General features: G+C 34.4%; 5 protein-coding genes across 8 annotated transcripts; 3 read left to right on the forward strand and 2 right to left on the reverse strand.

Annotated features, from left to right (window-relative positions):
• The first annotated feature begins 5,642 nt into the window (after window positions 1-5,642).
• On the forward strand, window positions 5,643-10,258 carry LOC128206836 (hairy/enhancer-of-split related with YRPW motif protein 1-like). The gene is made up of 4 exons (XM_052909520.1): window positions 5,643-5,707; window positions 7,438-7,486; window positions 8,042-8,198; window positions 8,791-10,258. The coding sequence occupies exons 1-4, from the start codon at window positions 5,643-5,645 to the stop codon at window positions 9,456-9,458; spliced, it is 939 nt and encodes a 312-aa protein (XP_052765480.1). The 3' UTR covers window positions 9,459-10,258.
• A 919-nt stretch (window positions 10,259-11,177) lies between these two features.
• Window positions 11,178-14,931, reverse strand: LOC128206087 (uncharacterized). The gene is made up of 4 exons (XM_052908253.1): window positions 14,716-14,931; window positions 14,134-14,377; window positions 12,804-12,967; window positions 11,178-11,941 (listed from the first exon to the last, which is right to left on the reverse strand). Exons 1-4 carry the CDS (start codon window positions 14,906-14,908, stop codon window positions 11,331-11,333), a joined length of 1,212 nt encoding a protein of 403 aa, XP_052764213.1. The 5' UTR covers window positions 14,909-14,931; the 3' UTR covers window positions 11,178-11,330.
• A 28-nt stretch (window positions 14,932-14,959) lies between these two features.
• LOC128206088 (5'-deoxynucleotidase HDDC2-like) lies at window positions 14,960-25,097 on the forward strand. Its single transcript, XM_052908254.1, has 6 exons — window positions 14,960-15,077; window positions 16,279-16,403; window positions 17,393-17,495; window positions 18,502-18,570; window positions 20,698-20,836; window positions 21,346-25,097. The coding sequence occupies exons 1-6, from the start codon at window positions 15,018-15,020 to the stop codon at window positions 21,522-21,524; spliced, it is 675 nt and encodes a 224-aa protein (XP_052764214.1). The 5' UTR covers window positions 14,960-15,017; the 3' UTR covers window positions 21,525-25,097.
• Window positions 25,098-26,196: 1,099 nt separating this feature from the next.
• Window positions 26,197-34,285, forward strand: LOC128205264 (gastrula zinc finger protein XlCGF57.1-like). Of its 4 annotated transcripts, none has more exons than XM_052906788.1 (5): window positions 26,197-26,227; window positions 27,991-28,657; window positions 29,522-29,647; window positions 31,359-31,493; window positions 33,384-34,285. In XM_052906788.1, the coding sequence occupies exons 2-5, from the start codon at window positions 28,192-28,194 to the stop codon at window positions 33,815-33,817; spliced, it is 1,161 nt and encodes a 386-aa protein (XP_052762748.1). In that variant the 5' UTR covers window positions 26,197-26,227; window positions 27,991-28,191; the 3' UTR covers window positions 33,818-34,285. The 4 variants fall into 4 exon arrangements, with proteins under 4 accessions (XP_052762748.1, XP_052762744.1, XP_052762747.1 ...); XM_052906784.1 differs by lacking the exon at window positions 26,197-26,227 and adding an exon at window positions 26,725-26,892; XM_052906787.1 differs by lacking the exon at window positions 26,197-26,227 and adding an exon at window positions 26,915-27,463.
• Window positions 34,286-37,086: 2,801 nt separating this feature from the next.
• LOC128204930 (uncharacterized) lies at window positions 37,087-60,714 on the reverse strand. The gene is made up of 6 exons (XM_052906330.1): window positions 60,632-60,714; window positions 50,324-50,909; window positions 49,949-50,078; window positions 46,228-46,442; window positions 45,440-45,660; window positions 37,087-43,083 (listed from the first exon to the last, which is right to left on the reverse strand). Exons 1-6 carry the CDS (start codon window positions 60,712-60,714, stop codon window positions 41,028-41,030), a joined length of 3,291 nt encoding a protein of 1,096 aa, XP_052762290.1. The 3' UTR covers window positions 37,087-41,027.
• Window positions 60,715-64,317: the final 3,603 nt, after the last annotated feature.

The raw sequence follows: 64,317 nt of genomic DNA on the forward strand, positions 1-64,317 counted from the left end.
AATTTTCTTTGATAACAATATTAAGGCAAATATTAGTTTAATAAATGCTCTAAATTATAAAGTAAACGAACTGCATTCGCCACTCGTGAGAAAAACACACAGACGTCAACTGGGGGTCGCAAGATTTCGCTGCCACGTTTTTGTGCCCAATGTTTGTTTAAAATAATATTGTTCATCGATATTAACAAAAGCTTTCTTCAACATGAGTTTTCCTAATACATGGCTATTTGTTTTCGTTAATAATTTATGAACAACTTTTTTTAACAAAACTGGGAAACACACTTTTGCGATTTTCACAGATAAGAAAATTACGTATCTTTTTGTTATACTTATCGTGACGAATGTTAAACAAAGCTGCATGATTTTCATTAAACAGCATTCTTTTGACTCTTAGATTTTAACCATGTTCCTATTCCAGAATTATATTGCTTTCATTTTTTTCTTTTTTTTTCAGTTTTAAAATTAAACTCGAGAGGAATGAAAATATGATTTAACAAGTAATATAGAAGCTGCTGCTGCAGCGATGATGATGATGATGATGATGATGATGATAATGATGATGATGATGATGATGGTTATGTTTCTGCTGTTGTAGCTGCTATTCTTGCTGCTACTGCTGCTGCTGCTGCTGCTGCTGGTGCTGCTGCTGGTGCTGCTGCTGCTGCTGCTGATGGTGGTGGTGGTGGTGGTGGTGGTGGTGGTGGTGGTGGTGGTGGTGATAATGATGATGAGGATGTGATGAAGATAATGATGTAGATGGTGGTGGTGGTGGAGATGATGATGATGATGATGATGATGATGATGATGATGATGATGATGATGATGATGATGATGATGATGGTGGTGGTGGTGGTGGTGGTGGTGGTGGTGGTGGTGGTGGTGATGATGATGATGATGATGATGATGATGATGATGATGATGATGATGATGATGATGATGATGATGATGATGATGATGATGATGATGATGTACTTTAAGAAATTTAGGACATCTCGAAATGGTTTCTCACCATCTTCGAATGCCTTTTCATTTTTTAAGTCAGACTTCTGCAAATCAGTAAATGGTCATCATTAAAAACTAATTTTCACGCGACGTTGGTTTCGGGGGTGTAATAACCATTTCTTTTTGGTAATAATTTGATCAGAGAAATGTCGGAGGAGTTCATATTTTCATAATCGTCTTATTGGTGGCGTAATTTGACATTTCGTATTTCTTTCCCACAGTTTAGCGACAAGCCGGTTAGGAGAATAGAAATCCCAAGTATGGAAATCAATGCATTCGTTAGCTTCTTTATATCCGCTAGATGAAATGAAAAATGATTCACTGTCACTTTGGCGACGATATTGCACAGTTTTAATTATTGTAAGATCGATTATTGATATGCGAAATGTTCATTTCGAGATCCTCTGTTAGGGTTTCAGCTAAAGGGTTATGGAAAGGAGCTGCACCCTGTCCTTTCTTCGGTAGCACCCTACTGCCCACATGGACACCGACATGGGCCCCCTCATAGAATTAAATGCTTAAGACAGTCAAATATTGTTTTTGTATTGTCTAAAACTTAATAATTAGATTATTAATACGATTATTAATACGCACACACTTTACTTATAATATGGCAGTCGAAACCTCTTATTACTTCAATTAATCACAAACTCTATTCTCTAACATTTTCTTCCAAATTCATAATGTTCAATGTCTTCACAGATCGTTTTGTACAGTGTGCCCTTTCCACCCTTAGCATCCATTCCATTTTAAATCCTGGCTCAAACCCTACCCTATGGAAACAACAGCATGATAAAAATATATATGTATAGATCCACATTGGTTTACAATGCGAAATAAAACATATTGTAGCTTATATATATATATAAGAGTTATGGTCATTTCTATATGTATATTTTATATCAGCTACGTGTATAGCAGTATAGTTAAATGTTTAAGGTTATAATACAGTTATGCTGTAGAATGAGAAACCACATGGTTTGCTATGATGAAAGATTCTAAGTACAATGATTTAGAACAACGCGAATAGACAATGATTTGTTTTCATTTTAATTGCAGACATCACTCAGCTCAAAGTGCAAATCAACCTAACATCCTAACCCCACCCAAACTCCAGTGAACTTGTTTATGTCACAATCAAAGAAAAGTGGGTATAGAATTAATACACCAGATTGCACCATTTAAGACTATAAATGACCAAATTCCCTAACTCCATCGAACTACTTTGCAACGTAGTTTCTCGAGGGGACGCACGTCCGAACTTGCGCCACAAATTATAAAGCTGCCACATGAAATATTGAGACATATCATAGTAATAATTATAAGTCAAGTCTGCTACATTAATAAGATGATTTTGCTTCTGCCTAAAGCACACTGTAACCACTTCAAATATTTACCCCTCCTTCAAAACACACGACAGATGTTTCACCTGGCCAAGCGAAGTGTCACCCCGGAAACCAAACTGATTAGCGATATGAATTTTGTAAATAATCATACTTTAAAGCGAAGATGTCACATAAAAACTGTACATTAATAAATCCCAAATATGTCCCTTATAAGGGCCGGCATCAGTTCCAAATGGTCATGTCCACATTGCAGTGTCATACTCGAAATCTATTGTTTGGCGAGGATAATCAAACTGCCACGCGACAAATAATAGAACGACGTCACGCTCGCGTGGCCAGCACGCGCCAGATGCAGGTGTTCTCTGTGCTAAAAATAGAATCATGGGGTACGCTTGAAGAGATATCATTGGGAAAACCCACATTTTGCTGTATTTCTGAATGAGTTGGTAGGCTATCGATTAATTGTCATAACTTTGGTGTATTAATTTACAGAAAAAGGGACGCCGAAAGCCTAATTCATTTAGAAGTGACACGAATATTGTTTTCAATCCTATTTGATGACACTTGCCAATATTTCGGAAAAGTCATTTACCGTTAGAAAATTATAATTTTCAATTGTCTTTCGTTTATCTTGAAGGAAATATTTCACCTTGTTTCGGCGTTCTTGGAAGTTGACATCTAAATATCAAACAATTAGGAAGCAGATGTGTATTTCAGTAGGGTTTGTTATGGGTTGTCAAGCTAGGATAATATAGCTATAATTCGGAGTCAGTCTGATACTACGAGTATTTATTTTTTGCTCTGTCTGCATTTTCGTGAGCCTGTGCGTCCGTACGCACGCAAATATTTGCTACAGTTTGTACGATTTTGTATACTGAGCGTGTTTACATAAAAGTGGACACGTACCTTCAGAACATTTTCCGCAAACAAATAATTAAATATTCAATTAAACACGCAATACAATGCCAACAACCACAACAACAACTATACAACAACAACAAGATAATAATAATAATAATAATAATAATAATAATAATAATAATAATAATAATAATAATAATAATAACAATAATAACAAGAAGAAGAAGAAGAAGAAGAAGAAGAAGAAGAAGAAGAAGAAGAAGAAGAAGAAGAAGAAGAAGAAGGGCTAACATCATTTGATATCTCTAAACAGCAGACAAGTTTTATATTTTCTATACAGGTTATTAGTCCAAAACACGATAAACTTGATCATAAGAATCAATATCAGTGGTCGTTGTAGCCGTATATTGAAAGGGAATTGACCTCTGATGAACTCAATTATCTATCAGAAAACATAAAGAAATCATCAAAATGAATTAAAGATTATTATGTAAACTCTACAGAAATACAGTTCTGCAATTCGTGCCAATAGAAGACTGAAATTCTTACACAACTTTTAGAAACCATTACGAAAAAAGTGTCATTATTTATTTGTCCCCTGCCAATCCAACATGATAAATGATTGTGAGATCATTGCGCGTAATCATTACGGGCTTGGAATGAAAATATGCAGCCAGGGTCAAACTGAAAGATCAGCATTTTAAAGATCAGACCGCGAAAATGTAAATTGGCGAACGTAAACAGGTCTCCAATGCGTGGGAAAACGAAGCAACCGCTTTCAAATTCATTGAAAAACTTGCCGTTTATCTAAATTCAATTTGTAAAACAGGTATGATACTTTATTTGCAATAAAAGGGTTCAGCCCCTATAGATCCCTTCAAAAGAAACCTCGGGTGAGCTGTACTGCATTATAGGGCCTCGAAGGGGAGCCTTTGTACTGTAAATTAAGGGCTGAGCACGTTATGTAACTGGTTACCCCTATTGAAATGGCCCCAAGTATTTTTTCTCATGATTTAGTGAAATACCTCAGTGACCTTTAATATTTGATTAGTAGGACAATCTTTATTGAGGGTCATAGCACTTGAAACTTGATTTGTCTATTTTTACCAAAAATTGAAGCATCATAATTACTATGTATATCTGCTTAGAGGAGGATATTAAGATATTGAATTGAATATTATCATTCTTGTTTGAACTTATGAAAATAACAGTTGCCAGCACTTTTTCATTTCAGGTATTTCAATTTTGCATATCTAATGCCGTCTGCTATGTTTGAACAAGAACTCTTTGGTATCATAAACATGCCCGGGGCAGATAATGAATTTACCTTAGAGGGGACGTAACTAACGGCATAATCTTTTGACAATCACCCCTCCCTAAGAACGGAAATTCAAAATGTGATGGGGGGGGGGGGTACGCCCTCAAGAAAAGAAAGAATAGATGCTGAATTTTGAGCGTATTGAATTTATTTACCTTTTATCTCCGATATTGACATAAAAAGTAAACCTGGATGAATTTAAGGGGGAGGGGTGATCCCCCTCCCCCCTCCCCCCGAAACCGCTAGTGCATGCATTTGTATTTTGGTGTCGCTGATTTTTGCACCCAAACGATTTATTAATCAATGCTTTATCGACTTTCGAATACAATTTGGTTTTATATACGTTTTTGGACAGACAAACTTATGACCAGTATAGGCTACAAACGGCTACCCTCGTACCGAACTTGTGATTTCCGAGCCTTTAAAATATATGTAATGAAATATCATCAGGGCGGAAAAATAGCAATAATTCTTTCAAATTCACACGGGAGCCGCAGTGCACACGACGAGCAACCGTGGGTAAAACGTCGGGACAAAATTCTCGTCTGTTTTCCCACGGTTTGCGCGTGTATCGCACGCGCTTACTCTTATGTGTCGTCTGCGATACAAGAAATCGTATATACGCGATCTATTACTTTCAGGAAAATATGAAACTGATATTTAGACCATTTTTGGTACCACCAAGCGACTCCAAGTGTCAAAATTTAAGCCTGGAAGCATGCATCATTATTATTGATTTTGAAAGACATGTCAAACGGAATATTACCATATCGATTAGTTGCCATAACAGCGTCCACAGACGGCTGTTGGATTTATCGATCAACCAATGAGAACGCGAGAGGCAAGGCGCTCGGCCAATTAAAATAATGCAGCCGCTCTGTCGTCTGCAAGTTAATTCGAAACTCACACAGGAGGGGCGGCGCGTAAAATAGGAACGGGGGTCGTTTAATTTTTGGCATCGGTTCGCCTTGTGTCATACATGCTTTCGACCTGCAGCCAGTAAGGTTGGACATCCGCTCCCATACGATCGAACATATACAGGATATAGTTTTATTTGACCACAGTGTGTGCTGTTTCCTGTTACATACTTTTTTATATAAAGGATACATTTAGCAATGAAACGGAGTTTAAGCACGAGTGACGACGACGATGATGTCTTTGACGAAAGACTTAAGTCTGGGTAAGTGTTTTTAATTCATAGGAAGGGGGGAGGGGGTAACACCCTAATTGATTAAAAAATATGATGTATGTTTATATTCAATATTAAGGGAACATGCATAAAGCAAAATAAACATTGATTTATTTACAACTGAGTAATAATTACATTTATTATGACACGTGTATTATACGTAGACGTGCTCGTGTCTTTGATTTCAACGGGGTGTGGGGGGGGGGGGCATCCATTTAGATTTTAAAAAAATACTACAAATGGATATATTCGAATTTATGGGACCGTTGATAGGAAAATACACGTTGATTTAAAACTGAGTGATGATTCAATTTAAGACTTAGTGACACGTGTATACATTCACGTGGTCGATTTTTTGCACGTGCAACGTTTCCACCTCATGGTTATAATATATACATATACACGTGCTACATCGTAACTCGATCATTAACAGCAATAGTAGGTGTGTTTTACTTCTAATTGAAGATATAAAAATAAAGATACAGCCTAGCAGGTACAGTTGTGAATTTATCAAGAAGTATAGATTACATAAGTTCACGTGCAATTTTAAGCATTGTTTTCGCCTAGTTTTATATGTAATACTGAATTCAGCTACGTGGAATAAATTCTGGGCACTTATTCACCAATGTCTTGAGACTGTGTTAAGACTCAGACTCAGTAATTGAAATGATTTATATGTTACAAAAACTCAAAGTCACTCTTATTAAAACGTATAATCAGTAACAAGGGCATCTTTGTTAAGTTGTTTTAAAATGAAATTGAAAATTTACATTTTCGAGTCTTGTGTCTAGAACCCAGACTCAGAAAAATAGTGAATGCAAGCTCGAAAGCCACCTATTGTATAAGAATGAGCAGAATGTTTGGAGTACTGGAACACCCAATATTCAATCGTACTAAATTGTTAAAACTTTCAACCAAATGCCACCAAAATTGTAATAAAAAGCACCGTGAAACTGGGAATTAAGGTGTTGAAACTTGATTAAAATGTTGCAAAATCGTGATATTCCTCCGTTAATATGACTGTTTATTCTGATAAGCCAATCACGCGAGATAAACTGACACGGACATTCGCAATTTTGTGCACGGGTGATGGGTGGAAATCGGAAACACCGGCCAATGTGTTATGTCAGAATGAGATCTGAATAAAATGATGGACGGAAGAGGTTATGAAATTTTGATAAAGTGGTGGACAGATTCGGTTATGGTGTCACTGGTGACGTTTGAACCGTCTCTCAGAAGAAACTTGGCATTGCCATTATTGAAAATTTCACCTTTGTAGTTGATTTGCAACTTAACGCACATTTTTGCCATATTAGAATACTTTCATAAGAGTATTACGATATCCCAAGTCAAATACTCGTAAATTAAAATATATTAATAGTGTTACATAATGAACATCCATGGTAATGTAACGAACCCCAAATTGAATCATTTGAAGCTAACGATTGCTACCGAAAAATATATATCCCGAAGGATCAAAGGAATGGAAAGTTGTATTAAGATTCAAACATGTTAAACCGGAAATAATACATTTCCCCACCCCCTCGTTATATTTACCCGTGCACGTAATTCCACACGACCCATAATGAACTTGTGCTATTCTTGTCTATCGTTTCAACGTAATTTATGAATGTCGATTCCCCGTGCACGTGATTCTTGTAAATCGTTTTCCCGTGCACGTGATTGATGACCCCTAACTTACCCGTGCCTGCTTATTTCAGGTCGCCGTCCCAGAGCTGCCAGATCACGGACCGAAAGAAGAGACGCGGGGTAAGATCAGTACGTCGTCTACCCTTATTTCCTATTTTTGTAATCATAAAATAATTTTTGAACTGAGTTCCAATACGTAGATTTCAAAATAATTATTATATTCGCACAGGCATTATTTTTGTCCGCTGCATGACAATGAGGTCCCTAGTTTCTCTTAGAACTTAAATTTCCTTTTCCCGGTGTATATCTACATGTACATCATTCATTTTTGTAATTATGATAAAGACTTCATCTAGTATTCAGTCGAAATATTAACATAAATTAGCTTTTTATCCTAAGTTTCGTTCAATTTCCTTATGTCATTCTTCTTTAATATGAATTGACGGAAATAGAAGAGGTCATAATATTTTGCATATACCTCTTTACGGTAACAATGATAAAACGCTAATTTTTTAGTAGTATATATTCAAGTAACTGCCTCTCAGCCAAGAGGTCGTTGGTTCGAACTCAACCAGGGACATTAGTATCGAAGTTCCATTATATCGTGTGTCCAGGTATACGATTTTCGACCACTCTCCGATGTAGTTAACTAATGTTCAACCCCTCTCTCTTCAGGTTATCGAGAAGCGGCGGCGTGACCGGATTAACAACAGCCTCTCGGAGCTGCGCCGCCTTGTTCCATCCGCCTTTGAGAAACAGGGGTCCGCTAAACTCGAGAAAGCCGAGATACTCCAAATGACAGTCGACCATTTAAAGATGCTTCATTCGAAAGGTACGCTCGCACTTCCGACTTCATGATATAGTAATCTTGTATATGTATATGTATTTATGAATCAAAACAAATATTTCCTTCAGTTTACTTCCGCAAAGCAACACAAGTTTAAAAAAAAATATTTAAAAAAACAATGTGAACTTCTTAAATTTTATTGGTATAAAATTGCACTAGTTAGAAACTAAAAATTAGATTAAGGGCTGTAAGTGGGTCCCGCCGACAGAGTTAATAAGGCGTGTAGAATTTAATGCTTCCGGTCAGGGCCCGTTTTTTTTCAGGCCCTAAAATATAAATTATCGTGAGAAACTGACTGATTTCAAACCAAGATGTTCCGTCTTTACTCATGTGAAACAGTTGATCTGTTTACAATCAAAACTAATGCAAGCCAGGGGAAACACATTGTCCAAGTGCACTTTTCATGTTAATATGGTAGATAAAAGCAACATGATTTAATGATGCGTTTTTATGACGTGAAATGCCCACGGAAGCAAGTTTTCCCCGCCTTCAGTCTTGAACTATTATTAAAATAATTCAAAATTTGTCTTATCTTAAAAAATTCATGAGTACTTATCTGATTTTTTTTTCATTTTAGGTGTGAACGGGTACAACTTCCCTGACCCTCATAACCTTGCATTAGACTACCGGGGTATCGGTTTCCGGGAGTGTCTCGCGGAAGTGGCGCGCTACCTGATGACGGTGGAGGGGATGGACCTCCAGGACCCGCTCCGGCTCCGCCTCCTCTCCCATCTCCAGTGTTTCGCAACCCAGCGAATCTCCTCCGTCAAGTCTTCATTCCAGAATTCCACTTGGAACTCCCTTAATTCCATGTCTTCACATTCCGCGATGAATTCGCTCAGTTCTAATCAATATAACGGCAATATGGCGTCAACGATGACGTCAATGCTTCAGTCTCAACATTCCAGCCAATCAGACCAGCACGCAATGTCTTCCCATGATTCCTTACCCGGTGTTGCCTCGGTTTCATTCAGTGACGCAAGAATAAGCCAATCAGACAATTCGTTACATAATCCTATGAGGATTCCACTGCAGCCTCCACCAATGGGATCACACAGTAATATGACGTCAAACACAGGTCAATCCTCATTGCTCAACCAGCAGATTTCCCAGTTTCCAATGCTAAACATGAACGCTATGATGTCACCAAACACTGCCCAGTCGTATAACGCGGCGGCGGGAAATTTGAACCAGCTTGGTTCAGTGAAACCTTACAGACCTTGGGGCTCGGAAATAGCCTACTGACTATAAGGCTAGAAAAATATCTTAGATCTCATCCCCGTTAACTCCGCACCAACGGAGTTGGTGATTATTTTATAAAATTCGGTTTGGGCGAGAAATGGTCGACACTCGATCGCACATGCTTATTTCTGACTTGGAATAGATAAGAAATGACTCCAACCACCAGTCCCCATGTTTTTAACCGTAAAAAATCGGATGAGATTCTAACGATTATTTTTCACTGGCCTTCACTAGTGTAAATATGTGATATATATATGTATGTGTCGAGTGTGCTCAAGTGGTTTTACAACGAAACTAGTGTCTGCAAAATAAATTAATTGTATGTCGGCTATCATCCGGAAATCTAAACAAGGAATGAAGTTTTCCATTGAGTGCTGATTGTTTTCCAATATTGACAAATATTTTTGCCATGATATATAATTGTAATTTATTATTATGACCATTCCGTCATTGCTTGCGTTTTGTGCAATATTTTAGTAAAGTAAGGGAAGCAACTCTTATACATTATGCAAATCTTGTAAAACTTGAATGACACAGTTGTGTCCCTTGGACTTGAATTATTTTGGTGCATTTGTTTTGTATTCTAGTCTTTTTCTTCTGTTTGTATATATATGTACATTTTGTTGATTATTTTACGCATAACGTAGTGCAATGTATAGTTAACATTGCATTATCGATTATAAAAATAACTTGGAGATTCATGCATGAAATTAATAATTTACATTTATATTGAAATTTTTGATACTAGGCTATTGTATTTTTGGTATCAAAGCTACATCCAAGTCCACTGTTATATTGTAAACAAACACATTTCTGTTATAAGTGCTTTACAAATAAATGTGATAATAATTTTAAATACACTTTGTTATCATTCATATGTTATAACTAAATGGCTTGGAACTAAATTTAACTAGAAAATGTATCCCAAGTTATTGATCTCTTCATTAATGGAGGAAAAAAAATCCTGACAATAGTTTATTAAATAATACCACCCGACTGCTGTAAAACTATACTTAATCAGAGCTCCACTTTTAGCCAGCATGCTCGTCATCAAATTTCTATTGCTCAAGGAGCAAAACTTAACATAAGTGCCAAGGACCATACACCACTGCTTGTCTGCTTTCATTCTGTGAGTCAAACAAGGTTTATAGCTCGGCAATTACTTAGTGGTCAAAATTAAAACTAACACAAGCCATGCACTTGTTTAATGCTTTCAAAGCGTACTCAAATTCTAAATTTTATATATCAGGGCTTGTTAAGAATTGTGCGTCCATGCCACAGGGTGTAAATTCGGGCTAGCTCATCTAAGTTCTTCTGATTACTTAAGCCAGTGTTATTTGCTTTGCTTTACAAATGCATCTTGTCTCTCGCAACATGTGTACCAAGTTTCATTTGAATATCTTGAACATTGTTCAGTTGTGGCCAAGTGTCAATTTGAACTTATTAATTTTACAACAACTGAAAAAGTTATTACAGCCTCCTATTTATCATGTTTACGTTAACACGATGTTTCTTAAGAATGTGATCTTGGGCCAAGGCTTGGAATCAAAGCTACGATGCCTAGTCCAAGACAACTGCTATAACAAGAGACTAGATCATTAAAAGATCATTGGTAAGATTCAAAGCTTGACTGCCAATGCAAACATATATTAACCTATATCACGATCCACCAACTGCCTTTCCACGCATATCCCCAAAACACAGATATTTAAATAATTCTCTTGCAACATTTTATTTGTATACAACCAAAACAATGACCATTACATGAACATTTTCAAAACAGATAAATATAGCACAAAGCTACATTATGACATGTTCAACACAAATACATCTAATTGAAATGGTACTACTTCACAACATTAAATAAAAGTGTTCTCATTTTTTATTCTTATTAGGATCACCCATATTTTTATCTTTAGAATCATCAATTTCTTCCTGATCTTTCTGAACTTTTGCTACATCCTTAATAACTTTCTGTACCTTATCAATATCAGTTGTTTCAGCCTTTTTCTCAATAACATCTGCATGACTTTCTTCCTTCTTTATAACTGCTTTCGGAACCTCAACAACTTTTTCCACATCTGTTGTCTCCTTCTTCACTGCTACCAGTTCATCTGACTGTTCATGAAATGTTTCCACATCTGTTGGCTGACCATGAAATTCTTCCACATCATGTTCTTTACCATGAACAGTCTGCATGTCAACAATATCTGTTTCATTTCCAAATATGTCATCAAACTTTAAAGGGCTCACATTAGGCTTAATGTCTGTTTCCATTATTTCTTCTTCTCCAATATTTTCAAGTTCTTTGGACGCTTTAAGAAATTCGCTGAAGTCATCTTCGTTTTCTTCATACTGTTCATCATCAAAGAGATCAGCAGGTTTAAAACCTATGACATCTCCCCTGCTAGTTGCTTCTGGACGCTGGACATAGCTTCTACGAAGACCTTCAAGCTTTTCTGTCTGGGGGCTTGATTGATCTATGCCTAAAATATACAACAAAGATGAAAAATTAGGCAACAATTAATACAAGTTTGTTTAGAATTTCCCTTCCCATATTCTTAGATCTGGGTAGGTTTTTTCGAAACCCAGCTAATTCTGTTATGAAAATAAATTTAAACAATGTCCCCATCGGAGAGGTAAAACAAATCAGGCTGTTCCCATCGGACAGCAAAACAAATCAGGCTGCAGCTGTTTTGGTGATTAGGTCAGGAAAAGTCAAAGGTTCTATTTAATTATTGTGGCCTTATGAAATGACTATAACTAATTATTTTCTTGGTTATACTTAACTGCACTCTCACAGACTAACAGTTTTGACTTTAATTGCATTCATTTTTGTCTCAGAATTAGCTCATTTTGGTTTCAATGCCTTCAATTAAAACAAATAAGATAACTCACATTAGAAAAGATTATAATTGTTCGAAAAAACGGCCAAAAAACAGCAACGCTGTTAAAACCTCAATATTCAATGTAAAATACTTTAAGAAACAGACAAGCTAAAAATTTAAACCTGACATTGGACACTCCTTCTTAATGTGTCTATTTCAAAATCCGCTGAAGCAGGCCAGGTTACATTCCACCATACTACTGGTACATACAAGTCATCTTTTACCATGTTGGAGAGAACAGTTTATCTTTGTTTTCATCTATATATTAACTCCCAAATGATATCGTAATGTTCACAAATACGCAGGGCTTAACTGTGCCATTCGCTAATATTGGAAGCTGTGGTGCCCTCGTGTTTAATGAATTCAATACCTTGGGCTGTGGCAGCAGTAACTATTATAAATATATAACACGTAAGTACATATGTTGTAAACTGATATTAATAATCTACTATAATGTTACCTTCACTTTTCTGTCTGCGCTCTTCACGTGAGTCAGGTGAGAATATCCCCAATAGAACACAGTCGGCCTCAAGCAGCGTAACAGCTTTCTTACTCCCCATAAACGAGGAAGCCATCTCGAACGAGTTCAGGAACAGACGTACACGGACACCCTTTGTGTACTTCCTACAATGGACAGGGAGTAGTAAAAGACATGATACAGGTACTTTCAACTGTGTATTACCAATACTACTAGGGATGGCTATTGATCCAAAAATTTACCAGAAATAACCAAGCAACACTTTCTATCTATCATAGACTTTATTATACTAATGGAAAAAGATTATTAGTCCACATATCAAAAGAAATTGATGAATCTAGTTGTCAAGAGTTATTCAAATACTTTTTAGAGTATGGTATAGAAGAACAAGTGCTGCCTAAGGACAGCGGTTTGTCTTAGAAATGAATGCATTAAAGATGTAATATGTGTCTGACAAAAAAGGTCAGTCAAGGGCCATTATTTGTATTTAGGTTAAATGGATTTATGTACCCTAATTGTGTGATGCCTGTGAACAAGTGTGTGAAGTTTGAACTCCAATGAATGATCAGTATTTGAGATCTGAGTAAAACCCCAGGTTGCCAAGGGCCATAATTTGGATTGATGATAGCATGGACTCTGAGTCATGTTACCTAACTGTATGGTTGCCTTGAGCAATTGTGTGAAGTATGAAGTCAATTGTTTAAAGGGTATAAAAGTATAAATAAGTGAAATCCCATCTTGCCTATAACTTAACTTGACACTATACATGTGCCCTTAAACTTTAACCAAAGTTCCTAAGTATTTCAGGGGCCATAATTCATGTTTAGGAAGAAAATTATAGAGATGTATCCTAATTGTGTGATGGTCTTAAACAACTGTGCAAAGTATGAAGTACTTTGAATGAAGGGTATTGGATTTATAAATGAAAATACCAACTTGCCCTCAAACTTTAATTGCATGCCGAGGCTGGGGCAAGTAGTATTCTTCAAATAGAAGATCTAAGAAGAAAAATCCATATTTTGCAAATGTGAATCAATATTGCACATGTATCCCTTATTATTATTACCCCAGCAACACTGTTTCCTGGATAAGTAAAATCTGTCGCTTAACCAGTCCTACAGCCTACATTATCACAGTGTCTATATATGGAGTCATATGGCCAATTAACATGTGGAAAACACAGCGCTTAGTATTTTTCACCATTTTCTGATTGTGAAAAAGGAGTCATTTTATTAATAGAAATAAGAAAAAGAACTGGGGCGAGTACATGTAAATTCTCATTCTTCTGTTTTCATTATCAATGACCACTTACTCTGGTTGGTAGGCAGGTCGATTGCAGACACACATGAACTTTCCTCCAAAGTCGATGTAGAGGTCATCGTTGATGACCTGGAATATCCTGCCAGCAAGAATCTTTCTGTGCAGGTCTCCTAACTGGACAAGACGCGAATTTCTAAACAATGAGGCAAAACTTTCAGATTTCTTGGTCTCCTCCTGAATGGTAGTTTCGTGCTCAGAAACATTGTCTGTGAACGGTCTTCCAGTATCTAAATAATCTGAAAATATATGTCAACATGTTTCAGCATAACTGTCACATTACAATAAAAAAAGGTGTTATTTTATCAAAATAATAAACACAAAGTAATGGCATGAATGATAAACCACTCAAAAAAAGTATCTATGTCATTAATTCTTGTGACAGCTTATCCAAAAAGCTGGGAAAGGCCAATTTGAGCAGGCCAGAAAATTTACTTGTCAACAGCTCTAGGTTATTTCGAAGACTATTTATTCAAGGTTATATCAGAAATATATTAATCACTTCATTGGCTTCACATAACAAATTAATGTTATAACCGAAAAGCAATTGGTGAAAAAAGTTTAGGTATGAACATACCTGAGTACGAATCAAAAGGTCTATTAGCATTGTCAGGAACATCGAGGTCCAAACTGACACTGCTTTTGTTCTTGTCTATTTGGGTTGTAAGGGGTCTGCTTAAACAAAAAGATAAATGCCTTGATCTTGATAAAGAAACCACATGTTTTAACAACGTCCCTAAATGCCCAGCTTTCCTTATGGGCGCAGCCATCTTGGATGTAGACTCTTCCAATTGTCCAATGACAGTGCTTGTAACAAACTTTCAAGAAATTCATTGGATAACCGAAAACCGGAAAACATATTATTGTATCTACTTGAAAATGTCTGCTCAAAATTTTACAAAGCTTTTCGAGTTCTTTTCGTTAATTGGACAGCTAAAGGTATTAACATTTCAAATAAAAGGAAACTTTTGTAACATCAGATTTATTTGCAACCTGTCATGATATTTATTTTTTATTTTGTAGTTTATATTTGACTCAAATCGAAAACAAAGACCATCAGGAAATGCTTGAAAGTGTAGCTACAATAATGAGCGATCAGGGATACTCTTTTTATTATTTTGACACTTCTTATGTATCCCTGTAACGCTACAACTCTCTACCATTTAACAACAGGCGAAATGATATACTGTAATAATATGCATTGATGTTGAATAATGATGACACAGTTGTTCAATTTTTATCCGACTGATCTGAACTGGATTAAATTTGTCATTAGAGTTGTTATAGTCACATTAATATATTATGGGTCACGAATACCTTTATACATGTACACAACCAGTCAGATTTGTCCCAGATTTACCGATATCGGGATACTTGATAAACAATCAACACTTGTAAGTGTTTTATGATAACTAAACATGTTTTTTAGGCATACTGACATAACTTAATATGTGTTTAATAGTAGGCAATAATATTTTCGTAGAAATTTGAATTTATAACGGAGATAATTTCAAAATTGTGGCCACGAGGATTCTCTGCGCAAGGACCGCTTGCTACTTTTTGCTGGGATGGTGGACGTCACGAGTCTGCCATATTAAACAAATTGTCAAAAGACTCGTTGACGGCCAATTAGGTGGACTACTTGAAAGTGGTAAACACTATTCTCTCAATCCTTAATGTTGAACAAATATTAGATTTTTAATTCCATTCTCACTTCTCTTCCGAAAAAAATCCCTTCTGAACTCTCTAGCACCAGAAATAATCTTCCCAGGTTCAATCAAAAACTTAAATTTAAAAGAGAGATGGAGCTTTTTGAAAACATTGATACAAGAAAGATTCCGCAATCTAAAACAGTTTTAAACATATATCTAGGAAATCCATCAAACTATCCTACCAATGTTATCTTGAAGACATTCTCATTATTGCTTCCAATGATCAAACCGCCAAACCTAAAAAAACTGGGAAAAAATTATTAGAATTCTCAAGCATTCCAAACAAGATTCACCCTTATGTAAACAAAATGCTGTCCACCAAAATGATACAGCTGTTATATATTTAACAATTAATAAAGGAAGGCTAAAGACAGTTCACTCTGGCTTAACCATATTATGACATGAATTGGTGAACATTCTATTTACAGCGTGTGCAGAGGACAGGATGGGTTTTGCGTCAAGTGAACGCCCCGGAAAGTGTGGCAGACCACATGTACCGGATGTCCGTCCTATCTCTCCTCGCTGACACATCCTCGGGACTCAACAAAGAAAAGTAATAGGTTTCCAAATTATTTTTGAAACTGATGTGTGTATGGCTTATGAATGCTGAATTATCTTGGGGTTGCAATATGCTGTATAATACTACAAATATTTTTCTATGTGCAATTTACTGCCTTCTAAAGGTTGTTTCCCCTTGCCGAAAAAATGTCCAGTTTTTCGAAAAAAAATCTTAATATTTTCGCAATTTAGTGAATACAATTAATGAGAATTCATTAAAAAGCAATGCATTTCTTGAAAATTAAATAAGATCTTTACCAGATCATCTCATAATCAAGATCATCATAAACCGTCTACATGTCCTTGTGGTTAAGGCATATGTCTACGGAGCGGCGGTCGTGGGTTCGATCCCTTGCCGCGTCATACTGAAAGACGTTAAAAGTTGGTACAAGTAGCTCCCTTACCTGGCGCTCGGCATTTAAAGGGTAGTGCTTGGAAAAGTGGTGTTCTCAGTACTGGTTTAACCAAGGAAAGTTGTACCCCGTGCTGCAGCAGCTGACCCCGTGTATCGGTGCTTTACGCCAAGCACGTAAAAGAACAAAGGGGTCTCTTCGAAAAAGAGCTAGGGTATCGCACCCAGACTTCTTTGTATCCCACCACTCTCACTGTTTTTTTGAGAATGTATATTTCTCTTTAGTATGAGAGCATTTTAAAAACATTTGAAGTTTTGCTTTCCTTCCTTGTTAATCTTACCAAGAAAATGGTTGAAATTAGCACAAGTCTGGAAGCCCTACACACATAAAATGTTTGCCTTAATTGAGCAAAAATTGAAATTTTACATACCTGGGATGGTTGTAGTTTGATTAGACTAAAGCCAACAAGTAACATATAGGGGTTCTAGCATGCTGATCTTTTCCAATGGCTGCATGATATAAGATGTTAAATACATTCATGGGGTACTAATTGGTACATGTACATGTTTGTACTAATTGGTATTGTAACTAATAAGGCATTTGCTGATAAATGCAACTGTTGTCCATGTAGATGTGTGAAAATGTCGCTGGTTCATGACGTGGCTGAGTCAATTGTTGGAGATATTGCCCCGGCTGACTGTATCGATAAAGTGGAGAAATCCAGGAGAGAAAAGGTTTAGTTTATACTTTTTCATTAATTTAAAGCTGCACTCTCACAGATTGAACATTTTGACAGCTTTTTTTATTTGTCTTTGAACGAGCCAATTTTTGTGACAATCCATGGAAACCAGTTGTATAAGAATGCTGACAAAAAATATATCACAGATTGTTATATTTCAGTTCAAAAAATTATGTTTTATGCATTTTTTTTAACCTGTTAGTAACGGTTTAAGCCATAAAACACTAATTTTCGAATGGAAATATGAAAATCTACGATCTGAATTTTTGTCAGCAATCTTAAATCATTGGTTTGCAGATATTTATGCAAAAAATTGCTCTTTCCAAGACAAAAAATAAAAAAGTTGTAAAAGTGGTAAAACTGTGAGAGTGCAGCTTTAAGCTCCATTGTAAAGACAGCTGTATTTATTTGCTACTATATATTTTATTTCAAGAATTACTGAAAACATGGCCTTAACTGTTACATAAAATATGTAATACCACACTTATATTTCAACTTTCAAACATTTACTTATAAAAGTTTCTGCACTTCTAAGAACTCATTTTAGGAAGTTTTAAGCCCATTTCTAGGGAGTAATATTTCCAAACTTCCTTAATGGAAGAGAATTCACTCTATTCAACTACCCACTGCATATTTTATATAAATGGGTTACTTCCCTTCAGTCATACTGTACTTTTTAGGTAAAAATATGTCATGATGTCAGACAGTCATTTGATAGCCATTCAAGCTATTAAGCTATTTAGGCCTTTCAAGATTTTCTGAAATATTTAAACTGCAGTAATCCATAGTTATTTTATGCTATATCGTTAGTAGAAGAAGCCCCTTTGATAAATCTGAAGAAAAAAATCTATTATTTTAGGAAATGTCACTAAACGTATTTCAGGCCATATGACACCAAAGCAGGAATTCATTTTTATCAAATGACTGTATTCAGACAGCCTTGAACCTCCCTTTAGCCATTCTATACATATTTGGTGAAAATGTTTTTTTGTTTTTGTCAGACAGCCATGAGCCACATAACGAGCCTGATACCGGAGGAGGTGGGGCAGGAAATGATGCAGCTATGGATGGTAACATACTGGATTCATATTAAAGATGCAGTCTCACAGATTTACCGTTTTTACAACTTTTTTTATTTTTTGTCTTGGAATGTGCAAATTTTTGTGTAAATACCGGTATCTGCAAACCAATGCTAAAAGACTGCTGACATATTTCCATTCCAAAATTAATGTTTTATGGCTTAAACCGTTACTAACGGTAAAAATGCATAAAACATCATATATTTTTTTTCAATATAAAAATCTGCGATCTGATGACTATGCATTAATTGGCTCGTTCCAAGACAAAAATAAAAAGAATGTCAAACATTCAATCGGTGAGAGTGCAGCTTTAAATGCCAAAAATAACATCATTTTAATTCTCAGTGTTCCCAAATGTTTCTATAACTATAGGTCACAAAGTATGGGTGGACAGATTTTAATGTTTTCTGGGGGGGGGGGGGTAAAAAAAAGGTTGAGGTATTATTATTTATAGCCTTGTTGGTGGTATGGGCATTGGTGTCATCAGCGTGCATTTATAGGGCAAATACTTAAACCTTGAACAAAACTCAGTCTCTTTTCAAGATATTAAAAAGCAATTTGTTGCCCATTATGCGAGAGACAAGCTGCCCATAGACTGGACTTGAATCATTAATGATTTTTTATTCTATTTCAACAAAAAACAAGGGACACGCATTAGTGTTTGTCCCAGGGCTCTCTTGTTTTCAATATGTCCCTCAAGGAGGGCATATTCAAATCGCACTGTCCATCCAGTTTCCCGTGGCCGGGCTGTAATGTTGTCTTACAGGGAGGGATTTTTTAAAAATATTTGGCACATGTGTTCAGTACATAAAGGCAACCTGTCACATGCTAGACCTTGCTCCCTACCTCAAAGGTCAAGGTCACACAGGTTTATCATTTTGGAATGCTGCCTCTATACAATATAGTTGGCTGTCTTGGCTCTAACTTTGTCTTACACAAAGGGATTTAAAAAAAAAAAAAAGGGCACATGTGTTTGGTACATAATTTAAAAAAAAAAATCTATAACAATTATTTTTATACAAAGTTTTGTAAAAAGTAATATGACATACGTTTTCCCGCCAAACAATGTTGCGTCTTTGTTGACATAACGTCCGTTTGTAGTTGTACATAATTTAAAGAAGACTTGGACCATCAGAGGGGCTGACATATGCTAAAACTTTATAATAGCTCTTCCTAAATGCATGCAAATGTAGTAATTAGCATTTTGGTGGCATTCATTCCTTACTGTGAAAGCTCTTGTGTTTTTTGAACGAAAACATATTATATGAGTAATTTCAGAGTTGTCTGCAGATCAAGTCCACATGCACCAAGGGAGAAAAAGTTTCAAATAGGGGCCGGCATGGATGAGACTAAAATATACATCTTTGGCCTTTCCTTGTTGGTTTTTACAATACTTGTGAAATTATACAACTGCATAGAAAATGAAGCACAAAGTTCTATGCACTATTGTTACTTGAGAATGTGGACACTAAACCCACATGTCTGGCTTGGTGAACACTGTCAAAGCTTATAATTATGTGCTCAGACTGGGAATTGAACTAGTGAGGTTGGAAACCGGAAAAGTGGGCTGATAATGATTGAATTTTGTAAAATTAACCCTTTAAATCTTTTCACAGAAATCTGATGACCAGTCATGTGCTGAGGTATGGTTTGTGATGGATCTGGACAGTTTGAGATGGCCCCCAGACAGTAATTTGATTTAACAGTTTTCTGTGTTGAGTATGAGGACCTGTCCAAGGTGGGCGCCAGATTTGGAAGTACCTTGGCAATTTTGAGATGGTCCCCCAGACAGTTATTTGACTTAACAGCTGAATTTGTTACAGGAGTATGAAGACCAGTGCAGAGGCCAGGTTTGAAGAATTCCTTGACAAGTTAAGATAAACTCAGGCACTATATTTACTTAACTGTTGTGTTACAAGCCCAGCGTGGAGGCCAAGTTTGTGAAAGACCTTGACAAGTTTGAGGTGGTCCCCAAGACAGTAACCTGAATAAACTGTTGATTGTGTTACAGGAGTATGGGGACCAGTCCAGCACGGAGGCTAGGTTTGTTAAAGACCTTGACAAGTTTGAGATGGTCCTCAAGACAGTAATCTGACTAAACTGTTGACTGTGTTACAGGAGTATGAGGACCAGTCCAGTGCAGAGGCTAGATTTGTCAAAGATATTGACAAGTTTGAGATGGTCCTTCAAGCTTATGAGTACGAGCAGCTCGAGGAAAAGCCAGGTCACCTGCAGGAATTCTTCGACTCAACAGATGGTAAACAATAGTTTGGCATGCCAAGAACCCTGCTTTAGCGATACCTAGAGTATATCAACAGTGTGGCATTTATGATTTGGGTCAATGAACAGTCACAATTGAAACGAGATCTCTTGTCCAGAATATATTTTATTGGAAACATAATCTAAAGGGTTTCCCGTGTAACCCGTGCTTTAAAAATTTATCTACTAGTCCCGCGAGGAAGATGAATCCTGTGCAACACCCCACTTATTTACTGTATAAGTATAATTATATTTAATTTAAATTATAGTATTTTAAAAGGGCAACCTCAAATAAATAATTATTTGGGGAAAAAAAAATTCTATTTTTTAAAAATGCATTCTAAGGAACTCTTTGACATCGAAAAATAAATCTTTACCTACCCCATTTTTTGGGGGTAGTTAAATAGCTAACACGTTTATTTTTGCTGGCCTTAGCACTGCAACCATGACTATTGATAAAATTAAAAATGTTCAATGAAATAACTGTTGATATGAATTATATGGCAGGAAAGTTCCAGACAGACACAGTCCAGGGCTGGGTGTCCGAGTTACGGAAGATCCGGGGTCAGACGTCCCCCAACCCCCATTTCTCCTCCCCCCACCTCGCGCGAGGCCGGTCACACAATACCAAGGATTCCGCCACTGTCCATCCTTTCAGCGTGGATCACAAGGAGAAAGACAGCTAGTGACTATCTAGAGCCTATTTGACTTTGTTTTATAATTATTATTATTATATGCGCCTTATAAATAAGTGTTTGTTAAAGAGACATTTTTCAGGTTCCATGGTGTCAGATGCCATGGTAACAAAAAGTCTCAAGTCCAAGTCCAAGTTTCAGACTCAGTCTCTAGAATGAAAGCTACAATGAAATGATGTTTGCAGTTTTGCCACGTGAGTCTGAATTCAGACTTGAGACTTTTCATAACCCTGGCCCCAGATATTGAAGTTTTATGTCATGAAAATATCTGTAACAATAATAAAATGTCTGTCAGTTAGTATTATTATTCATAGATCTTTTTAAATGTGTCAGAAATTGGGAACAATTCATTTTGCCAAAAAGGGTTTATAATGTGCTTGTAACTTGAATTTTTTAAGCTTAAATTTACAAAAATCCTGTTCAGGTAAATGACCACCTTGGCCCAATTTCTAGAATGCTTATCAGTCCCTTATAACAGGGTCAAACAAAGCCCACTATTTTGTTTTGGAATATATTTTGTAAGATTCTCCCTTAAAGAGTTTTGAGACTATTGACGAAAATCATATTTAAGATTATCGCAATAAACATTGTTTTTGTTTGTAGTAAACTTAGTTAAAAGAAATGAATTATTTTAGCATGTTTCACTTTTTCAAGAAATTGGAGCCTGGAAAATATCTTAAGTCTCTTATAACAGGATTAAACAAAGCTCACTATTTATGTTTGGGTATAATTTGTTTGATATTTACCTTATTAAGAGTGTTTGCGGTCAAAATGGAAATATATTATTGAGAATCATGATAAACAATTTTTTCTTCAGTAAAATCAAGGTGAAATAAGAAATTTGGCTTGTTAAGCTTTAAAACTATCTAAAAAATTAGGGCCTGTTGTTGCATGGTCTTTATTCAAATTAATTAAAGAAATTACCTAGAATTGTTCATGTCCAATCAATAACTTAAGAAACCTTTGTCCAATCATCACCAAATTTGGTCAGAATGAGAATAGGCAGAATATCTCAGTCAGGTTTGATAACCAGCCATGAACCTCAGTCACTCCAGAGTTATGACCCCTGAATTTGCAAAAACTGTATTAACAGTGTCGGTTCTTTAAAATTGGCTTAATGAACAAACAGTTATCACCATACTTGGTGTCTTTAAAGTAAGACTGGTTTAATTTGTGATTGTTCGCTTGTATTAAAAGTTCAGTTTACACAAATCCTATGCAGATTACTGACTACCTCTTGTTGCTTGGTGCTTATCCAAACACTTTCGGGGATAGATACAATATTTTATTTGTGAGAGCCCCTTTATCATTTAGTTATCAAATAAAGTTCAGATTACCAGCTCCATTTGATAAAATTGTATTAAGGAACATAAATTGGCTTACTTTACAAAATATGTATATCTGAGGGGCCCAGCCAGTTAAACATCAACCAATCCACCTGATTAAAAATCTGCTGCTTGTTTGACTAGCGGCAGTCAATAAAATTTCTACAATATTGTTATCCCACTGGACAAAATGTTATTTCAAACATTTGTAAATATGTTGTTTTTGAATCCTGAATGATTTTTAATTGTGTTTTATGATTCATTGATGTGTATGCATTGTAAAATGTTGTAAATACCTTGTTTATTAATCATTAAAGTCCCATTAGCTGATTCATTTATCTATTAAATATACTCTCGCTCTGCTGACAGGGGCTGTACTGCACCATGATAGAGGAAACGTAAGGTTTTATTAAAAGATGCACTCTCTCCCAAATAAGCAGTACCACAATCAATACAAGTGCTTTAATTTGCCGAGAAAGATGAATAAATATTGAAAACAATGGTTCTTATGGAGGATACTGTGTTTGATTATAAAGAAAGGTGCAGAAAACACAGTATTTAAACCTTAAGGAACGAGCGTTGATCTCAGTAAATCTTACACAGCCCACCAATCATTTAATATTTATGCATTTTCAGCTATTAAATACATGGTTACAATCTTGTTATCAGTAATTTAAATTTTCCATAAATGCATTATATTGTAAGTAGTTTAAGTTTTATCACTCGAAAGATTATACTTGTTATGTTGGTTATAAATACGAGTATTACTTGTACACACAAAAGTAGTGGTGGATTTTGTCAACATTGCAGCGAAAGTTTTCAACAGTAATATTCTATTGGTTAGTTGAACATCTTTTTTAACAAAGTTATTTTTTGTTTACAATTCAAGAGACGCAAATGCAGCAAGTGACACATTTTTTTGTTTGTAAAAATAAACAAATAGATAGACAATTAAACAAGACTGACAGAATGTGAAGCTTGTTTTGAATGCATTTTAAAAAAAATGTAAATATTATTTTCATTGTATCATTAATATTGTTATTGATATTTCGCAGGTAACATGGTTTATATTTTTATACTTGTATGATATGTGCATACCATGTTAGGAAATATAAAAATGCTTTTGAGATTTTATTGACAAGACACAATTGCATGTGTGTTTTTATAAGCTTGTTTAGTAAAAGAAACTGAGTAGAAAACAACATACAAGTGTTTGCATAGATCAGCAAGCTGTATTCTTGTTTAGCTTCAAGTAGTTTGGGTCACAGGTGGCAGTATCAGTCAGTGGTAGTGTATAAAAAGGGTCACAGGTGGCAGTATCAGTCAGTGGTAGTGAATAAAAAACAAATGTATATTATTTTATACATAATTATGCTTATAAATACATGTTCTTTCCACTACTATGATTTAATTGTATTTAAACAAGTTTACATTTAACAAAATTTAAATACAACGAATATAGCAAAATATATTCCCTTAGGTCAGTTAAAGACACAGACTTAGAATACAGAATACTCAAATGTTCAAAAATATTTATAATGTTACTTATGTTGACAAAAGACGTATGCCTGATGATAGAATCAATTTTAACCATCTTTGCTCTTGTAATTACATTTTTACAACAAAATTAAGATATTGCTCTGCCGAATCTGAGTCTCAAACTTAGGCTCAAGAAGTAAGTGAAAATGGGCCGTTGGGCCATGATAAGAAACAGTCTCACGTCCGAGTCTAGACTCACTTCTATCAAATTACAAAAAAGATCTTTTTCGTTCCACTCATTTGGCAAAAATAAATATTATAAATTGTACATCTCAAATGTTAAAATAATCATCAAAATTATTCATCAATACTTACCTAAAAGGAAAGTTACATGTACAACTTGAACAAACTTGAAGATTTGCAGTTTTGCCATTTGAGTCTAAACTCAGATTTGAGATCGTTCATAAACATAGCCGCAGGTCTGTTAGATAGTTTTGAAAAAAATGACATTTTGAGTTGTAATGTCATATGATAACTACTTTACTGCATCCTTTCATACACAAACTGATACTGCCACTACAGATACTGATACTGTGGTTTTGATAAAATTTGCCTTCAAAAAACATGTATTTGTATTTGTATAAAGTCATGTAGAGTATACAACACTTGGTGTCAAAGATTATCTCATGAAGTGTGGTACCCTGTTTCAAGTTATAACACTTATTGTTTGTTGTCGGAATAAAAAGAATAATTCCATTGATTTTTTGTCCAGTTTTCTTTTCGTTTGATTGTTGTTCTATCTAATCTAGACATTTCTCTTTGACTGCTGTACATCTTGGGGTTATATAATTATTCTTTATTTTGATAGGAGTTTGTTAAGAGGGCACAATGTAGGTTGATGCAAAAACTGTTTATTATGTCTCCCCCACGTATTGAGACATATTGTTTTTGCCCTGTCTGTCAGTCAGTCCGTCAGTCTGTACGTCACACTTTGTTTCCGCTCAATAAATAAAGAACGCTTGCACCCAGGAACTTCATACTCGGTATGCTAGTTGGTCATGACTAGTAGATGACTCCCAATGATTTTGAGATCACTAGTCAAAAGTCAAGCTCGCCATGACCTTGAGGTGAAGAAACTTTCCGCTCAGTAACTAAAGAACGCTTGAACCCAGGAGCTTCATATGTGGTATGCAAGTTGGTAATGACTAGAAGATGAACCCTATTGATTTTGTGATCAGTCCATTAGTCAGTCAGTCCGTCACACTTTGTTTCTGCTCAATAAATAATTATACAGAACGCTTGCACCCAGGAACTTCATACTTGGTATCTAGTCGGTCATGACTAGTAGATGACCCCTATCGATTTTGAGATAAGTAGGTCAAAGGTCAAGTTCACCTTGACCTTATGTTGAAGAAACGGTTACTGCTCAGTAACTAAAGAGCGCTTGCACCCAGGAACTTACAATATTTATTAATTTTTAAACCCAATAGTGTTAAATGTTTTGGTCTAAGCAATTCAAATGGTTTAACAGAGGGAAGAGGGGATCAAGTACAGGATGAATAAGTCGTCTCAGCTTGGGACATTGGGCCAAGCTGGGACCAATAACTAGAAACACATAATTATTATCCATCCCTCCAGTTTCAACACGGTCAGCATGAAGTCATGCAAGATTCGGAAAGTCGTCCAACATGAATTCTTTTATTTAGACTCTTAAGAGTTAACAGGCATAGTTTCTACATTAGGTGAGATCAATTTTCAATAGTTTCCCTCATAAAGTGATTTGTATGGTCACCACTGTTTGACCGCAAACCGTTTTGTCTAATTATCTTCTTAAAGTTGTTGGCTGCTCCTTAATTGCACAAGTGTTGCCTGCCTTCTTTTGTCAGAAAGGTAAGTTTTATTTTTGGTCGACGTTATATTCTATACACGCTCACGGTCTGACCACTGGAATCTATACACCCCCATTGAAATGTCGTAAAATATATGAAAATTTCTTTATCCACATTTTTTGATATTTCAGATAATAATTAAGACAAAAGATGGCAATTTTAAATAAATAAATACTTTGCAAGGAAATAAACAATTACATCTCACTGTTTCCAAGTTCGATCGAATATTGAAATTGTTTTAAGTGAAGTATTTTATGGTTGAAATTGATCATAAAGAGTTATATTCATATTTTACCATGTAACTGAAATGTTATTTTGCACTAAACAAGCATTTAATGCATTAAAACAAGTTGTTTACCTTTCCAATAAAACGAAAGTTGACTGACACAGAAAACAATTATGCGAAGGGGAACAACTCGATACAATCGTAATAACTCGGCCTCCTCCGACAAAGCTTCGAGATAGACGTTATACAATCGTAACAACTCGGCCATGGCTGAAATGTTCCGAGCGATTTAAAACTGTGCCCGAAGCCTTGCAGGTGCCCTTCATGTATATATCGTTATGTTTTGACAGAATGAAATGAAAAAAGCCGTCAAACTCATAATTATAAGTTGGGATATTTATTTTTTTGTGTACGGAACTAATATAAAATAACATTATCTGGTAATATTTCTTTTTTTATGATATTTTATAGACTCTATATGCTTTAACCCGGAATCCTAATCGGAACAACTACCCACTTTTGATACTAAACAATTTGTACGTGAAGGATTTGCCATATCAAAAATCTAAAAAAAATCCGCCAACGTAAAATTATTTGGACTAGGATTCAGTACAGCCTGGACAAACATTGAACGTTATACAGCCTCAACTGAAGACAAATATTAGAATCTATATGGCCTCAACTGAACAGCCTCAACTGAAGACGAACATTAGAGTCCAAGTTATATTCCTTAAAAGAGTTATTATACTAAAACGGGAGCTTTAAGGGCTATCCGGAAGTAAAACTAGTTGAAATGGTCGCAGTCAACAGTTTCATGGTTTACTTTACGGAAAAAACTAAGGGTGTATAGATTCCAATGGTCAGACTGTGAGCGTGTATAGAATATAACGTCGACCTTTATTTTTCAGTGTTTTCTTTAGAAAGTTGACGTTTGCTTCATACAATCATCTTAACAAATATATATAAGAATGCCAAGGAATCGCTAGAGAAGAAATGCAGGTGAACCTATAGGTTGTCAAGTTCCTGGGATTACATGGATGGCTTCATCTGTTCCTTATCATTATGAAATAAAACAATGTGGTCCCTCTAAAATGACTTGATCCTGTTCTTTTTTTTGAAAGCACTATTATGGACACAAGCATGTGTACATTTCTGCTCTCATCAAATATTTCTTGGTTATAAACACATACAAAATTTACAAATTTGGCTGTTGAAACCTAAAATTACTTAAATTATTTAACCATGTTTCTTGCTTTTTCTGTCCCATTTACAATATTCAAGTTCTCCGCCGTTGGATACAACATGCCTTTTTCTCTTTTACCTACCTTTACCACTTCTGAAGCATACACAAAACCAATTTTACATACATTTTAAACTGTTTGACGAATTATTTTTTTTTTAAAGACGATTTTCATGCATATTCCATATGTGAAGTGTATAATCTGTTGTTAATCTTTGTTAATCTGGAGCATGGATGCCATACTATTATGTATGCCGCATAATGCTCCTTGTTATAAATTCTTTTCAATTCCTTTCAGATTGTTCCTGAACGTATATCGTAATTTAGGCTTGTGAATAAATTCTAATGATATTAAGGAAAATTAATAATTAAGATTGACACTTGTGTTCTGCCATTAATTGGCAGTATAATCATTTGGTCCAACAACAATTCTGCTGAATGCTGTTAAAGACAGGGCATTAAATAGCAAGTTTGAGCTAACTGTTTTCTTTTATTTGGAATGGCGTCATATCTCAATGACAAAGCTCAAATTTTGAATCTTAATCAAGATGCATTGTCAACCACAGACCAAGAAAGTGTGGCATCAACAACTCCACAAAATTTGGATGTAGGATCAAGTGGAAATCTGAATGCAGAAGCAGAGAGCAAATCAAAAATGGAACTATACTACATTTGTGCATTCTGCACCAAGTGTTTTGATACAAAACAGTCACTAACAGCTCACTTAGCCACCCATACAGACGATGATGATGATGTCTTAAGCTGGTTTCAACTGTATAAACAGTGCATGACAAGCAGTGGAGTGGAATGGCGTTGTTCGTTGTGTGACGTGACGGTGAGCCGGGCGGCAGAGCTCAAAGCTCATGCAGCCACACATGAGAATCACCCCACCGTGTATAAGACAGACAGATGGGACAAGGTACAGCAGGCATCATTTACTTGCCCTGTCTGTAAAAAGGTTCTAGGTAAGCATGTTAGAAGAAGTCATAAGGCTTGAAGAAATAATCTGAGATTCGGGCAATGGTCTCATAAATGTAGGTATGGTAGGGACACCTTTGTTTGTTTAAAGCCCAATCATTATAGCAAAGCAAGTCAGGAATGCTTACCATGACATTTTGGTATATTGTGTATTAAATAATTATTCTTTTATGTTTTTAATTGTTATAGACACCAATGGATTTCTTGATCAACAAGAAATAAAATTTGAATCCAAAACATTTGGAAAATACTCTAGGGTGAAGGGGTTGTGCCTGGTAGGATCGGGTTGCCTTACACACAGCAGTGAGCTGTTTATTTTTTGGCCTTATTATTAGCTTAATACATCTTATAATTTATACAGCTATTTAGCCTTCATTTCCATACTTTCACTTATCAAAATTTCACTGGTGTAAGGCGTTAAGTTTTTTATTGTTGATAATTGCAAATTAAACCAAACAGTTGGCATTCGGAAGTTAACTGCATAATCTCTGAATAACCAACAGAGTAACATGACGATTGTACACTACATGTGAAAATGAAATTTAAACCAATGAGTTGAATGAAGTGTACTTATATGTTATGTTATATATTAATTTTAAGAAGTAAGTAAGGAGTTATAACCAGTAGGCAAATAAAAATGTGATCAGGTGAAAGCATTGCCTAGGGTAGACATCTTTTCCACTGCTTACAGCAAGATACACTAGCTCAATTCTAAAGCAAATCAGGGACAAGGTAAAAGGCCATTCCTTAGAACTAATTTAGAAAATGAATGAGATTTCAAAATGCAAGGGGAAAGGAGGGTTACTCTGTCCAGTCTCACCACATGATGTTTGTTGATATTTCTGTTGCAGGTAGCCAGGGCAACCTCCGAAAGCACATGTTCCTCCACTCTGGCAGCAAGCCGTTTCACTGTGACGAGTGTGGCAAGGCTTTCTCTCTGAAAGGCAACAGAGACAAGCATGCACTCATACACAAAGGTGGGTTAAATGCACTAAGGTGGGTTAAATACATAAAGGTGGGTTAAAGACATGCATGTGGGTTAAATATCCAAAAGTGGATTATACACAAATGTTGGTTATCTCCCTTTGTCCAGATTATTATTACTTCTATAACATACAGGCATAGTTTATGGCACCCCGCAAGGCAGTCTGGTAAGCCTGAGTTTTTCATGTGTTATTGTTAGCTCTACTGTGTTGGTGTAGCAGATGTCCATGTGTCCCTCTGTAAACAATTGCTTGTGAATGTGATTAAAGTCTTCAGTTTTGATTGTATATCAATCAAACTTATACAGTAGTTAGATATCCAAGAGATCCCTGTTCCTTTCTTAAACCAGCCCATGCATGACTGGATTATGTCCCTTGAAATTTTAAGCCCTATCAAAAGAATGCTCTAAGGGAGACAATATTGTACACAGAGTTGTGTATTTTTGTAGTGTTACTCTTCCTTTGCCCTTTGTTACAAATAATGGTTCACTGATTGCTTCCCTTTGTATATGGGTATTCACAGGGTTTTATTTGAACGCAAGATCAGGTTAAAATTTCATGACAGTAAGAACTATAAAATGCTACTTTTAGTGATTGAAACAGTGAAATATCATTTTTGTTGAGTCTGAGTGTGATGAGCACAATGTTGCCACAATGACGCTTTTGTGAATGTTTGTCTGTTGGACTGAACATAGCTGGAGCTGTATCTTGACCAATTATAGGATGATGAGGTGGCGTGTTGTGCACAAGACCCAGGTCTGTACCTCATTAGAGGTCAAAGGTTGAAATGGTCTTGTCCATGCATTATAGTTTAAAAACAACAACATTAAACATGGAGGTGCACCATGGTGAGGCGGAGTGTCCCAGAATCAAATTATTTGCTGTGGTGTGTCTGTCTGAACTGAACCTGTAGGGGTTGACGTCAAGTTATTGATATTCTAAAAGATAGAAAATATATCAAAATATGAAATTTACAGAATTTATTTTCATTACTTAGACACCAAAAAAAACAGGATTTTAAATAGTGTTCTCAGTAGTGTAAATACTTAGGTCCTATACTTTAAATTAAACTTAATTTATTTTATAATATTGTTGACAACAGTTATGGTAACTTAAACAAAAACTTACAATCCCTACCATTTACCTGTGAAGGCTGCTATAGTAATTTAATCTGGATGCCTGTCTATGAGGTGTTTATTTTCCGAGTCTGAATTTTGCTTTTGTTTGCTAAGCTGCTCAAGGTAGAAGTTGAAATGTTGCATTTCTAGTGTTTTTCTACCGAATGTGTTCAAATGATGCCCCTAGTGTCCAAACTTACCACCACTCTGCTACTTGTAAACTAGGCTTTTTGTGTACATTCAGTGAAATAATTAATATATTGCAATCTTGAACTGAAATTAAGAATTAGATTATGCTCTATATCATTGTAAGGATTGAGGAGATAGCTGTAATGATTTTACATCTCTCCTTTTATATTTTCATTTTTCAAAACATGCCTTTTATCAACGAATGAAGTGACAAGTGCTTGTTTCTGGTTGTGGTCCTCTTGTCAAGTTTTTTTCGTGTGTGATTTTAGGTGTGAGTGAGTTTGAGTGCCAGATAAGCTGTTAGGCTGTGAGGGAACTTCCTCCATTTACTCATTTGTGTGTATAATGAAAACCTTCATATTTTAAGAGTTTACCTTTCGTTGTCTGCTTTATTCCAGGTGTGCGGGAGTTTGAGTGTCAGGTGTGTGGAAAGAAGTTTGGCCTGAAAGGAAACTTACACAAGCATATCCTCACTCACACAGAGACCAAGTTTTTCCAGTGCTACATCTGTGCCAGACAGTTCACTCTCAAAGGTAAGGACTGTTCTGGGTACCTTAGGAAACAGCCTTACCATGGGCACATTTTCTAAGCATCTCAAAAAGGACCAAAAAATTGTGAAGCAAACCATAAGAAAAGCACAGACCAATTTGGAAACTGCCCATTTGGGAAACACAGACCATTTAGGAAACACAGAACATTTAGGCCTGTCCTATAATCAAATCCAGGGGCTCTGTAAAAACAGTTGTAAATGCCCATAGGGCTTAAAGCACTGAAAATTCAATGGGCTTGTGAAATAAAATGCACATCAGCTGATAAAAATTACTCCGAATCCTTTCGCTTAGTAGAAACTAGTTAAGGTATTCTCTTTTAGGGGCCTAGAGAAGTTCCCCTGGTGGGGCTCATTCACACAACCTCTGGCCCCAATATCACGAAAATACTTAAATCTAATCTCAAACTCAGTTTCAACACGTTGTACCACATAGCATCAAAATTTATTAAAAATCATATATGTTTTTTAAAGTTTATAAGCACATTCTATCATAGAATATGCTGAAAAAGCCTTTGGTGAAATTCCAAGGGAAATCTATTCTACAGCCAAAAATGTATATGAGTACAATTCTGTTTTCTTTATCAAATACTCAAGTATATTTTTTGCTCTAGAATGAGTTTTCTTTGAAATATTGAAAAAATCTTTTTATCAACAAATTCTAGAAGAAAATACGTTTTCAAAAAGTATAAAACATGGAAGATTTTGAAGAATATTATGCTTTTATACGGTGACATGAGTTGAGACCGAGTTTGAGATTTGACTTAAGTATTTTCGTGATATTGGGGCCTGGTCTCAATGAGTCTGTGTACGAGGGCCATCAAAAAAACCATAGACTTTCTTTATAACTTTTGCATCATTTCGTCATATTTAATTAGAATATAAGTAAATGCATTTTTATGAAGAAACTGCAAGAAAAATACAAAGAAGACACATTTATTGACATTAAAGTATATTGATAATTTAAACAATGAAATGCTAAGAGAGTGCTCAGTTTAAGTAAAAAGGGCTGGTATGAAATTTTTCTAGTTATTAAGCATCTATACATGTTTATAATGCTACCAATGATTACTGTGATATGTTTACATAAAATTATAACCTGTATCAAACTTTTTATGTAAAGTGTCAACATATTTTTTGGATGTCCTCAGTACCTCAGTCCTGTACTTACAAAGCATATGAGCAATTAACTGTGTGCGTATTCTGCTCGCCTGTTTAACACTGGAATGACTGTTGTGGCAAGGTTAAGGTGATTTTGTCACTATGACTTACACACCCACTGAAAAAGTTTTGGGTCAGATAGGTCAAAGGCAGTTTCTATTTAGGTATCCAGTCTACAATAATGTGGAATTTGGATGCCTAGTGGCCCCATATAAGTATGGTATCATTTGAGCAGGTTTAATGTGTTGAGACTGAATATGTAAATATTATATCAGTCAATGTACTTTTAACCTTCAAATAATGAAAAATCGGTCATTTCACTTCAGACTTCAGTTGAAATAAAGAACAAAAATACAAACTGCCATCACTTTATCTGTGACATATTTTGGGTTTATTTTACATATTAATCATCCCTAAGCTATACTTTTTCAAATTATACCAAACTTATATGGGGTTACTAGGAATTAAGATTTAACGTCATGGCCAAATGGCAGGATAACATGACAATCTTATTTGAGCATCGGCACCCAATTGTATAAAACTTGGATAAGTTATCCACAGGTAATCTTTTGGCTAGTTGAAACAATTCCATTGGTTAGTAGTTCTTGTTGGCTAAATATTGACCAATCAATAAACATTTTTGATAACAGACCAAACTGAAACCACAACCAGTTTTATACAGTTGGTTACTGATGTCTTAACATGCATGTTTCAGGAAACCTTGATAAGCATCTGAAGAGGCATGTTACTGAGTCAGGGAAAATGCCGACGATCATTGCAACAGGGGATGTAAATGAGTTGGGAAAAATGCAGACAATCGTGGCGACAGGAGATCCGCATATCAGTGAGATCAGGGCGCAACTTTCTCAAGCTGAATATGGGAATGCAGTTAAACACTTAACTACAGTGAAAAATCCTGTGACTACAGTGCAATGTCTGATGACTACAGTGCATGATAATGTGAATACAGTGCTCAAACATAATACTGTGAAAAATCATTTGATTACAGCGCAAAATCATGTGACTGCAGTGCATGAGAATTTGAATGCAGTCGATGAAAATATGACTACAGTGCAAAATTATGTGAATACTGGTCAAGAAAATGCAAATATTACAGTGCATGAAAATGTGAATACAGTACAAGATTAAGTTTAATGACATATTCAAATCAAACATTTGTACTAGGAACAGATTTCAAACACAAGTATAAAATGTTTATTCCAAATACATTTTGTGAAGATTGAAGCCGATAAAGTGAAACATGATTTTTATAAATGTCATTTCTTCACAGACATGCAAACAATGGGAAACTCAAAAATTATACACCTGCGATAAATTAATTATGTCTTTTGTTAATTGTATTGATCATTAAGCTAATTATGTCAATCAATAAGGTCACTATGTCGATCAACAAGTTCATTATGTTGATCTAAGAGTTATTATCAATTGATAAGTTCATTATTTTGATGGCGAAAGATACTGCTGTTTTTCAGGGCAATGTCTGGGTATATAATAGCATGACAATGTGTTGTACAGTTCCCCGATCAATGTTTCATTTGATGGGACACACAGATTTATGTATATTGCAATTTTTTTCATAAACGTTTTTGAAAATTACTCTTTATTGAGTTACTTTAATTATTTTGAGAAAGAACTGGTTTCGTGAGGGAGATACTTAATTGGCGTTGTCTGCTGTCATGACGTTCTTCTGTTTGTCACATTTTATATCACCATATTTTGGTTGGGATTGGTCAGATAATATTCAAACTTGGTCGGAAAGTTTGCCTTGGTGAACTCTCGGATGCTTGTAATCTTGTGAAAGAGGTTCACATGGGGTCAAAATCTAGGTCACTAAGTTAAATCTTTAAAAAAAACTTGTAACACACTAGAGACATTGTTGTTGCAGAGAAAGCCTTGAAGGTGACAAGGGTAGAGGAAGGAAGAGGAATTACGATGTGACATTAATGACTTTAGTCGCTGATGCCTTAGAAAAGGACAGACGGTTAAATGATATTTTTAAAGACACCTAGGTCCATGTAGATTACGTGGATGTGGTTTATCCGCGGAATTCCACGGATTTAATGGCCCAGGGACCCCTCCCCTACAAAAAAATTTTTTTTTTTTAGCTGATAAAAAAAGGTATTTTGTTGCTAGAGTTGATATTCCAGTTTGCTTCAAAATTGAAGTCAAGAGATTCCTCAAAAGAGCTTCTAAAATGTCAGGGTTTTTTCTACGGCAGTGTGCTTTTGACCTCAAGAGTAGCCCTAGAACCCATGGCTGAAATGGTTTCAGCCCTCGAGCTGCCAGGTCAATTACATTCCTGGATTAGGAGATCATTTCAATTAACTCATTAAACTTGAATACTAAATCTTGCCTATGCTAAGGATTTATATAATCATAACTTGCATTAATATACTTCTTCGTTATTTTTACAAATCAGTTTAATTTTTAAATAAAAATAGCTTGCAGCTACATGCTGGTTGGCTTCTACATTCACTTAACAATTATGAAAAAGAATGTCTTGTCCATGACCCCAGGACTTTTCTTTAAAGGTCCCTATTGAATAGAATAATAATGACTGACATGACGTGGCTTTTTGTTCTATGACCCCGAGATGAAATCACAATTGGTCATGTTAGAACATAGCATATCCCCACCTCCCAAGACCACATGTCATAGAGTTGCGGAAAGTTCATATTCGTATTTATTAGACGGGATAATTATTAGCCACACTGTCTCTCGCTGTCCCAATTTGTCACGAGTGTAAATGCAGATTACTAAAGCAAGGCAGGATTATGTTTTTGAACTTGATATTATAACTATCTATGATGTGTTTCCGGTACGTAAAGAAAAATCCGACCAGAGGGCATGCACGAAATTATCAATTTGTGGAAAAAATGATTAAGAAATCAAACTTTTGTACATTACACCAAAAAGCGCATGCGATTTGGTTAACGGACGTCATAAAGCGTAGTAATTTTAAAGAACTAAAACTCGTGTATTTTAGGATTATTTATTTTCAATTTTAGTTTTCATTATTGCATACATATATATTTGATTGCGCTTTATTGAAATGGCATACTATTCTTTTCATAAACCATGCAATAAAAGAAATAATAAGTGGCGCATTGTTACGCGTGACTCATCTTACATGGGGGGTGTAAGAAGGGTTTTTTCAGCACTGGTCACATGACTGGAAACATACGTCCGGTATGCAAAAAAACAAAACTATCTTGCACACTGCAGAGACGACACATTTTGAGATCGCTGTCCTTGGATCGAAACAATTTCCCAGCCAACGTTTTCTCCAGATTAAGCACCTTTTGATTTTGCCATCTTCCCCAAAATCAAAACTCATTTGAAAGAGTCGATTTCATTTGCTGACAGTCTCCGCACAGTGAAATCTCAAATTATATAATTCTGAGTGGTATAGCAATGTTTTCTGGCACCAATGGATTCATCCCCACTAATGTAGTGTTCAGTGTGACAGCGAGTCTATTGAAAAACACTAGTTTGAGGTCATTGATGCTGTTCACTTTGTTCTGATGTATTGGACGTGAGCCGGAACTTCGTTTATGACCGTGTTCAGACCCCTGAAACTTTTGCACCGTAAATACCGGTACTATTGCCATAAAATGTTCAGTGTTTGTAGCGGATAATCTCTACATCTAAGTAATGTATATTTTGATGTACATTGTTAAAGAGACTGTACACCAGATTGGCACCAAAAAATGTTTGTTTCTGTAATGAATCTAAGGACAATCCTTTAATAGAATGTGTTACGCTTTGATATCATAATTGTAAAAAAAGTACCAAAATGTAAAAAATTGTGTCGGAGAACGGGTTCGAACCCGTGTCGCCAAAATTGCAGTCGAGTGCTGTATCCACTGAGCTACGAGGGATAACTCTAAACGAGTGGTATATTTAAGCTATATACCTAACTTGTTAATATCACGTGATAACATTGACTAGCCAATCACACATAAGGAATGAATTCTACTAGGTAGACATACCCAGTAAACTTTTTTAATGGAAAAAATACGAAATAACAGCTAAAGTTAAATAAATTGTATACTATGTGGTACTTCAGTTAGTAAATTTCAATGCATTGTACACATAAATACCAAGTTTATGTCAGTTTCGACAATTTTCTTTTTTTCTTGCAAATTGGTCATCTGGTTCACAGTTGCTTTAAACCATTTAATATATGCGAACAATCCCGTTTATTTTGGATCATCCCTCTTATAGATCTGGGAGTTGCTGTTTCATCAGTTTATTCATTTAAGTACATAAAGTAACTCAATTTCAACACCTTAAAAGATGCTGTTGCCAACTTAAAAGCTGTGAACGAGATTTTGTAGGAGAATAAAACCAAGGCAATGCTAATTCTTAGAAACACGCGAGCTAAAACAAAAAAGTCAAGAGTATATGTTTATTACAATAAGAGCACATTTATAATAACAAGGACAATGTCTAAAAGTATACACATGACTATAAAACGAGGGCTTAGGGTAAAACAAACGTAACTCCTATTCATACACATGGTATGGAGTTGGGCTTGTCCGGCTCTGAGCCCATCTACAATAAATGCTAGAGTAATAGTTCAGTTTAACAGTCAGAAATAATACACATGGCATTTGCTTGAACAATTGTGAGTTTTTACAGATTTCAGAGAAAAGTTTGTATGACAACAGAATATAATATTTATATACATTATTATTAAACAAACATTGACATTAAAGAAACAGTTCTTATACAGTAGCATGTAATGTATTTCTTTTCATCGTTATCATTATTTTCACGGTTATCAAAATTTTCTCAATCCTTATTCTTGACATTTAAGAATCTACAGTGGTATGCCACTTTGCAAATGCAGTGCTAAAACATTTGTTACATCATACTCGGTATGTTAAAAACAAGTTCCGTCAAAAAGCTCACACAAGTCTATGTTGAACTGTTAAAATATTGCTGACTAAAAATAGATCTTATCTTATTTTAAGTGAACTTAGATCATACAAAGTTTTGGAGTTTTTAAAATTTGTTGTGAAGATGGCTCCAATAGAATAGTTGTTTTCAATAACCTTGACTCAATATTGTGAAAGTTTACTGGATTTTTTGCATGTTTTTCAAATATCAAAATTCTACAATGCACAATCCCATAAATATCTCTTTCCCCGAGAAAGATACATACATTATGTACACACAAAACTGGCAGCCATTTTACAGACCAAAAAATAAACGCAAAATTATACAAAATTTAGTAGTTTATACAAAATTGCGTCTCGGCCTTTAGGCTGTTGTTTGAGGTAGATAATAACTTATGATCATGATCCAGGAATCAAGCTAGATGAAAAATTGGGAGAAGATAGCTTCCTAAACTTTCAAACTTTTCCCTTTTTTGACCCATGTGCATCATAATCTGAATACTTAAGGTATGCCGTTGGCCTGTGACAAGGGGAGGTTATCTCCCTGTACTTATTCCCTGTTTGAAGAGGACTTAGAATTATTCATGCAATATACATGTAGCATCAATTCCAGTTCAAGTATTGATGATATTGTATTGATTATGTTGCTATTTGCAGATGATATAGCCATGTGGGGTTGTTTTATTTCAGCTGCATAATTGAACAGAAAATATTTTATGATAGAAAAAACTAAAATTCTCCAATCTTCCGTTTTTTAAAAATCTAGCTTGATATGAACCCCATGTTTATACTGGATTTCTGTAAGATATACATGTATGAGCAAACTGAATGCAAATGTTGTATTGGTACAAAGCATGTTTATATGTTTTATGCTATGAACTAGGTTGAGCCAGGCCGGTTGAGAAGGGTGTTTGTGATAACGCCTTGTATAAAGCGAGAATAAAATATTGTTAACAAGACCGATCATAAAATCAGTTACAATTGGTACTAAGTAACTTATTGATATTATGATTGTAAAAATAACAGTTTGGATTTCTTTACATAATCGTTTACAGTTATAAACAAACAATTAAAAAAGTAAAATAAGATTTTTTTCAAAAGTTTCTTCCCAATTCTATTAAAAAATCGACATATTATATAATCAATTGCTAATATTAAATCTCCTACAAGATTATCAAAATAAGTGATTAAAAATGATAAAACTTTTTTTTAGAAATAAAAAAACAATCTATTATTTTTTTAATTAATTTAAATAATTTAATTTCATACGATATTGATGTCACCATTACAAAGTTTCATATCTTTAAATGGTTCTTCAATTTATTATCATATGCAAAATTGATATATTTAAAAAAATTATGTTCAGAGTTGAGTCGAGTTGATATTTATAAAATAAATGCCATTCTAGGGAATGGCCAAATTCAGCTCCAATGCAAACTAATAAACTAGATTCTAATTCCTACTCTAACTATGTACAAAAATTAAATAATGTTCTAGGCTATCCCTGAGTTGGACCAATAATTACGTGGCAAGGAAATATAACACAGTCTTCTAACAAAATGGATTTCAAAGTAACAAGGGTGACAACTTGATTATTAAATTTGCGACAACAATAAGTGAATTACCTCCCTTATACTTTAGTTTTTAAATGGAGTTCATGTTTTTCGCTGACCTCAATTTCTTGAAAATATCTTAATAGTATATTTAAGTATCATATTTCATTAATATAATATGAGCCAGTTTTCCAGCTTTAAAATTATTTCATAAACCCCGAAAGTTTAAAATTATTATTATCTTAGAAAGAGTTTTCTTCATAAGTCTCAAATTCTCTTCTAAAGAAAAAAATACAAAATTTAAAACAAAACAAAAAAGTCACCATTATTCATCCTTTTAAAAGGCACAATAGACATTTTATGAAGTTGTGGTTAATATATTTACATTCCTCTAATATTTAGTACCTTCACAAAATTTAAACAATGGAAAAATAATGGAATGTACATTATATGTTTCTGGTTAATTGTATGAAAAATTGTATAATGATGTCAATAATGATAAAACATGATTATAAAATGAATATCAAATAGAGTGCAATAAAATACGTGACTAGGAACAGCTATGACATAAAAGCACACAATTAATATAATTGGAAATAATTCAGACAGACATAATTATTGCGTTTAAATAACAAATATCATCAAATATCATGTGTATGCAAATTTCATTAATGCTGATTAAAGTGTATAATATACAATGGTCGTGTCATATTCAACGTGTGATTCATGTAACATAAGTTTGATAAGAAGTTTTTTGTACATATTTTAACAAATCAAAGCAACAATATTCGCTAACAAATCATAGTAATAATCAATCAAAAATAGTATTAAAATGACTAATAATATTCATATGGAATATATAATAAAACAAAGTAACATTTAAAAGTGGGAGACAGACAACATCCAAGCCCTTTCCCACAAAATACTGATGTTCAACTTTTACAGAGAAGACAATAACTGTTAGTTATATAACCAACTTTTTTTGTCAATTAATTCAAACACAAAGTTTCAAACTGACAAAATTGCGCAAGAACAGACATAAATACATGAAGTCTTGTTAACAAACTCATGTTCCATCCTTGCTTATTTTAGCACTTAACAACTAAATGACATTTGCATTTTCTTTTATTGTTTCAATAGATATTAACACTTATGTATATCATGTCTGTTTACACACAGTTTGGTCAGTTTGAAGTGAACCAGTCCCTTTAACCTGCAAAATGTCATGGGTCTGGATCCTATCCTTGACCGGCCAAAATAACTCTTATATTGCTTATGGCCTGCCCCAGTCCACAAGTGTTACTTTGAAAATCAAGCAAAATTGCTTGCTTCATAAAAATAAACCATGAGACAAAACACTTTGCTGAATGTTTGTAAGTCAATGCATAATTATACATGTAAATAGAAGGGAAGTCTTCTGAAATACTTCTTTTAAAGTTAAGATAAAATCTGTAACATAAGCATTCACATCAACAAAATTCTTAATAAGGTTAACACAATCAAGTTACCAATATGCAATCACTAGACTCATAATGAAAATTGTGCATGAAAAAATATCAAAAATATGTCACTTCTACCCTTCTTAAGGAAAGTTCCAATGAATAGCAACAAGAATTCAAATTGCTCTTTTGATCTTCCTATTGATGGTACCAAGAACTCAACTTGCTATATTGATTAACTCTTGTTCCAATAAATAGTAAAAACGACTATTATCTAAGCTCTCTATTCAGCAACAAAACAAGTTTTTCATATGTTAACAGTCTTGGTGCATAATATAACAAGTACAAATCATCGAAGGTCGGTAAAAATGGATTTAAAAACAATAACTCACAAAGCAATAACTCATAAATGTCTCGAAGTGAACCGGCTAACATGGCAAATTTAGTGGTGTGCAGCCCTAGAAATGTGGAGGAAGAATTCCACCCGGTCCTTGCACGTGTCTCCGCACATATTACACTTGTATGGGTCCTTGTAACCATGGTAACCCATGTGCATCGTGTACATGATACAATCACCAAAGGATATCTTGCAGTAGGGACATTCAAACACGCCCCTCTCCGAATTCTGCTGAGGATTGGTGCACTCGGGAGCCTCGAACCAGAGCTTCTTATCGAGTGGGGTCATTTCAAGCTTCTGTTTCCCGTTTCCGCTTTTTAGAAACAAACTTGGATCACCCATGTGCGGATCATTCAACATTTTCCAGGCAATATCGGCCCCGCGCTGAATGGCGGCAGGAATCTGCTTTCGGCGACTCTGGGATGGGAACACAGGCGGCGAAACCGATTTTCTCTCTGGTTTTTCCTCACCTGAGGACTCCCCACTCCGACTGTCATTATCGTGCGAGTCACCAATGTTGTCGTCACTAGCGAGTTGATTCTCGTTGCGATCAATCTGCTCATTCAACATAGCCAGCTTGTAATGTAAACTCTTCAGGTCTTGCTTAACAGAGTTGTTCTTATCTTCATCTTTTCCCAGCTTCATTTCTCCATCTACATCATCGATGGAATCAACGTCAACTCTTCCCTCGTTACTGTCCCTCTCTATTCCGTGTTGTTTGTCCCCTTCAACAGTTGTTTTCTCTTCCACAGTTTCTTCAACTTTAGTGACTTTTTCCTCATTTTCTACACTAGGATTGTAAGCTTTTCGGTCAGTATGAATATTATTTTCCATGGGAAGACGATCAGATGAATACATTTCTGCTATCTCGGCGTCCGAATCTTCCTCACTGTACATGGCACCCTGGTTTGACTGTAGCTTCATACACAGAGCATCAAGCTTGAACGCCTGACCTTTCCTCGACCTTTTTCTGGCTGGGGGAGACGGCAATTCTGACCTTGAATAAGGGGAGCTTACTCCATTCCCAGAGTGGACTGAATAGATAGAATTCTCTCCACTTGAGTGCTCATCAACTTCATCTGCAAATTTGTGTTTCATGGCAGCGGATGTATTCTGCTGGAGACTGGAGACAGATGGGGGACTACGTGGCTTGGTCAGGTCAAGGGGACTGTCAGACGACATGTTATTATCATCATTTTTCATAGTTTTTGAGCTGGAGATCAGAGGTGATGACAATGAGTGTTTACGTTTCTGGTCTAGAAGACCTGCTCCAAATTTCAGTGTCATCTCTTTCAAAATATCGATCCCATCGTCCTTCATGACCACGCCGCTGTTGCCGTATTTCCCACTCATAAACGGATACCTGGACATCACGTCTTTCTCAAAAGGAGCTTTATTGACTACTTCCTCTCTCTCCTTCTTGATATGGAGGTCAGGGTTAAACTTGGCGTCCAGTCTAGGCATCTTGGCTGGAGAGGAATACACTGGGTGAGGGGCATGTCGCTTGTGGCTCTCATCTAGTAGGGCTTCAGATGACAGACCAAACATGGAAAACAGGTCCTTCTGGTCTGATGCATGAAGCTTCATAATGTGACCTGTGAGGATTTCTCTACTTGTGGCGATGAAACTACAGAAATTGCACTTAAGGATGTTTGCTGAGCCTACGCCAGATGTGGGTGGGGATTTCATTCCTCTGTCTTCAGATTTGATACCAAGGGGAGACAACCCAGCCATGGGCGAGTTGAATCGTTGACCAAAGCTGAGTGGATGGGGTATTCTGCCCTGCATCTGCATCATCGGCCAGAATGGGGCAAGCATCCCTTGCATACCTTGCATCCCTGGGAGGGGGCCAAGGGGTGAAGGGGGAAGGGACAGGTAACCCCCCTGACTCTCTGGCATCTCATGTTTATCCTTCCTCGGTCCCCTGGGCCCCCGCGGTGGGCCCCGCTTTGCCAGCAGGGAGAGCCCTGAGTTAGTGGCATCCATACCCTGTGGGAGGCTGCCGTCAGAGTTGAGCACGGCCGCTGGTTTGTGGTTGTACTTGCGTAAATGAAGCTTTAGACTGTGGCAGTATTTTGTGGCGTATGTGCAGTCTGCGCACCTGAAACAAGCAAAAATATTGTCTACAATACTCGAGGGGAAAAATGTCACTCAAAAGTGCTAATATAGAATTATAAATAACAATTATTGTATTGAAGTAACTGGTAAAATCTTTCAAATGGATGGTTTCTGTCACATTTCATTACACTGTATTTATATAGGTATGTGTTTGATAAACAATATCAATGTATATTTTGCAGCAAATTTCACTCAATCAATTTGTTTAAATGGACATGAATATGATGCGAAAACAGCAGTAAATCTTTAAAGCAAAATTATAAATCACAATACAGCAAGGTAATTCATCCATCATTTCTACAAAAAATGCTTCAGGTAAAGTTTCATTTAAAAGTAACAAATTGTTAAGTTTGAAAAAATTTCATTGCCATGAGCATTTTTATATAGACATTATAATATTAAGTTTTTATTTACGCAACAAAATAACAAAATGGCTATATAATCAAGGCAAAAATGATAAAATGGATAATCAATTTACATAGAAATAATCTTGATGTTCATATCAAAAACTCTCGAACACATTTTTGCATCCTCAAGATGGATGGCTTCCCTTATGATATTTTTCATTAAATGGACTTGAAATGATAATGTGAGGTTGTTAAGTTTTTTATTTATATTTGTAAATCCAATAACCGCAGTATTTTACAGGCTTGTCAATGTTTTGGTATTTTGTAAACAAATTACGTAATTGATTTTTTCATGATGCATATCACCTGTCTGGGTTGCGAAAGATTCTTATATGTTCAATAAACTAGCATTCAAAAGCATAATTTTTAAGCTGCACTCTTACATATTGACAGCTTTGACTTTTTATTTTTGTCAACGCCTTCAATTCAGTCTAAAAATAACTGCCGTTTTTTGTTTTTTTTCGTAAAGCGTGAGTCACACTTTTAGCCTTAAAACATTAATTTTTGAACATAAATATGCAATCTAATCTTTTGTCAGCAGTCTTGTATCACTGGTTTCCAGACATTTATGCAAAAATGGCTCTCCAGGACACCCCCCCCCCCCCCCCCCCACACTCAATCTGTGTCAATCGAGTGCAGCTTTGAAGCATAGTTCCAGTACTTATATTTACAAATGATCCTGATTCTTATTTCATATATTACTCCTATATTTGGCCCGGCTCTAGTTTTCATCAAAGAAGGTAAATAAAAATTAGACATTGCCTCTATTCTTATCTTGACTTTTTTACTAAGACATTTTTGTGGACTGCATTATACATGCAACATTGTCAGCTAGTGCTAGTTTACTGCCATTGGTGAGTTACTTCCCTTAACAAAATTCAAACTCTTAATGCAGTAACAGATCCTAGTTTTTTTTCTGCTAAAATGTCCATTTTAAGCATCATGGCATGTACATCATTAACAAAGAAAACTGACTTAACTACGTTGAAAGTACCCTGTGGGCCATTTCAATAAAGAATTTTAGTCATAACCTCAATTATCTTGAATCTGTATAAACAACACATTGATTATTTTTTTTATCTTATAACTTTGTATTCATTTTAATACAGGCTAAAGGTCAGTTTACACAACTATAAAGTTGAATTATATTAACAATGACACTAAAATTATTTCAATTTTCAACTAAAAATCAGGTAAAATCTTTATTGAAACGCCCCCTGACCTTCAGAACATGGACGCCACCACTGAAATATATAAATCTTTATTGAAACGCCCCCTGACCTTCAGAACACGGACGCCACCACTGAAATATATAAATCTTTATTGAAACGCCCCCTGACCTTCAGAACACGGACGCCACCACTGAAATATATAAATCTTTATTGAAACGCCCCCTGACCTTCAGAACACGGACGCCACCACTGAAATATATAAATCTTTATTGAAACGCCCCCTGACCTTCAGAACATGGACGCCACCACTGAAATATATAAATCTTTATTGAAACGCCCCCTGACCTTCAGAACACGGACACCACCACTGAAATATATAAATCTTTATTGAAACGCCCCCTGACCTTCAGAACACGGACGCCACCACTGAAATATATAAATCTTTATTGAAACGCCCCCTGACCTTCAGAACACGGACGCCACCACTGAAATATATAAATCTTTATTGAAACGCCCCCTGACCTTCAGAACATGGACGCCACCATTGACATATATAAATCTTTATTGAAACGCCCCCTGACCTTCAGAACATGGACGCCACCACTGAAATATATAAATCTTTATTGAAACGCCCCCTGACCTTCAGAACACGGACACCACCATTGAAATATTTCCAGCTTATGCCACTTTACAAGATGACCTATTTCTGATTGTCGCACAAGTATAAATTATCTAATAGTTTCTTTCCATCATAACATACCTGTACTGATACACGTTGGTGTGCGACTTCATGTGAGAGTTGAGCATGGACTTGTTCACGCACGCGTAGTTGCACTTGGGGCATTTGAATGGCTTTGAGCCAAAGTGGTTACGGAGGTGGTACTCCAGGTGGTGCTTGTATTCAGTGACGAACGGACATCGTGGACACTGAAGCAGTTTATCCTCCTTGATGTGTGAACGTGAGTGCGTCCAGAAGTCAATCTGTGGAAAAAGGGGGTAAAACAGATTTAGTTTACAATTTCATTATAAGAATGATGTTTTTGCAATATACATATTCAATTAATTTCTAAAGAAAGTGGTGTAGGTGTCTGCCTCCATCAAGGAGGTTGTGGTTTAATCCCCACCAGGGTGAGAGTGGTCTAGTGGTGAAGGTGTCTGGCTCTAACCAAGGAGGTTGTGATTAGATCCCAACCAATGTTGAGTTCATACCCTGCCCGATGAGAGGACGACACTATTGCCGGACCCCTTAATAGTATTATTTAAGAAGATCACCAACATGAAATGGGGCATTTCCTTTCGTCTTTTAATAATGACTCCAGGGGTGGTATTCAATACTGACAACTGAAGTAAATCTTAGGGTCATACATCATTGACTCCATTCACTCTATTGGTCAGTTAATAATGAAAAGTAATCCGATAAGCTACATCGTTCTTATATTGAATAGCAGCCCAATACTGATTTTCACCCAGTAACAGAGCGTAAACTCGTAAAAATATAGCTGACTTCTCGCCACATAATCGAGCTAAAACAAATTGGCTGAACCTCACCTTTTCAGTAGTTGAATACTCGCACTGCTTGCAGCGGAAGACTTTCGGTCGGCCCGGCATCGTCCTGGCTCCGTATCCCCCGTCGATGTCCTCCGTGTGGAAATCCTTAATGTGCCTCTTCAATCGTCCCTCCGTACGCGATTTGTAATCACAATTGGGACAAACATGCTCGAAATGCACGGTCATATGAAGATCAAAGTCAGCCTGGGTCGTACCTGTGTGAAATTATTGAAATTGTAAATATTGTAAATGGAATTTTTAAAGCATTCTCAATTTAAAAAAATCAAAAGCATAAACATATTTGCTTTCATAAAATGATTTCATTTAAAAAAAAATGATAATAAAAAAAAAGTAAAATTTTATAGCAGTATTTTCGAAAGCTCAACTATTTTTTGCAATCATGAAATCATTTCATTATAAGGATTTTTAATTAATCAAACATTTTGTAAAAAATAGTGTTTACATTTGGTATTCTAAACAAATACCATTTAGAAGACCGAAAATAAATGCTTCCTTTTTAGTGTTCAGCACAAAATGCCTCTATACTAAATGTAGCCATCACACATGCACAAGCTCCCTAATAACCCGCTTAACAAAAACCGATTAATGACTAAATGGAAAATTGGCAGTTGTTTTCATCAACAATATCACCACATTACATGTAATCCAATTGGCAGGGGTGTGAGCATAAACACTGATCATTTATATAATAAAATTTAATGGTGAGGCAATTACTATCATGAGAAAAATTTACTACAATTATATTCTTAAATAAAACTTATGTGATTACGTATGAAATATGACAAGGTTGTATTACTATGTAAATAAGTTTAGTGCAAATAAGGTTATATTATCAATTGTAAATAAATTAAGTTCTAAGACCCTTTGGCCATATTATATAAATATAAAATCGACGATTTTTCTAAGAAAAGCTAGTTAATTCGTCTCTATTGGGTCTTAATTATGATATATGGTCAACCAGTAAGATATTTTTAAAACTTGCTTCCTTGTTATTTGACAAAAATGATCCTTAGATTTTGTGGTTAATGAAAAACACACTATACATATTGTTAGACTTAATTAGCCCATGGGGGGGGGGGGGGGTAATCATCTGATGTACGTCTTTATTTAAAACTTTGTTTTGCACTGCACAACCAACATATAAAGTTGTGGGTATGAAGGTCTTTTTTTTACTTCCATACCCTTTAATTCCATGAAAAAAGAACAAAGCAAAAACAAGCCTATAGAAAACATTTGAGATGCAGATAATTTGGTGAGTCGGTAGGAAAACGCAAAGCATTTATTTACTTTGGGCTTGTATCTACAAGTATTTTTTTCTTGTAAGGCATTTAAATACCATAAACAATTTATTTACTTACTTAGTTACAAATGAAATATTCTTCAATCATTCCAAATTAATTAATAAAGAAATTACCAACTTACAGTTAAATCATACAAATCCAGCCACAAAAGTCCTTTTGCCATTAAACGTTTAAACCTTTACTTAATGTAATAGTCCAACCAATGTGTGTTTCACATAAAGTACTTTTTTAAAAAAGAAGAAATATCACTTCATACAAACAAGCACTTGCCATTAAAAATTGAAAAATCTTCCCACATTAAATTTACTGCTATGACGAAAAAAGTCAGACCATTAAAGAGTGAAAAACAACAAGCGACTGACTTTTTCAAAGTAAGATAAAACACTCTTAAGTTTGACATGTTCTTAATATATTTTTTTTTTCAAAAGGATCCTTCGCTACTTAAGGCTTTGTGTAAACAAACCTTGTATAGTTTATGACCTTAGATAAACAAATGGAAACAAAAAATACCTCTATTTATGTGAAAATAAAAGGATTTTTAGTCTTTTTTTCTGGCTTTCTGACTTCTGCAAATGTTTTTCTAACAGATAAACAGTACAGAAGAATGGAGTTACAATTTTACATAAACTGACATTTATTGAACAATTTATATTTTTTTAACCAAAATTTTACAATTGAAATACACTGTTTATTTTTTTAATCAAAAGTACAAAAGTAAGGATTGGTTTTATGGTATTCATGATTTGAATGCGTTGGCACTTTAATATTTTATGACACAAGATTTTTACCTTTTTTTAAATTGAATCACATTTATCCTATCAAAATGTCCACACACACATTTAAACCCATATTATAGCGACTAATAAAATGAGATCCATTAAATCAATCTAATGAGATGAGAGAGATATTAATTAAACTTAAAAAACTTTAAACTTAAAAATGGATCCATTTAGCCAAAAGGGAAAGTTGTAAATAAATTCAAATTTGAGAAAAATTGTGTTTAAAATAATTAATTGGGATTATACGGCTGTCTGCCTGTTTATTTCAAAATCTATTATCACCAATAATTTTTAAATGTATATAATCATTAATATGTTTATTCTTGTGTGGTATAAAAACAATCAATGCAAAGCTTCAATATATACCTTTTATAAAGGTTTGTGTATTTTGGCCACAGGTGTTTTGTACTTGGGAAAGAAAAAAACTTTACCATAATAAAATTGTTTTTAATTAAATATATTAGTCATGTTTCCCAACTCCTGGAACAAATATAAACAAAACATGTCTTTTTTTAAATTCATTAATAAAATACAAACAACATACATTGTTTATAAGTTTTAATTGTCATAAATAAAATACATTTAATTAATATTTTTCTTTTTTAAATAATTGAAATAAATTGCAATAAAAGTAAGAATTGAACAGATTTTTAATGAGATGTTTATAGATGCCCTTTGATGTCAATTTAGACATTTTTCAGTTCACAAAAAACTTGATTTGTCAGTAAGTTGTCAAATCAGAAAAATGGCGCCCAAAATTTATTATGCCTCAAACTTTAAAAAAATAAATAACCAAAATGCACTCGATATAGGTTAAGATGATAATAATTCTCGATAACAATCTCCACATAACTGAAAATACTTCTATTAATGAAATGTCCTCTTTTTTCCCAATAAATTATTACAGATTTTCTTTTACTTTCAAAATACTTTAATTAAGTGTTTTATTAATTCTGAACCTCTCTCCCACTTAAACATATTGGGTTGTTTTTTGGACAGCAATGAACTACCTTTTCGACATTTGACAAGAATTGTTTATGATTATCAAATGCCTAAAACGTGTCATGAAAAATGCTCAGTCCTCAGAATGCGCTTAAAATCTGTTTATAATTGCAAACAGCACACTCTGCTGTCAGTTTGACCACCGTCTTTAGCCATTTAACTACATTTAGGTCCATTTCATCACCTAAGTTGTCAGAAAATACATCTTTAAATTAATGTCCTATCATGTTGTGCCTGCTTAACAAATAAATTATTACAGAAAAATATAATATAGAAAAAGTGGACATTAAAACATGCTATGTATGTTATTTCGTGACATTTTATCATTATTCAAACGTGACCTAGAAATAAATTATGGCACAGGTTTTGGGTTAAACATATTATATATTACACTGCCTTTTTCCTGATTAAGGAAATCAGGAATTCTTAATTTGCCTAGAAGTAAATGAGAATGCTTTTAATTAAAAAAAAAAATAGATAGAAAAGATAAAAGAATACAAAACTTGTTTCTTTAAGAATACACCAACTCTTTTCCATACAAACACATTCATTTTCTCAGCTCGGCGCAGATTTAATACCCCCCCCCCCCCACAATCCCCCTGTAAAACCCTGACTTACCTGAAAAGCTACAGAGATGGCAAAAGTACAGGCCCTCCTTGACACGTGGCAGGAAGTTGTTTGTGTCAGCGTCCTCGAACGATAAACTGTGGGCTGATCTAGATCCCCCGGGACTGCGAAATGGTGATACCTGTGCATTGTAACAACCAGAGAGTTATTATTAACAGCTATCTGATTTTATATATATATACTACTTATTCTATGCCTGTAAGAGAAAAAGCCTCTATTTTAGTGATTATTGTCCAATTTTAACCAACTTTTGTTCTTCCTGTCTTACGATAATATTTACATTTAATATAGAGAAATGTGCATCAGGAACAATAAGCCATTAACTGCTTTTAAAAATGGCTAAACAAATCCTGCCTCTATATTTACCTGGAGGGAGCTGGAGTCAGGGCTGGTTGGCTGGCTTGGGGAGTCACTGTCTCGGCCTGGTGAGTGTAAATTCTGGTCCCGCGCTAGCTCCTGTCCTCGCTCTTGTAAAGAGTACCTGTTACGTGCGAGCTCATCGCTGTATTGTTGGAGACCGGTTCCTGATTGCAGGCCGAGACGATCGCGGACAAAATTTGCCGAGTCTAATGAATATCTGAGTCTGGCTTCCTCCGTTTCAAATGATGACGAGAATGCTGCGATGTTGCTGGGAAGTCTGTGCGAAATACCAAGATCTGTGGGGCTGTCAGGTGCAATCCCCTCGCGCTCAAGATCAGAGTCGATATCAGGAGACCTGGGGTCAATCAGATTCTTGTATTTTTCTCTCAAGAGTTTTTCATCTAGCTGTTGCCTGCTGTTGTTGCCTCGCTCCCCGTCCTGCACAAGTGAGTTCCGCAGGTTGTCCAAGTCATGCGAGGGTTTGTTGTCAGGGGAAACAGAATTTTGTGTTTTCGTGTGAGCGTGCGACAACTTCTTTTTGTCGAGACCGCTGTCAACAGTGTCCACCCCTTGTGGGGATAAAGTCTCACTCCTGAAATTTGAGAGCAAATTTTATCATTTAATTTCTTCTTATGTACAAGATATTTTTGACAATGAACAAGAAACAGTGGCTTGAGATTTTCTAACAAGGAAATCAATTTCAGGAAGCAATGGCTTGTTTCCCATAATAAGAAACAATGGTTTGTCGTCCATGAACAAAAAATAATGACCTGTTTCCAATTAACAAAACACAATGGCCTTTTTCCAATGAACAAGAAACAATGGCCTGTTTCCGATGAACAAAAAACAAAGGCTCATTTCTTATGTTTGTTTCAAATGAACACTGTCTTATTTCCTATGTACAAGAAATATATATAATGCATAAAGTCTACAGATAAAAACATATGTTGTCCATAAACAAGAAACAATCGCTTGTTTTCGATAAAAAACAACAACAATGGTTTGTTTTCTGACAGAAGGAATGATGGCAGAAATATTAACTTAATTCTATACCAAACATATAAACTTCAGTAAACTCATGTCTATTCATGAAACATGTATATTGTCATATTTACGACATTTTACTTATTTCAATTCTATATTCATACCTTTTTCACTTCAAAACAGATAAAATAAATGATAAATCCATCCACAAAATGATATCTTCAACTTTGGCTCAATGCTGTTTTTTGACACACCTTTAAAACAACTTGTACATATTTCCTCCAAGATAAACTAACATTTGACCTCTATTTTTCATATCATGTTTTAATTTATCAAATACAACTTGAGTTCCCTTTTCTTATAAATTCATGATGAAAAAACAGGATGAAATAGTTTGTTTTTATTAAACCAAATTAATGGTTTGATTTTTTAAGATGCATGTTATTAATTGACTTTGCCAATGAAGGTCAAGATCCAACTTGTGATGGTATTTTTTATTTGCAGTCAAAAGAATATTTGTATCATAAAAAAACACTGTGTATGCGTCATTAATTTTGGATTGTAAAGGAATGAATACAATGTTTTTTTGCGAGTGTGGTATTTCATTACAGAGCATACCTAATAACAGATGGCTTTGTGTTCAATAAAAAAGCAATAAAATCTTTATTCCAAAATTAAACTTGAAAAAGTCACAGACATTTAAAATTAAGTACCAAATAGGCCAAATTTCTATTAAAAAAATGTTTATTAACAGAATTCTTTTATTTGTATATTTTTTTATTTATAAAATAGAGCTGTTGAAATAAAGGAATACTTTCATAAGAAATTCTGATCGAAGCAACAGTAAAAATAATGAACTGAAATCTATTATTTGCTCTCACAAGTGTTTTTGCGATGCAATCACATCGGCCACTTAAAACATCTAAAAGCTTCAACACAAAAAAAACAATTGTGTACTTCACAAAAAAATATTATCAGTATGCATAACCACTTTTAGTAGTGTAATTAGCAGTATCATAATAAGATAGCAGAGATTAAAAAATTTGTAAAATATACCTCTTCAAATGCGTAAATTGCTGATAAGCCTTTCAATAACAAGACAGTCAGACAGACTTTAAAATGAAAAAAATTCACTCTTTCAATTGATTTTAATCTGATCCGCATAAGAATACTTTAGTATTGATAGTGCAATCCCGTTCAAAATTTAGACGTCGTTAGCGTTAATCGGAAACATGGTGGAAAAAGATAAAAAATTAGTTATCAATTCATTTTAATACACTTTAAACACTTATAATTGTTATAACTGACTTTTATCAAATATATATATATCATGCTGACAAAGAAACATCTATTTATAATCTGCTATAAACAAATGCTCATCAATATTTTTCAGAATTGCGCATGCTCTCTATTTGAATAAATTTGCTACCGATATGTTGTAAATAATTCAGCCACTGATAAAAAGGTTTTTGACATTTTCTCATTATTTTTTTTTTGGTTTTTGCTTATTAAATTGAACATTTAATTAAAAAAAAAGTCTTAAAATGAGGCGGGAAAACTAAAACTGTTCAAAACAAGACAACACCACTCACCTGAGAGATTACAGTATTATTATTATTTACAAAAGAGAAAATGTTGCATTGATATAATTCATATTCACTTGATTTCCCTCCTTAATATGAACTAGATATCTCTTTAAAAAATACCTGTAAATATAAATAAAACAGTGTAGAAAATGCATTATTGCATATTTTTTAAATCAAGGGAGTTCATCCAAAATCTTCATTTTCATCTTAATAATCAAGGGAGGTAACCAGAATCCATTCTCCAGTTTCATTCTAAACTTTTCATTTTTTGCTCAAGGAAAAAAAAGAAATAACAATATAATAATTTTTCAATAGATTATCCCAGAAAAAAACATAGATAATAACATTAGATTCACATATGGATATCCCATTTCAAGTCATAAGACTTTAGTTCTCCGCTTATTTACATTACATCAGATAATTTTTAGTAGTTAACGGATTAAATACGGTAGTTGTAAACTAAAGTTATATTGTAAAGTAAAATCTCTTTATGCAATGCCTTTTTCTTCATAACTTTTCTTACCGTATTGAAAAGTTTTTTAACAGAAATCAAACAAAATTGTATTCAAGAACAAAAATCATACACTAGAATTGATGTAAAAAGTGTATTCACCTAAAAGTCATACACAAATTGTATAGTTTGATATTCATTATAATACAGTCATGTAAGAAAGAGATAAATAAGGATATCCCCCATCCCCAACAATTTTTGCTTACACTGAAATAATCCCCACCCCATGCTTTTAATCATTATTTGATGTTATTTGTAACAGAAATGTAATGAAATATACAACCCGGATAGATTTTGTAAATGATCTTTAAAAAACGGCAAGAATTCATGAGCATTATAGAAGGAGGGTTCTGAAAAAAAGGGATGTGACCTTCGTGTTCTAAATAAACTTGTTTTTGAGTAGGTGCTATTATCACAAAATCAGTTGATTTATTTTCAAGTACTGTTTTGATAAACTTAAAAATACGTCAAATCTTAACTATATCCTTGATGTTATCAGCATTTCTATTATAATATCCTTAAAATATCAATTATCATCCAGCATCTATAATCATATTGTCCTTTTCATCTGATGTAGAAATCATGATCACATATCATTATAATTAATTTTTTTCCATAGTTTCATGGAAGTCAAGCAAAGGGCGACAACTCAGAGATTTAGATGGTATATAATTATATTGGTTATTTCCCTTACTTCAAGCCAGGCAAATATATAGCAGCAGTATTGTTAACATGTATGGTTGATACATAAATGTTTTAAATAACTATTTTTAAGTCGTACTCATGGTATGAATGATTCATTATAAAATAAAATTAAATTAACTGAAAAGTAATAAAAACAAAAAATGAAAGCGTACCTTTTACACTCCATATCCAAATTTGAACGACTTAAAACACGCCTTCCAAAACCTTCCCTTTGTACCCAATAATCTTAATCAAAAAATCTTCATTTATCCTTTTTATCAACTAAAAACTTCTAATCTATTTAAAGGTTTCTTTATCATGACAAATCCATCCTATTTTATCAGAATCCAAAGATTAAGAAGTCTTTCTTTATTCAATGTTTGTATGCTGGTCATACAGACAAAAAGAAATGAATTACTAAACAAACACATATTTTGGTCATCTATAAAACTGGCCAGTACTATGACATCACGGCATCAGCAATAAAATAGTGTCTGATAAGCCCTCTTGGCTGCACAAGTCAGCCATATAAAGCCATAATGGCACTCTTTTAGACCCAAGTGACACCTGTCATAATAAAAATGGCATGTTATTGAAAATACCTTTGACCAAGCATTGAATAATTTCATTGATTTTTTTTCATTTTGGTTACTTTTTGTCAAAAACTTAATATTCTTTGTTCTTTTAATAGATTCCATTTAACTTAAATGACCTATTTCTAAAACAAATATGATTGAATAATTGATCACCCTTGCTTATTTCAATGTCTTTATTTTTTATTTTTTTTATAACAAAGAGGACCTGAATCTTCCCCTGAAACTGTATGTTAACTGAAGTTAAATCAAAGTCATTAAGTAACTCAGAAGTTATTAAGTAAACTAAAGTAATTAAGGTAAATGGGGACATAATCACTTGTAAAAGTATAATGATATAATGATGAAATTAGGATGCAAATGACAGTTACAAATACAAAACCATCGGTCACCTGGCAACACTTAAAACATTTCTTCACCTAGGTTAAGTAAGGGACCATAAACATGTCAAGATTTTTTTCACATGTTTTTGAGAATATTGTTACAACATCTTCATGCAGCACCTTGTCTATCCAGTTCACTAAACCCACAAATAGTTCATAATTGGGGAATGGTTGTTGATTTTTTTATTACTGATTGCTTTCATCTTCACTGATGTATAGTTCATAATTGATAAATAAACGGTTGTCTTTTATTACTTTTTTGCTTGAAAGGGGCTTAACTCAATTGTTATTAAAGCAAGAGTTATTGTTCTTGCTGTAAACATGTATATTACATCTAGCAGCATGAGGCATTCTAATGCAATATTTGCCTATATTTTAACCACATGGATAGGAAAAGTTCAGACCAACAATTTGAGAAGGGGTGAGGGGGGTGCATCATGCCAGCTGTGCCCTGCCATGCCCCACCCACCCATTTCTCCTGGAATAGCTACTATGTAGTAGATTATAAGATTAAGTGAATTATACCATAAAACATTTACCAGTGTAGATGTTTTACCTGCGTGATTGACCATTGCCAAGAAAGCACCTGTTTTGTTGGTAGTATGATTGATAAAAACAGTTAGCAAAATAATAAACAAAACAGCATGTTGCCACAATGATAAATGCCAGGTAACTTTCTTCTGAAGATAATCCTTGCAGGCAGAAACAAGTACATCCTGACCTGTAGGCATTACAAAAACAATTATTTGTTTCCATGTTCCTGACCCATACCCGAATATTTGCACCATACTGTATTTTCATGACCAGACAACCTTTTTTTACATTTGGCTTTTATATCCAGGCACGACAGAATGTACTGTTTTTTATAGAGCTTATAGTTTGCATTTACCAAGACAAAACAGCTATGGATCACAGTGTTGAAATGGCTTTAACCTCAAAAAAAGAATCCTGAATTTCCTTTAGAGAAATAAGCGACAAACACATTTTTGTTGCCTTACTCATGTTGTCAGTAAAACCTTGAATAGAGTGCTGTTTTTATAGGAGCTGGTCACCTTTCTTATGAATACATTAACCTTAAAAAGTGATGGAATTTCAAAATGGCTTCTAAACCATAATATTATATTTTTCATGACTAACTTGACATAAGTGCTTGACATACATTCCTTATTTTGGAGTGCTTGACAAAAACTAAAGCTAAAAAGCTTTACACTGTGTTTGGTCAAATATTGACCATGTTCATCCTCTATTTGACCAAAGTCCATTTTCTGGAGATCCATTTTTCTGCATTACATAAGACTACAAACACAAATGGAGATAGCGGTTTGTAAAACAGTTTCGTCACTAGGCAATTGACCGTCCATGGTCAGTATAGAGTACACTACGTCCTTTTTAAGTGTTTTCTTATCTGTTTTCTCCTAAGCCGACCTACTTCACGATTTAAGTGGAAGTGTTGGCAAACTGATTTTTTAACTTTAAAGTTTTATTCAGATTGAGAACCTTTTTAATGCAAATTATACTACTGAAAGTGATTATAGGACAAAAGCTCCACTACCCCTTGTCACCCCAAAAGCATCCACCGGCATCTCCCCCCCCCCCCCAATACACAGACCCACATCCCAAACCCATGTCTGTCACCCCCTGCCCCTTCACCCACACACCCACACCCACATCCCCAAACCCACATCATGCAATCCCCCCCAAACAATCGATCTCCAACCCCACATCATGTCTCCTCAACACCCTGTGGTATTAATATTAATCATCCATTGTCTTTTTTCAAAGATTAATTCATAATTAAGAAATCCTAATAAAAAATGTAAGCATAATGATAGAACCATATGAGATATGTACAAAATGGACAAAACTTTTAATTTGTTACAACTCTGTCTTTCTTCACAAAAATTCACCTATTGTGACAGCCTACAAATTGTAATTACAGACAAAGTATTTAATCTTGAAAAACATTGAGCTAATAAAATGTGATGGGTTTATTTGGGTAATGGTCAACATTACATCATGGACATTAATGTTTGCTGGGGAAATGAAAGAAACACAGATAAGAGTTATGTAACTTTGTTGGTCCAGCCCAATAAAACATTAGCCAAATCAGAGATGGGGAGATTAGAACATCAAACATTAAACCCAGGGGATCAGAGCCCTGACATCAATATAATGATCCAAACATAGTTCTTTATGAGTCAGTCAGTCAGTCATTCAGGTTAAAAGTCAATGATTTTATTTTAACTTATTTTTGAAGCATTGATAAACCATGGAAAGCATGTTAAAGGCCCCGTATTCCGTGTGCATGCTGTATGCATCCGCAATCTGCGTCACATTGGGTTTGTCTCTGCTTGCCTGTCCTATCCTTTTTAGCTAAAATTGCACAGTGATCAATTTAAGCAGAAACTGTTGCATTAACAGACACTATTTAGAGGCTTGAAATAAAATGTAGCCCTCTTGAAAGTCTGTCCTTTTTCAATTTGAATTTTTTTTAACAAAAATGAAACATTTTATTGAAGCCTATTTATGAATGTATAAACATTTGCGATAAGATTTTAAATTTATTTTTTATTATTTCATATTATTCCTACTTAAAAGTATGATTTGGTATAAAGTTTTGTTTTAAAATGTGTATTGGACAGTGGATGCGGACAGCATGCACATGGAATATGCCACAGAATCAACACAAAGGTCTACACTTATTTTTTTTTATTAATCTAAATAATATTATTAAAATGATTCCTTTGATTCAACATAATACATTTCCAGAGTACTGAGGGTTTTGTTTGTTTGTTTTCCGGAAATTAAAACAAAAAAGTAAAAAGTTGTATGATTGAAAAAAGCTTTATAAGTAAAAAACATTAAAAAAAACACATTCAGAAGCATTTATTGTAAATCATTTGCATAAGTAGTTAGATGCAACAGCAACATGTGTGTGTGTGTGTGTGTGTGTGTGTGTGTGTGAAAAAATGCAGCTGTTGTCTGAACAGCCATTAAATATTTTTTTTATGATATTTACTCAACAGGCTTCAAATAAAACCACAAATTTCCTCCATTTATGATTGGAACCCAAAGAAAAATAAACAGAGTAAAGTGAAAATCCAGTTCCTCTCCATACTGACCTTTTTACATGAGGGCCGTTACATAACCTGTCAGCCAGAAAATATCATGGCAGATGGGCCAGGTATTTTATCAGTGAAATGACTACAAAATAATTACTCTATCAACATGTGTTTGGTTTACATGGGTCAGACTCTATCCCAAGGGTGTATTCTCATATTCTGTATTAGTGAATATCAAAAATTTTCCTGGGGTTATTGAAAAAAATAAATAAAAAAATTGTGATAATAATAATTTTCTCTTTACATCACTTTATTAAAATATATAAAAAAAAATTGCTATAGATTGAAAAATAGCTTTTTCATAAGAATAAAAACTGCTGTTACTAATAACTTGGATGAAAAACAGAAAGTAATCAGAAAATAATGACAATTGATCAACGACCATGAATCAAGTGTTTTGTACGTACTTTTAATGTTTAACAAACATTATCTAAAAGATAATCAAAATCATGAAAAGTGGACTAATAGTCCCCTCAGGAAAGACGTACACTCCTGAAAAAACACTTGTAAGATTGCTATCAGAAACGCTTTTTTCACACTTGCCTGTCAAAAAATTGTTTTATGGGGTTGTAATGACCCCCCCCCCTTCCCTGTTTCACATTTCACTGCTGATTATTTTAGCTTACCAAAAACAACAATCATTCTGCCTGAAAATCCAAGTGCAAAAGGGTAATTAAAGTTTGAATATCTCAAAAAAAATAATAAAAAAATAGACTGAATATATATAGTGATTACGGAAATTAAAATTGTTAAAGGCAAAAATTGCTAATGTTACATGGAATGGAGATAGCCACATAGATTATCTGTTTTTCGCCCCTCTCTGAAACAGAGGTTTGAGGCCTTCCTCCACTTATCTGAGGTTTTCAATGGACACAGTTTATTGCTTTTGACTTTTGAAGAAGTGAAACTACAGATAAATTTTTCTACACATAATTTTCCAAGCGAGCCTCACATTAAGATCTTGTGCATCTTTCAGTGAAAACTATGTATACATATATCTCATTACATAAAGAAGTGGTCAAACACCAATCTCAGCGACATTTGCCTCAAAGTATTCCTCAGATACTATTATTTGCTTGAATTTAAGTCTTGCTGATTCCAGAAGACTAGCAAGACTGTTTGTAACCTAATTATTGGGTTGGATTATGGGTTGGGATGGGAGGGGGCGAGTGTGTGTGTGTGTGGGGGGGGGGGGGGTCATTTATGAGTTTGTCATTAAAGCTATACTTAATATTACATAATTATCTTTTCACCTACTTCATCTTGTACAGCACAGCAATGATTAAAATGTTGTGCAAAACTTACTGTTCCAACAAATTGCTTATTTACAATATTTATTATAATATCGATGCATCAAGGTAAAAGATCCCACAATCAAACATAAGCCCTCCTATTAATTAATCTCATATCAGTGTTATGAAGCTACCTATATACCGAACAAGAAATGACATGTGTAAAATCGAAAACATGTGAGCTTTCCGCCACTATCGGCAATGAAAAAATGTTATACAATATTTATCTCTGTATTAACTGTATTTTATCTAAAACTACCTCTTGACTACTATAATTTGTGCAATTTCAAACACAAAATTTAACACTTAACAAATGGCTAAAGTCCAATTACTGAGTATATAATATTTAAAAACTTCATTTAAGTTCCTATAATATTTTAAAACTTTATTTAAGTTCCTTTGTTCTTTTTATTTGTTTCTACGAATACTTGAAAGCAACAGTCACTACTTCCAATAACATACCTCTGTTCAATTTTAATATTTTAAGGGTCTCATTCACAATTTTTTAAGACAATGTCTAAATTATTTTAATTTGGTCAAATTTAGTTATTTAGCTTTTATGAACAAACACCAAATAGCAAGTGGCAGATAATCATTATAAATCTAGGCCTAAATTCATTCATTTTTCAGTAGCGTTACGTAACACTTCATGGCAATAAAAAGTAAATGTGATATTTTACATAATTATTAACAAAAGATTAATTCATGTAAGTTTCTGATCAAATTTTATCATTGTTAAAAGCATTTTATTCACATTGCACATGAATTTTATTTTTTTCGAAGTCTGACCCTATGAAAAATGAACGAATCGTGTCAATATAAAACTGTCAAGACAGTTTTCTGCAGACCTGAATTGCATCTTGTATCTTTAAATAACTATTTGTTACCCCATGCAGTAACAGATTTTGTTGGTTACAAAATATAGTCAACTGAAACATTTTAACATTTCATAAACCATAAAATATTTACTTTTATGGAGTATTTCAACAATTAATGATGTATATATATATAAATATAACAGAATGATGTAAATAATCTCTATAGAACTAAATTGGATAATCCCTAAGACAAAACTGTAACTTCTGTTTAAATATTTCAACAAGCAATAATATATAACACAGATATAATCGCTATATCAAAACTGTGTTCAAAGATTTACCTGCTCTTGTTAGCAGCCCCAAGTTTATTCAGGTTACTGATGATGTTGGTCAGACGCAACTTAGCTTTTGTTTTTGTTTTCATGATTCCGTTAATAATGCCAAAAATGGTCAAGCAGGATTCCTTTTAGCTTCTAAAAGTCACTTTTTCGCTGTTTATGCCACAAAAGAGATAAGGTACGAATCCTGTACAATTTCTTTTGCTTTTATCTTTTGTCCATTTTTGTACCGGTTTGCTTATTTTTACATGTAATCTTTGTGTGAATGATCAAAAACATCTGGTAGTATCTCATATACTTGTTGAAAATTGAATTAAAAGTTGAATTTTATCTAATCTTTTAGTCTAGTTGGTCATGATATAATTTATTTTTATCTGTTTGTTTGAAAAGAAAGTTAAGATCTTCGTAACAAAATAAAGCAAAACAGGACAGTCAAGATAAAATGAAGTATGAAAAATAATAATATGTACAGTACACAATTAACTTATTAATACAATATATATGTTAAAATATAGGGATCTCTTTAAAAAAGAATTACACTCAGCGGGTAAACAGGATAGGAAAAATAACAACAATGATCAATGTCACACAAGAAGGTGTGTTTTTGAGAGCTCACTCAGCGTCTGCCCTGTTGTAAATATAAATGGCAAAAATACAGCAAAGGGAGGCAACAAACAGGATGGGAAAAGTGATAAAGATCGAACTTAAGGTATTAATAAAGTGTTCTTGAACATAATTATTTTGTGTCTGCACTGTTGTAAATATCAATGGCATAATTACAGCAAAGGGAGGCAAGAAACATGGGAAAATAATACAAAACCTAGCCCAAGGTTGTAAATAAAGTGTTTTTGAACAAAATTGTTTGCAGCTGCATGTTATATATATATTAATGGCAAAAATACAGCAAAGGGAGGCAACAAACATGATGGGGAAAATGATAAAGATCTTGCTCAAGGTTGTTGATAAAGTGTTCTTAAACATTTTCATTTTGTGTCTGCACTGTTGTAAATACCAATGGCAAAAATCAACAAAGGGAGGCAACTGTGTTCCTTTTAATGATACAGTCTAACCATGTAACCAAGAGTTACACGTTTATCTAAAGCTTCACTCCCAGGTAGGAAATAGATAAATCGGTGACAGCCATAACCCATTTATCACAGTTAAAAAGCAAACAGAGTCAATTTTCAATTAAGAAAAGGTTTGGCCGATAATTCATGTGTTTAAAACATGTCTCGGACTGTCACAGTCGCTATAAATTGCTGGGCATTATTTATCTTTGAAATAAAACAGCTCTTATCTGACCAAATTATTGTATCACCAGAAAAATAGCTCATTTAAAAAGGCCATGATTTTGTTTAGTGGTCAGTTAGGTAAACAATGAACATTCCTGCAACACTCAAATAAAAAAAACTTCAGTCTTACTGACTGTTTGTAAAACTTCTGATAACGAAAATTGATTTAATATTAGATGTTAGTTTGGACTTAAGTTTTAATATCTATATGTATGTACTTTTAGGACAAAGACAAATAAATTTGTTGTTTTCAAACATGTGACCATCCTTCAGTTTTGCTGATAAAACCAAAATGGCTTTACATATTTATGCAATTTTTAACAAACAAATAAACAAACGCACAGTTCAATGGGTACAAGTAAATACAAGACCCCACAAGACTCCACTTATTTCATCATAGCAAAACAAAACACTTTTTCTTTTTGCTTTGCTATAAATGCTATACCACTTTTCTTTTTCAGAAAAAAACAGGATAGTGGCTACACCAGGCTCTTTATTTTTGCATCTTTCCTCAACATGAACTTTTTTTTTGCAAATTACCCATTAAACCCAATATTATTTAACTTCTTCTGTGTTTTGATACAAAAAGGTAATTAAAGATCTATATGTTTTTCAAATTCTTTCAGAAAAAGCAAATATTGGCTTTTAAATGACGTCTGTACTTTTAACGCAAAATGGTTTCCAATAATGGTGTTTGTCATAGTTAGACAAGTTTGTTTAATTCAGTTTTAGTACTTTTGTTGCGTTATGAATGTATTTTTCACAAAACTGTTTAAATGTTTTTTTCCATGACTTCGATCAAAAGAGAATGTCAATAAAATATTATGTAATATTTTATGTTCACAAAAGTCCACCGCAAACATTATGGTAAAAAAATCAATTCTAGAGTTCAATTAGTTTATTCAAACTTATTTCAGCTCCATTAAAATGGCAGCTGTTAACTGATGTGGAACATTGCTTGAGCACTTTTTCCACTATTAATTTATATATAATTTGATAAGAATATGAGGGAACCACAGAAGTCCCTGGTGGGGCTCAAACCCACAACCTCTTTGGTGAGAGGCAGACATCAAGAAAATTATTATGCAGAGGGCCAAAGACCAGTAATTATTACAATAGAAACCACTCTCATCCTGTGGGACTTGAACCCATGACCTCTTGAGTGACAGGTAAAAACCTTTGCCATTAGACCACTCTATCCCTGGTGGGGCTCAAGCCCATGGCCTCTTGGGTGAGAGGCAGAGACTTGTACCACTCGACCACTCTCACCCTGGTGGGGATTGAGCCCATGACCTATTGAGCGACTCGCAGAAATCTACACCACTAGATCACTCTAACCCTGGAGGGGCTCAAGGCCATATGACCTCTAGAGCGAGGCAGATGCTTGTACCACTAAACCACTCTCACATTTCTGAAGCCAAATAAAATCTTTTCATTGCAAATGCAAATCTTATCTTCACTTAATTATGCTCTGAAAACAATATGATAATAGACTCCTGGCACCTGGTTTCAAACATAATTTATAATTAAAGCCAAAGAAAATAGCTTATTTCTTAAAACATTAAATTTTCTTAAAAAACTAAAAACAAAGAGTAGTATATTATTCTTCTGCTGCTGAACTTGAATTCACTTTAAGGGCAGAATAGTTATCAAAGACTTGTCTTTTAAATTTACAGATTGCTTAGAGACTATTTTTGCTTTCTCATATTTTAGACATAATAACACCAAATCAAGGATCAAGTAAAATGTATGAAATCATAAATATGAGACTATTTACTGTAAATTACGGTATAAAAAATGAATTGTCCAAAATTGAGTGACTGAAAAAAACTCAATTGTCCAATATATTATTTAACAAAATTATACTTACATATCCATATAATTTATATATATTCTGTTTTATAAGGAATACTTTTCAAATCCAGAAATTTTGCAACCAGTCTGCATCACAACCCTGTTACATTAAATTTATAAGTTTTTACACCAAAAATTCTCATGTCAAAGTTTGTGCATATATATAAATGATTATTTTATATAAATTTGGTAATCCAAAATTAATTGACTTCAATACACTAAGGCATACTGGTCAAGCTTTGCCTAAAAAATTGAATCCATCACTTTTTGACAACTTAATGATATATTTTCACAAAATTAATTTTCAAATGACAGCTTGACCCTATATATCAAACTGACCATTAGTTTTATTTCTTTACGCATTTCCTGCTCTGACCATACATGGTCATTCAAACGAATTAGTAAAATATCTCTACAAAGTAAACAATTTTCAAGGGCTCTTATTAAACATGGTTTCAAATTACTGGCTTGACCATTTGTTTTGTGAGACAGATGAAATTTTCTGTGTTTTTTGTGTTGTTTTTTAAAACAAAGTGTCTTCGG

This window comes from Mya arenaria, chromosome 10, assembly GCF_026914265.1.
Source record: "Mya arenaria isolate MELC-2E11 chromosome 10, ASM2691426v1".
Classification (NCBI taxonomy): Eukaryota; Metazoa; Mollusca; class Bivalvia; order Myida; family Myidae; genus Mya; species Mya arenaria.

Excerpts from the sequence above, each read along its gene's own strand:
- LOC128206836 (XM_052909520.1), top strand. The coding sequence starts at position 5,643 with ATGAAACGGAGTTTAAGCACGAGTGACGACGACGATGATGTCTTTGAC. Across the intron at positions 5,708-7,437 it reads GACGAAAGACTTAAGTCTGG|GTCGCCGTCCCAGAGCTGCC; the intron begins GTAAGTGTTTTT and ends TGCTTATTTCAG. Across the intron at positions 7,487-8,041 it reads ACCGAAAGAAGAGACGCGGG|GTTATCGAGAAGCGGCGGCG; the intron begins GTAAGATCAGTA and ends CTCTCTCTTCAG.
- LOC128206087 (XM_052908253.1), bottom strand. The coding sequence starts at position 14,908 with ATGGCTGCGCCCATAAGGAAAGCTGGGCATTTAGGGACGTTGTTAAAA. Across the intron at positions 14,378-14,715 it reads ACCTTTTGATTCGTACTCAG|ATTATTTAGATACTGGAAGA; the intron begins GTATGTTCATAC and ends ATATATTTTCAG. Across the intron at positions 11,942-12,803 it reads GCGCAGACAGAAAAGTGAAG|GCATAGATCAATCAAGCCCC; the intron begins GTAACATTATAG and ends TGTATATTTTAG.
- LOC128206088 (XM_052908254.1), top strand. The coding sequence starts at position 15,018 with ATGTCTGCTCAAAATTTTACAAAGCTTTTCGAGTTCTTTTCGTTAATT. Across the intron at positions 15,078-16,278 it reads CGTTAATTGGACAGCTAAAG|CGTGTGCAGAGGACAGGATG; the intron begins GTATTAACATTT and ends TTCTATTTACAG. Across the intron at positions 18,571-20,697 it reads AAATGATGCAGCTATGGATG|GAGTATGAGGACCAGTCCAG; the intron begins GTAACATACTGG and ends ACTGTGTTACAG.
- LOC128205264 (XM_052906788.1), top strand. The coding sequence starts at position 28,192 with ATGGCGTCATATCTCAATGACAAAGCTCAAATTTTGAATCTTAATCAA. Across the intron at positions 28,658-29,521 it reads TGTCTGTAAAAAGGTTCTAG|GTAGCCAGGGCAACCTCCGA; the intron begins GTAAGCATGTTA and ends TTTCTGTTGCAG. Across the intron at positions 29,648-31,358 it reads GCATGCACTCATACACAAAG|GTGTGCGGGAGTTTGAGTGT; the intron begins GTGGGTTAAATG and ends GCTTTATTCCAG.
- LOC128204930 (XM_052906330.1), bottom strand. The coding sequence starts at position 60,714 with ATGAAAACAAAAACAAAAGCTAAGTTGCGTCTGACCAACATCATCAGT. Across the intron at positions 50,910-60,631 it reads GGGGCTGCTAACAAGAGCAG|GAGTGAGACTTTATCCCCAC; the intron begins GTAAATCTTTGA and ends CTCAAATTTCAG. Across the intron at positions 50,079-50,323 it reads CTGACTCCAGCTCCCTCCAG|GTATCACCATTTCGCAGTCC; the intron begins GTAAATATAGAG and ends TACAATGCACAG.